This window comes from Panthera uncia (assembly GCF_023721935.1).
Source record: "Panthera uncia isolate 11264 chromosome A1 unlocalized genomic scaffold, Puncia_PCG_1.0 HiC_scaffold_16, whole genome shotgun sequence".
Classification (NCBI taxonomy): Eukaryota; Metazoa; Chordata; class Mammalia; order Carnivora; family Felidae; genus Panthera; species Panthera uncia.
In genome coordinates, this window is record NW_026057576.1 from 52,293,336 (window position 1) to 52,365,424 (window position 72,089).

A 72,089-nucleotide genomic window follows, 5' to 3' on the forward strand; every position below is an offset into this window, starting at 1 on the left:
TTCACAAGGATTTCTCAGCTTTTTCTTACAGTGAGCTATTAATAGTATGTTTTGTCAATAAATTTTATTTTCTCATTATAGCCTTAATAATTTAACAAATACATAATAAGTGTTGGTATCAACATAATATACTTTCTCTAAGATATACACTGATCAATGACAAGTGTAAGTCAAACTAAGCCTGGATATAGTTATGAAAAAGCATGCTTATTATGAATATCCAGATATCCCATGTGGACAATGTATACCAGAATTATATCTCAAGAGGTCTCCTAGGTGACATTTGTCAGCTTAATGAAGTTAGAAAGGTCCAGGGTATGGCTGTCAGCTAGGAAAGCTGTGACACAGGTGAAAGATATATTTTCACCATATTATACCATGAACTAAGGACTCAAGAGTGAGATATAATACAGAATTCCGGTAAATTAATTTGCATTGACATGCTACAGCCATGGCATCTTCTTTGGATAGGCCTTCTCAGCCTCAGTTTCTCTGATTTTCCCTTAAATAGAAAACATGTTCATTACATCTTTAAGATCTCAATATTCCATTTGCTAATATTAAACCTAGAGAAGTCAGAGCATATACCCAAAGAATGGTCAAGTTCATATTTCCTTCCTATTATGTAGACTTTTTTTTATTTTTATTTTTATTTTTATTTTTATTTTTATTTTTATTTTTTATTTTTATTTAAAAAAAAATTTTTTTTAACATTTATTTATTTTTGAGACAGAGAGAGACAGAGCATGAACGGGGGAGAGTCAGAGAGAGAGGGAGACACAGAATCTGAAACAGGCTCCAGGCTCTGAGCTGTCAGCACAGAGCCCAACGCGGGGCTCGAACTCACGGACCGCGAGATCATGACCTGAGCTGAAGTCGGACGCTTAACCGACTGAGCCACCCAGGCGCCCCTAGACTTTTTTTTTTTTTTTGCTTCTCATGAAATCTTACGTGAGAGTAAAGGATTTTGAGATAAACTATAGGGAAAGTTAAACTCCTAGAAACGTAGTAGGAAAGTGGTGTCCAAGACCTGAAGGGTAAAATGGGAGAAATCAAGAATGGTTGGTAAATTGGTAAAAACCTTTAGTTTTTAAGATGGATCAGGTCTAAGGATCTAATGTATAACATGGTAACTATACTTGATAATTATACTTGATAATTATACATGGTAAATATACTTGCATATTTGAAATTTGTTAAGAGAGTAGAGTTTAAATGTTCTCATCCTCCCCACCCCTAAAGATAAATATGTGAGGTGATGGATGTGTTAATCAAACTGTTTGTAGGAATTCTTTCACAACATATATGTATATCAAATCATCATATTATACATTTAAAATATCTTACAATTTTGTCAATTATGCCTCAATAAGGCTGAAAAAAAAAATCCAAACAGAATGTAGCTTAAAAAAATGTGAATAGGGGCGCCTGGGTGGCGCAGTCGGTTAAGCGTCCGACTTCAGCCAGGTCACGATCTCGCGGTCCGTGAGTTCGAGCCCCGCGTCAGGCTCTGGGCTGATGGCTCGGAGCCTGGAGCCTGTTTCCGATTCTGTGTCTCCCTCTCTCTCTGCCCCTCCCCCGTTCATGCTCTGTCTCTCTCTGTCCCAAAAATAAATAAAAAACGTTGAAAAAAAAAATTTAAAAAAAAAAAAATGTGAATAGATAAGTGTAAATGGAAATTACTTTTCATTTTAAAAATAATTACCTTTTTCTCTCTATTAGTAAAGGGGATTTTGTTTATTTAATTTTAATTTATTTAATTAATGTTTAATTTAGTAATGAGTTACATTACTTTCTCTATTAAGGTATATTGTAATATTAAAAAAATAACTATCTGGACTAATATTTAGCATTCTTGTGTACTTTCTTTAAAAGTAGGAGGAGGGCAGTGTGCCTGGGTGGCTCAGTCTGTTAAGCATCCAACTTGGGCTCAGGTCATGATCTCACTGTCTGTGAGTTCGAGCCCCACATCTGTTCTGTGCTGATGGCTCAGAGCCTGAAGCCTGCTTCAGATTCTGTGTTTCCCTCTCTCTCTGCCCCTCCCCAGTTCACACTCTGTCTCTCTCAAATATAAATAAACATTAAAAAATTAAAAAAATAAATAAATAAAAGTAGGAGGAGGGGGATGCCTGAGAGGCTCAGTTGGTTAAGTGTCCGACTTCAGCTCAGGTCACAATCTCAAGGTCTGTGAGTTTGAGCCTCCATCAGGTTCTCTGCTGTCAATGCAGAGCCTGCTTTGGATCCTCTGTCTCCCTCATTATCTGCCCCTCCCCAGCTTGCACTCTCTCTCTCACCCTCTCTCTCTTTCAAAAATACATAAACGTTAAAAAAAAAATAGGAGAGATTTACATTGAAAGTTTAGAGTTGGTGCTTCTAACAATCTTGTATTAATATGGTAATTTTTTATCATTGCTAACTGGGTGTCCATTTGTGCCCAGTTCTCATTTTAAATATTAAAATTTTATTTTTGTTTATAAGTGAAATAAATGAGAAAATTAAAAAATGGAAGATTATCACACTGAATTTTCCAGATCCTATGTGTTGTTAAATGTTTACTTAGTAGGTGCTTCATATTTTTTTATTTTCCTTTCTATATTTATGGAATATAATTTGCGCTTCAGAGCTCAGTGAACTAGACTTATATCATATCTCTGCACTGAAAAGGTCACTGTCCTTGAAAAAGATACTTAATTCTTCTGTGTCTCTATTTTCCCACAAGTAGAGTAGGAAAATAACAGCATTCACCTCATTGGGTTATTGTGATATGCAGGGCTGAGATAAAACATATAAGCTATTTAGTACAATACCTGTTATAATAAATAATAAATGATAGTGTTATCATTTTTACATATTTTGCATTTCATTTTTCCTCAGAAAACTAAGTGAAATGGGTACTGTTATCCCCATTTTACAGATGATAAAGATGAGAATCAGAGAAATTAAGTAAACTTCTGAATTCTGTGTAAGCCTAGTTCTATCTGGTTGCAAGATCACTTCTCCCATAGTATATATACCACATTGCCTTAGAGTTTGATTCAGCTCTCTTCTTGAATATATTTTATATCAGCTTCAAAAATCTGTATGAGCCCTTTGGAGGCCATTGTTATTTATTTTTCAAAGCTAACCTTTAGAGTCTGTCTGAAATAATATTTTTTAAAAATTTTTTGTCAGCTTGTTATTTACCTAGCAAATCCCCTAGCTAGGTGATGAAGTGGTTGTGGTCCAGTGGTACGAAAGTATTAATAAGAATAGTTACCATTAATTATGAACTACAGAGTAAGCACTTTGTATTGACTTCTGAAGTTTCCACAACAACCCTATCCATTTTATGGGGGAAGAAACCGAGTTTAAGGAATTTAACCTAAGGTCACACAGCCAGCAAGTGACTGAGCACAGAACGGCACGAGCTTTAACTGATTGTTTTCTTTCCTGATTACTAAACCAATGATTCTAAGATTTGGGCAACTTGAATCCTTACACAAGGAGTAAAATCATGATTTCTGGATAATGGACATAAATCTCTCTGATTTTGCAGTGTTGTCTAGAACACTGGCCTCTACGCATGTGTCACTGAAAATCATTGCCAGTGTCTAAGAGGTCAAGACTGCATCAAGGACGTAGACCAGATTTTGTCCGAACTTAGTCTAGTTTCCTCCAATTTAAATTTAGTGGTACATGTAGCAGTTCCCATTCTCAGTCATTAGAAAAGAAGGAGAACAAAGAAAAGGTGTGAAGGGTGGGAAGGAAGGTGACAAGTAAAAGGAAGGAAATTCAAAACTGGATATAACCTCCATTGTCATCCTTTGTCCATCTATTTTCAGTAAAATGTGGTTTTATGAGTATGCACCTACTTGGATTGTTATATTTCTAGAATATATTTAGATCTGGGATTCATACTGCATAATTTTTTCCTGGTGAAAGTTGCATCACCTAATTTCTTAGAGTAAAATATCTGTTCTTGCAAATTTGTAAGGGCATGTTGGCCACTCAGAAATGAATGAGTTTTCTTAGGCAATGAATCCATTCCAGGCTTCAACAGATATGAGTACAAGGACTGTCACATTTATAGAAATTTATAGAAATAACCCATGTTAAGTGAACCTGATGGAGGCAGAGATTGGAATGGTGGTTGCTAGGAGCTGGGGACAGGGAGACCCGGGGGGTGTTAGTCAAAGGGTACACAGTTTCAGTTATGTAAGATGAATAAGTCCTAAATATCTACTATACAGTATAGTGCCTATAGGAAACAATACTGTATTGCATACTCAAAAATTTGATAAGTGGGCAAATTTTATATTAAGTGTTCCTATCATACAAAAAAGAAATAGTAATAAAAATGGCAGCAGGAAATTTTCAGAAGTGGTGTACATGTTTATGGCATGGATTATGGTGGTGTTTTCATAAGTATATGCTTAGCTTCAAACCCATCAAGTTGTATACATTAAATACGTACAGCTTTCTGTATGCCAGTTATGCCTCAATAAAGTGGGAATTTTTTTTTTAATAGAGGAATAATCCCAAACACAAATCTCCAAGTCTGGAAATAAGACTTGTTTGGAGTGAGCAGAGACCCACCAGGTATTCCTGACACTGCACAGTACAGCAATGCTTGCATGTAGAGCTCAAATGTGAGAGCCGTTCCTTTGAGGGCCCAGGCGAGGCCATGTTTCTCCAGCAGGAAGTGTATCATGAGTGTGCAGAGGCTCTCTCCCTCTGCAGCCCTGCAGTCCCTCGGCAGTGTCCCTTGCCTTCTCACCCCTGTTCTTCTCACCCCTGTTCTTCTTCGGTCAGCTTCTAGCCTCAGGCCCTTGCTAGCTTCATTTAACAATCTTGGACACTCACGAGAGGAGATATGAACATGGCAAAGAGCGTTATGGGTAGGGGACAGGTTTAAGAAGGCAAAATTTGAGAGTCAGATTTGGCAACGCGCAGGACGTGTTTTAGATTTTATTAATTTTATTTATTTAAATTTGTTTTTATCTCAGCACCCATCATCCTCCCATAATGAACTCCAGATCAGTTCTAACAGAGTTGGTGGCCTCTGCAAACAGAGCCAAATCAGTAGAATCTAAAGTCATATTATTTATTAATGACTTAATGTTTAAAAAAGGCAGTGCAATTCACTAAAGAGGATTTTGGGTGAGGGATGCTTTAAATGAGATGCTAAATCAGATGCTGTTGACAGGAGACATTTATTCATTTACAGTGACCCATCTTGACTTTTATTTTTTATTTTTTTATGTATTCCTTGAACTGAGAGTTAGAAAAAAAAGTTATGTACATGTTTCAAATTGTTCATATTTGGGTTGGGGATTGTGTTGTGACATTTAACAACAAATTAACAAACTGATTTAACAGTCTGTTAAATTAACAAATTGATTTAATTGGCCATACTTTTTCATATGTACAGTAAAGATTATGTAAAATACTATCTTTTATGTATGTGCGAGTATGGGGGGTAATTTTTTTTTTAAGATTAAAGCACAGTTTAGAATGTTGCCAAAGTAGAACAGTCTGTATCTAAAGTAAATTCAGAGACTTAAAGCCAAGTAATTGGTGAGCAGATTCACTCGACTTATATAACCAAATATTACAGCACATTATCTATGTGATTAAGGTGTATGACTTGAAATTAAACCATCAGTTTCAACTTTTCATCCATGATGTTGAAATATGGTAGGGTAAATTAGACCAGCTAAATATTATTCAACTGTATGTATTATAAACATGTAGATAAATCTATGCTGAAAACATATTTTATACCAAAATATATCAACATTTTTATCAAAAGTAAAATATGAATATTCTGTTAGCAGTTGGTTCATATTTACATTTTATTTTCTTACTTCCAGTCTTTACTTCCCCATTTATTAAACCATTGAGCAACAGAGAAAGGCCAAGGTTTTTTTCACCTACTGTAGCCCAGATAGGATGTATTGCACGTGTTACTTGAATAAGTTCTCACAGGGACCCTGATAGAAAAGTAGTTCTTACTAATTGTTCGAGGTGAGGGAACTGAAGCACAAGAAGAATGTTTATTCGTATCACTAAGAGGTTTAAGATTTGGAAATAGAGGGGCGCCTGGGTGGGCTCAGTCGGTTGAGCCACCGACTTTGGTCATGATCTCACAGCTCGTGAGTTCGAGTCCCACGTCGGGCTCTGTGCTAACAGCTCAGAGCCTGGAACCTGCTTCGGATTCTGTGTCTCCCTCTCTCTCTGCTCCTAACCCACTCACATTCTGTCTCTGTCTCTCTCAAAAATATATAAACAGTAAAAAAAAATTTAAAAAATATTTGGAAATAGAAATGAGCTCTATATGAATCCAACAGTCATCTTTTCTACTGGTCCAATCTAATTTTCAAAATCTCTTCTCAACATTTAGTGCCTTGATTAAAAAAATCTGATGACTCTCAAATCTTTATTGCTATAAAATTCCTTAGCATGGCATTTATTTTTTTAAAGTTTTTATTCAAATTACAGTTAACATACAGTATAATACTAGTTTCAGGTATACAGTTTGGTGATTCAACAATGTGGATGGACCTAGAGAATATTATGCTAAGCAAATAAATCACTCAGAGATAGCATGGCATTTAGTATCCTCCCGAATACAGCTCCCTCCATGTTTTCCTACTTAAGTCTCACTACTTTTCTTTGCTTATCTTATTACCAACTCAATACAGAATTGGCATTTCCTTAACAGGCCCAGTTTTGTTTTGTTTTGTTTTGTTTTGTTTTTTCCCTCTGTTTAATGGATCACCCTATTCACTTCTGCTTGGGTTATTTTCTCTCTTACTTGTATTTGTTGAAATCCTATATGTCGTCCAAATCTTAGGATAAATGCCACGTCTTCCACGAAGCTTCTCCTCATCTTTCTTAGGCAAGCCCTCATAAACCATTGCTTATGTTGGGAACCTGGGCAGTCTCTCCTATGTTATAGTTATTTGTGCATCTGTTTCATCTCCTTTATCGGAGTCTCAGAAGGAAGACACTCATCTTTATAATTTCCAACTGTGAAAAGGCAAGGTCTTGCTATGTGGTAGAGGTTCAATAATTATCTCTTGACGAAGTGGGTTAGAGTGACAGGAAACTAAAGAGTAATTTCAATTTTATTCTTTATTAGTGAGGTGCCTATGTGGTTGATTCTCATAGAACTTTTTAGAACTGTTAAAATGAAATTTGCTAACAACAGAATCTCCAAATGTTATCCCCAGGATAGGTTCTGGAATTGTAATATGTAAAACCCTCTTGTAAGCTCATGGAAATCATTTCAAAATGTCAAAGATTCTGGATTTGAAAACAATGAGGATGACATTAATATGGAAAACACACGCAGTAATTAAGGATGCATATGTACGTGTGCATGCAATATGCTCAATTTTTTTATCAGATTGATATCCTTGCTTACTAAAGAATAGAACCCACTTGTGACAGAGAATGTTAAGATAATTTTTCAGTAACACATGCATTGCTACAAGTTATAACAGTAAAAAAAATATTATAAATTAAGGCACCTGGGGGTCATTCATCTCAGCTGGCAATACACCTGAATAAAAAAAGGAGAGCTGGACTTAATCTCCATGCCTGTCATTTATTTCTTTCACACAAAAAGTATGGGACACAGGTGGCCAGAAGTCAAAGATCATACTCTGCCTGAATGCTTCTTAAAGCATGGTACATATGTATGGGACCTGCTGGGTGAAATCAAAAAGTCACTAGAATGGGGTACAATTTTAGTGACCCAGGTCAAAGGCCGTACTGCTTTTGGTGTTTTACAAATGTTTGACAGATTAAATACCCACCTCCTAGGGATAACAAATAGGCCGTGGAACTAAAAGTATTCATAAGCATTAAAGCTTCATTCAGAATTCTTCTCATGAAGGATGTAGGTCACATAAAATTAGTAATACAGTTACAATAATTTTTTCCTGTTGTCAAAAAATTATACTCTGGACAATATCCCTGAGTGTAATTGCAGATCATCCAATATGAAGAGTAGAAAAAAAAAAGAACAGAAAAAAAGCAATTTATAGACCTGACCCTCCCTGAAACATAGCATTACCTTTTACATATTTTTTCATATTTGCCACATTCTTTTCTTTTTTTTTAAGTTTTTTAATGTTTATTTATTTTTTACAGAAAGAGAGAGACAGAGTGCCAGCGAGGGAGAGGCAGAGAGACAGAGACACAGAATCTGAGGCAGGATCCAGGCTCCTAGCTGTCAGAGCAGAGCCCAACGTGGGGCTTGAACCCACGAATGCAAGATCATGACCTGAGCCGAAATTGGACACTCAACTGACTGAGCCACCCAGGCATCACAGCCACATTATTGTCTTAGATGCAGTGCCATTTTCCACTAATCTGCTATTCTGCACTTTTTATAGTTCAGTATTTCTATAAAATTGATCTGGTATAAAGATATATTTTGACATAATCTGTGTGTGTTACTGGAGCAATAATGTACGATAATGTATGAAAAAGTGCTTTACACATATTGCAAAATGCCCTGAAATTAAGACAGTGTGTTTATTTATTGACTGATTGATACCTTAATGATTGATTTTAAACATATTGGTATCAAATTGGCATAAACTGGAATATTTTACACTTCTGTACATATTATGGTTACTATTAGAAACCATCACCATCATGTAAGAATAACCAATGTTATCACTGTATGGAGAATAGCAAATAATTGATTTTTCCAACTGATATCAAAGTTGTAAGGGATCCATTATTCACCACATAATTTTTATCTTATTTGACATTCTTTTTTCTTTAAGTTTATTTTTGAGAGAGAGGGAGAGAGAGAGAGAGAGAGAGAGAGAGAACATGAGCAGGGGAGGGGCATAGAGAGAGGGACAGAGAATCCCAAGCTAACAGCACAGAGCCCAATGCAGGGCTCGAACTCACAAACCATGAGATCATGACCTGAGCCAAAACCAAGAGTTGTACGTTTAACCAACTGAGCCACCCAGAAGCCCCTTATTTTACATTCTTTGTGTCATTATTACATCTCTTCTTCAAATTTAAGCAAATATGGAAGATTAAAGTTGGACATTGATCAACATGAAGAATTTTCTTTATTTTTTAAAAATATTTTCTTATATAGGAAATATAATTCATTTTTTGACAGCATACTATTAATTGTAAGATTTATGTTTTTTCATGTTTCAGTTATACAGTTTGGAAAAGTTCATGTTCTTTTTTTAATGTTTCAAATTTTTATTTAAATTCTAGTTAGTTAACTTATAGTATAATATTAGTTTCAAGGCACCATTTTTATTTAACAGAGTTTCTATTCACATTTGAACTCTTTGGGAAAATATGCTTACAAATTAATTTTTTTTTGTAATATAACTTCCTCTTCTTAGTGTTCTTTTACAATTTGAAAATAATAATTTAATTTCCTTTGTGGCTTTTTGTAAACCAATGGATTAAATTGTTGTTGAGTGAGAATCACCTTGAGGGTTAAAATACTGATTGCTGGGCCTTACCCTAGAGTGGGCCTGGCTGGGGTCTAGGAACTGTCATTTCTAACAAATTCCCAAAGGATGTTGAAGCTCTTGGTCTGGAGATCACACTTTGAGAATCACTGGTCTAAGCAATGTGCCTTCACAATGTTCACTTCATAAAAAGTGCAAGAATGCTCTTAATAATATGGATATGGTCAAGTATGCCAATATTTTATATCTTACAGATTTAATAGTAACACTTTCTTTAGTTCCTACTTTTATCTTGATGTTTTATCAAATAATTTGTCTTGCTTCGTAAGTTATGTCTCACCATCAACATTATTTTCTTTAATAGTAATTCTTAGAAGATCTAAAAACCATTTTAAAAGAGTTTTTATTAATTAATTTTTTGGCATCCTGTTTGCTATCAATATCATTATTATTGTTTTTTGAATCAGAGATAATGCTGATTCTATTTATACAAGGAAGAATGTAACTGAAAACTCAAGCCATTCATTTTCTAAATTAAATTACAGTTTAATTACTGATTGCAAGATTTTACAATGTGTAATTTCCTTTTCATCAGAAGTAGTTCAAGCCACTTCTGCCTCCAGTACTTTCATTTTATATTGGTTATTGTCTGCTTTTTTTCTCAGAAAGCAATGCCTTTGTCACATAGACTTTATATATCTTTAAGTAATTCTAGGTTACTCTAATGTTAACATATAATATGGAAAGTCTTGGAGAAAGTGTGCCCAAACCAATTACTTTTCATATGCACTTCAGCAGAGGTGAAATATATTGAGCCTACTGTCAATGTCAGATTTGTGTACCAGAACTTATTAATGTTGTTCTAGGCAAAGAGATTGGCAGAAGGAAGACGGGGACCTAGAGATCTGGGATGTGAATGAAGCACTTAGCATCATATAAACACAACAGTGGGTCTTGCTTTTGGTTTGCTAGTGTGGACTTTTATCCCTCATTCTCCCTCTGATTATGCAGTTTTGTTTGACGCTATGTTTGTGTTGATTTCTTTAGATAAAGAGACAGAGGAAAATAAGGAATAGTCTTGGTGCCCATACTTTCTAATTTATAGTAATTAATTCTAATTATCACTATCCTCATTGTAGATGAAACGTTCTAATTGTTAGCTATTATTTTTTTCTTTTTTAATTTAAATTCCAGCTAAGTAACATACAGTGTAATATCAGTTTCAAGTGTATAATTAAACGATTCAACACTTCATACAACACACAGTGCTTATCACAATTGCCCTCCTTAATCCCCATCACCCGTTTAACCCATGCTTCCACCTCCCTTCTGGTAACCATCAGTTTGTTCTGATGTTAAGAACCTGTTTATTGTTTTTTTCTCTCTTATTTCCCTATGATCATTTGTTTCTTAAATTCCACAATGAGTTTCAATAATTATTCATATATATGTACTGATTTGCTAACTTTTAGACTTCTATTTATGCACACGTACAAACACCACACACAAGGTTTTCAGTCTTAAAAAAATCAGAAAGGATTAACAGCAGGCAAGTAAAGGGATATTGTCAATGTAAAAACACATGCTGATAATGCATTGTCCTTAACTTTGTTATTTAACTACCTCTTGAAAACATAGATTTGACATATAGTTTTAGATGTTCAGACTGATTTTTATTTTTAACTTAATTATATATATTTGAAAAAATATGTATGTGTGTATAAATATACATATACATACATACTCCTATGTATATCTATATAAATATATACACATATACCTGTATATTACATACACATATATTTGTGTGTGTCCTGAGGGGTAAAGAGAAATGCTATAGAAAAAGCATTGTGTAAGGGCAAAGATATGACTATGAGAAGTGAAAACAAAACAAAACAAATAAAACAAAACAAAAATGGCAGAATCATTGTTTATTCTTATTTTCTTCTGAAAAATGTTATCAAATATATCTAATCACTGTGAGTATATCTTAGCACCCCAGTCTCACTTTCCTCTTCCCATTCAGACTCAGGTATATTCTATCAAAAATTGTAGGTAAAGTCCTGGGGCGCCTGGGTGGCTCAGTCTGTTAAGCACCTGACTCTTGGTTTCGGCTCAGGTCATGATCTCACGGTTTGTGAGTTCGAGCCCTGCATTGGGCTCTGTGCTAACAGCACAGAGCCTGTTTGGGATTCTCTGTCTCCCCTCTCTCTCTGCCTCTACCCCACTCATGTGCTCTCTAAATAAATAAATAAATAAATAAATAAACTTCAAAAAAATTTAAAAAAACTGTAGGTAAGATCCTGCTATAATTTACAACAGAGTATAAGAGAGTCAACTGACATTTCTTTGAGATTACAAATAAATTTTCCATAAATTAAAAAATTTCATGTTTACTGCTACTATCACAGTGAATTTATTTGCTAATTTCCTCCCTCAAATGATTTATATTTTAAAATAGTTTTTTTAAATGTTTTCTTTATTTTTGAGAGAGAGAGAGAGAGAGAATGCGAGTGGGGGGAGGGGCAGGCAGAGAGGGAGACACAAAATCTGAAGCAGGCTCCAGGCTCTGAGCCGTCAGCACAGAACCCCACAAACTGTGAGATCATGACTTGAGCCAAAGTTGGATGCTTAGATGACTCAGCTACTCAGGCGCCCCAAATGAGCTATTTGGAAAAGTTCTCTAAGTGAAGCAATTCAAAATAGAAATAGGAGTTGTAGTTATGCACAAAGGTGTGTGTGTGTGTGTGTGTGTGTGTGTGCATGTGCTCATGTGTATTTGAATATGTTGTGAGGTAAACTCTACTGAGAGGAAGTCAGGAAAAGATTGCTTGTGAGAGAATCTTAGACTCATGGTAAGCTCCACTCTGGAAATATATGATCATTTTTCATCAATAACATATATTAATATTTATGTATTTACACTTAACTTGAATATGCTCCATTTTTCATATTATAGTTTATTTCCTTTATGCATATTGAGTATTTTCTTTTTTTTAATTTTTTTTAATGTTTATTTATTTTTGAAACAGAGAGAGACAGAGCATGAATGGGGGAGGGTCAGAGAGAGAGGGAGACATAGAATCCAAAGCAGGCTCCAGGCTCTGAGCTGTCAGCACAGAGCCCGACGCCGGGCTCGAACTCACGGACCGTGAAATCATGACCTGAGCTGAAGTCAGACGCTTAACCAACTGAGCCACCCAGGCGCCCCGAGTATTTTCCTCCATTAGACTATAAAGCTTATTATTTTGAAAAAATAATACATCCAGTATTATACATATGGGATCTAGGCAACAAATTTTGACCAACAGAATTATTGTCCCATTTCAATCCTACAGCTGTATCCTCTAAAGGGGTAGCAAAAAGAGTGCAGTGTCAGATATTTAGATATTCTCGGCCAAAAAAATAGAAGGAATAATGTTAATAAATGGAATATTTGGCTATATTTACATCATGGAATTTCTCTCTTCACCCACATTCCTGCTTCCAGACATCCAAGCAGATGGCAACCTTTTTTCAAACCTTGAAAGTTAATTTTAAAACTGATTTAAAAACAGAGTAATGGTTTTCAGGTTAAATATTTCTAAGAAAAAAATAGGGAATCATTTTAATCTAACTTATGACTTGATATAGTATTTTTTGATAAGGAGGTTTCCTGTGAATGAATAAAGGAGATTTGGAATTTGATACCCTTTCATAAATCAGCTCTCCAAACATGGGACTCCACTTTTCAAAATTCAGCTAAGAAAATAACATCTGCCTAAGTAGGAAGCATGTCAATTATTGGCATTCCTATGTAATATTCTGAAATACCACTCACTGAGGTTTCAGTACCTAACTCTTAAGCTACCTTTCATCTTTTTTTCTGTTTTGTGGTTTGTTGTGCAAGACTTCACACTTTAAACAACTGAGAAAAACAGAGAGTTACAATGACACAATGCAAGGGCTAAGTTGTGCTCAAAACTTTGCATTAGCCCCCCCCCCCCCCCCCCCACCCCCGCAGTTGCCTGCCTCCGGTGATTTGCTATCTCCTACATGCATGTTACTCTAATCATTATTATTAATTAATTAATTTATCTATTTTGACAGACAGAGAGAGCATGAGAGGGGGAGAGAGACACCGAGGGAGAGAGAGAGAGAGAGAGACAGATCTCCACTTCAGCAGGCTCCATGCTCAGTGTGGAGTCCAATGTGGGGCTTAATTCCTCCACCCTGGAATCATGACCTGAGCCGAAATCAACAGTTGGACCCTCAACTGACTGAGCCACCCAGGCACCTCCTTAATGCATTCTTAAAAGCCAATTCCCTCCTGTTGCTTGTCAGAAATTGAGAGCCAGTTTATTTCAGAAAAAACATGAGTTTATAATACTTTTATTTTTCATCTATAACACAAAGCCGAAGAAACGATCTACTTATGAAATATGGAAGTAACCTGGAGCTAGATGGATATACCAAAAGAGTAAAGGAATTTGCATTTGAGTTGCTGCGTGACATTCAGGCACAGAAGCAGACAAGGTGAAGGCAGAGACAATCTGCCGTTGGTAAAACAGTTGACATCAGAAATTCCCTGCTGTTGGCAGCAAGAAGAGTTCTCCAGCTAAGGTGAAGACACTTTAAATTCTGATTTAATCCTTTTACTTGTTTTTCCCCCGTGTATTATGGTTCTATAGCTTTGAGTTTTCTGTGAGACCTGGTCCCATGTTGGTGATTACTGTTTTCCTTCTAACCAGACAGATTCGGATACAAAATCATCTGTCACTTGAAGTAACATGATGGAGACTCTTGCCAGCATGACCGGCGATGCTCATTTGTTGCCAGTGGTTGCTGTAAAAAAAGTGTCAGTATACTGCTTAAGTGCACATTTTTACACCAAATGGTGGAATATCTTAATGGCTTAGTGTGCCAAAGGCAAATTCAAATTTCTTTCAAGGATTCTAGTTATGAATATATTTTAAATTGTTTTCAAATCTAAAATAAAATAATTAGTGATCACAACATGGGACCAGTCTTATTCTCCGTATAAACTTATCAGAGTTTGACTGAAATCACTTATTGTGTAACATTAAATGTTCACATTGACTATGATGAGGCAAATTATTGCACATGAGCAACTAACAAACCACAAGAAAGTAAAAGACCATTAATGCTGAAGGGGGAAGATTAAACTGGGTGGTTTAAATTGGGTAGTTTTTGCAGGGGTATGTAAACCCAGAGTGGTACAATGTTCTGTCTGTCTCAGTCTTTGTGCCACAGGTTGTCAGTGACAATTCTGTTGAGCTTCTGAGCACTGTAGGGGCACAACAATATATATCCTTCATGTTGGAAGTGGGGGAAGGTCTTTCTTGCCCCATCTCACAAGCCTTTGATGTGATTGGCTTTAAATTAATAATTTGATCCATTTCCCTGGAAGAGCAGTTTAGCACAAGGGCTTTTGGCCTCTGCTTGAATGGGTCCTCCAGCTCTGCCACATAGTGACTATGCGACTTTGAAACTGTGTCTCCATTTCTGTATCAAAGAATATGTAGCCAAGAAAGGAATTTATAGAGTTAAATAGGGATGAAGAGAGGTAAATATAAACATAAAGTATCTAATACATAGTAAGCACTTACTAAACGTTAACTTACAGCATGATGAGGCAAAAGATATTCCACCTATTATTTATCTGTCATCATCATCTATTCGTCATTCATCTACCTTCTGACTTGTTACAAAACGCATTCAATGTGGACAAAGCTATTCTACTAAAAGAAAACATGCACATCTTCTGGGAGTTATATTAGCGTACTCAGGAATTTCAGGCAACCACTTGAATTTGATGTTACCTCCCCTGCACTCTGTCCTTCATGCTTTAACATGAAGGTCATATAGAAATAGGAATGAATCTTCATGAACTGAGTAAATTACACTTTCCTCTCCCTGTGCAAAGCCTGTAGTTTCCTCAATGGAGTGAAGTAGGTTTGTTGACCTCCATTATCTGGATCTGTAAGGTATAAAACAAATCATTTCATTAGGTCTGCACTTCTCAATTTGGGGAGGGCTGATACAACATGTGATACTAAAGCATGAAACTAAAATCAGAAAATATAAAAGCAGCCACATTAAAGGGTAGCTTAAGAAAGAGGTACAAGCCAATCAACGTTGAAGTTAATAAGAAGTGGACAGATCATTCTGCTTGGTGGGACTCATGATTAAACTTCAATTCCACATGGCACTGTGCAACTGGATATAGATGGATGACTTCAGATATCAAGTGAGGACATAAAATACTGAAAGAAGAAGCAAAATTCCAAAATAACTTTTGTGGTTGTAATGTACTCTTTTATTTTGGAGAATTTTTTCATGGTTTGCATATTATTAACAACTCCAGATGGGTGGATTTGCCCAAGAGCCACACTATAAATCATCATCAGAGTTGGTTGTGATAGTTACTATTAATGCTTGTGTTCCATACTAAAATGTCTTTTTGTCTGGCTTTCTCTTCTTCCTTTGCATTCTACTGATCATCAATCACAAAGGCAGCTTGGCCATTTCTCTCTGTCTTGCCTCAGTGAACTTCGACTTTCCTTGACCATTAACCCCTCACTGGAATGCACACAGCCTGTACGCCTCTCTGGGCTCCTATTCACCTCTCCCAATGAGCCTCTCTTCCTGGCACTGAGCTGTAAGGCAATATTTTCCATCTGTTGAATGAAGAGCATGACACATGCAGTTCGATATGGTTTTGGGGCCCACAGCAAACCAATGATGCACAACTCACTTTTATTCCACAAGCCTGTGGGAGCCCAGAAAGATAAGAGACCTTTCTGCTACGCTGAACACAGAGCCTGGTATTCAGAAACAAATATTCCTTCCTGAAACACTCAATATGTTTTATATTCAACCCAGAAACATTGTGGGTTGGAATAATCTAAGGATAAATCTAATCGGAAGTTATCTTGAAATGTGTGAGCAAGCTTCTCTTTCATACACCAGCTGTTTTCTTTCCAAAGAATGTTTACTGGGTGGGGGATTAGCCTGTTTATTATGCAGTAGCAAGAAAGTTTTGTCTGTTTCAACAGAACCTACAAGGCCTCTCCAAGGAGGAGAGATGAAGAATGGTTCATCATGAGCTCAGAGAAATTGGGGGGGCTCTGAGACTATCATATCCTAAATATGGGAAGATTTTTCTTTATATAAAAAGCATTTACAAACGTGTCATGGCTGCTAGTTCTCAATATCAGAATGTTTGTGCCAAATTCTTAAAATAACATTGCTAAGGGTACAAAATACTTTTTACAAACACTATGTCATGCTATAAAGGATTTGTGATAATTGCTAATATATATGGTTCCTTAATATACACATTTGGGGAGAAAATTGAGCTTTTAGGTATTCTTAATAGGATCATTACCTTAATTTTTTAAATTTTTTATATTAAATATAATTTATTGTCAAATTGGTTTCCATGCAACTCCCAGTGCTCATCCCAACAAGTGCCCTCCTCAATGCCCATCACCCACTTTCCCCTCCCTCCCACCCTCCATCAACCCTGTTTGTTCTCATTATTTAAGAGTCTCTTATGGTTTGCCTCCTTCCCTCTCTGTAACTACCCCCCCCCCCGACCTCTCCCCCATGGACTTCTGTTAAGTTTCTCAGGATCCACATATGAGTGAAAATATACGATATCTGTCTTTCTCTGTATGACTTATTTCACTTAGCATAACACTCTCCAGTTCCATCCATGTTGCTACAAATGGCCAGATTTCATTCTTCCTCATTGCCAAGTAGTATTCCATTGTATATATAAACCACATCTCTTTATCCATTCGTCAGTTGATGGACATTTAGGCTCTTTCCATACTTTGGCTATTGTTGAAAGTGCTGCTATAAGCATTGGGGTACGATGCCCCTATGCATCAGCACTCCTGTATCCCTTGGACAAATTCCAAGCAGTGCTATTGCTGGGTCATAGGGTAGATCTATTTTTAATTTTTTGAGGAACCTCCACACTGTTTTCCAGAGTGGCTGCACCAGTTTGCATTCCCACCAACAGTGTAAGAGGGTTCCCGTTTCTCCACATTCTCTCCAGCATCTGTAGTCTCCTGATTTGTTCATTTTAACCACTCTGACCTGCATGAGGTGATATCTCGGTGTGGTTTTGATTTGTATTTCCCTGATCAGGAGTGACATTGAGTGCCTGTTGGCCATCTGGATGTCTTCTTTAGAAAAGTGTCTATTCATGTCTTCTGCCCATTTCTTCACTGGATTATTTGTTTTTCAGGTGTGGAGTTTGGTGAGTTCTTTATAGATTTTGGATACTAGCCCTTTGTCTGTCATTTGCAAGTATCTTTTCCCATTCCATCGGTTGTCTTTTAGTTTTGTTGATTGTTTCCTTTGCAGTGCAGAAGTTTTTATTTTGATGATGTCCTAATAGTTCATTTTTGCTTTTAATTCCCTTGCCTTTGGAGGTGTGTCAAGTAAGAAATTGCTGTGGTTGAGGTCAGAGAGGATTTTTCCTGCTTTCCCCTCTAGGGTTTTGATGGTTTCCTGTCTCACATTCAGGTCTTTTATCCGTTTTGAGTTTATTTTTGTGAATGGTGTAAGAAAGTGGTCTAGTTTCATTCTTCTGCATGCTGCTGTCCAGTTCTCCCAGCACCATTTGTTAAAGAGACTGTCTTTTTTCCATTGGATGTTCTTTCCTGCTTTGTCAAAGATTAGCTGGCCATACTTTTGTGGGTCCAATTCTGGATTCTCTATTCTATTCCACTGGTCTATGTGTCTGTTTTTGTGCCAATACCATGCTGTCTTGATGATTACAGCTTTGTAGTAGAGGCTAAAGTCTGGGATTGTGATACTTCCCGCTTTGGTTTTCTTCTTCAAAATTACTTTGGCTATTCGGGGCCTTTTGTGGTTCCAAATGAATTTTAGGATTGCTTGTTCTAGCTTCAAGAAGAATGCTGGTGCAATTTTGATTGGGATTGCATTGAATGTGTCGATTGCTTTGGGTAGTATTGACATTTTAACAATATTTATTCTTCCAATCCATGAGCATGGAATGTTTTTCCATTTCTTAGTATCTTCTTCAATTTCCTTCATAAGCTTTCTATAGTTTTCAGCATACAGATCTTTTACATCTTTGGTTAGGTTTATTCCTAGGTATTTTATGATTCTTGGTGCCATTGTGAATGGGATCAGTTTCTTTATTTCTCTTTCTGTTGCTTCATTATTGGTGTATAAAAATGCAACTGATTTCTGTACATTAATTTTGTATCCTGCAACTTTGCTGAATTCATGTATCAGTTCTAGCAGACTTTTGGTGGAGTCTATTGAGTTTTGCATGTAGTATCATGTCATCTGCAAAAAGTGAAGGCTTGACTTCATCTTTGCCAATTTTGATGCCTTTGATTTCCTTTTGTTGTCTGATTGCTGATGCTAGAACTTCCAACACTATGTTAAACAACAGCAATGAGAGTGGACATCCCTGTCGTGTTCCTGATCTCAGGAGGAAAGCTCTCAGTTTTTCCCCACTGAGGATGATATTGGCTGTGGGCTTTTCATAAATGGCTTTTATGATCTTTAAGTATGTTCCTTCTATCCAGACTTTCTTGAGGGCTTTTATTAAGAAAGGATGCTGAATTTTGTCAAATGCTTTTTCTGTACCAATTGACAGGATCATATGGCTCTTATATTTTGTATTAATGTGATGTACCACATTGATTGATTTGCAAATATTGAACCAGCCCTGCAGCCCAGGAATAAATCTCACTTGATCACGGTGAATAAATCTTTTTATATGCTGTAGAATTAAATTTGCTAGTATCTTGTTGAGAATTTTTGCATACATATTCATCAGGGATATTGGCCTGTAGTTCTCTTTTTTTTTTTGCTGGGTCTCTGGTTTGGGAATCAAAGTAATGCTGGCTTCACAGAATGAGTCTGGACGTTTTCCTTCCCTTTCTATTTTTTGGAACAGTTGAGAAGGATAAGTATTATCTCTGCTTTAAATGTCTGGTAGAATTCCCCAGGGAAGCCATCTGGTCCTGGACTCTTATTTGTTGGGAGATTTTTGATAACTGATTCAATTTCTTCACTAGTTATGGGTCTGTTCAAATTTTCTAATTCTTCCCGTTTGAGTTTTGGGAGTCTGTGGGTATTTAGGAATTTGTCCATTTCTTCCAGGTTGTCCAGTTTGTTGGCATATAATTTTTCATAGTATTCCCTGATAATTGTTTGTATCTCTGAGGGATGGTTGTAATAATTCCTTTTTCATTCATGATCTTATCTATTTGGGTTCTCTCCCTTTCCTTTTTGAGAAGCCTGGCTAGAGGTTTATCAATTTTGTTTATTTTTTGAAAAAACCAACTCTTGGTTTCATTGATCTGCTCTACTGTTTTTTTAGATTCTATATTGTTTATTTCTGCTCTGATCTTTATTATTTCTCTTCTGCTGGATTTGGGGTATCTTTGCTGTTCTGCTTCTATTTCCTTTAGGTGTTCTGTTAGATTTTGTATTTGGGATTTTTGTTGTCTCTTGAGATAGGCCTGGATTGCAATGTGTTTTCCAGGACTGCCTTCACTGCATCCCAAAGTTTTTGGACTGTTGTATATTCATTTTCATTTGTTTCCATATATTTTTTAATTTCTTCTCTAATTGCCTGGTTGACCCATTCATTCTTCAGTAGGACTCTCTTTAACCTCCATGCGTTTGTAGTTTTTCCAGAATCTTCCTATGGTTGATTTCAAGTTTCATAGCATTGTGATCTGAAAGTGTGCATGGTATGATCTCAATTCTTTTATACTTATGAAGGGCTGTTTTGTGACCCAGTGTGTGATTTATCTTGGAGAATGTTCCATGTGCACTGGAGAAGAAAGTATATTCTGTTGCTTTGGGATGCAGAGTTCTAAATACATCTGTCAAGTCCATCTGATCCAATATATCATTCAGGGCCCTTGTTTCTTTATTGATTCTCTGTCTAAATGATCTATCCATTGTTGTAAGTGGGGTATTAAAGTCGCCTGCAATTACCACATTCTTATCAATAAGTTTGCTTATGGTTGTGATTGTTTTATATATTTGGGTGCCCCGAATTTGGTGCACAGACATTTGTAATTGTTAACTCTTCCTGATGGATAGACCCTGTAATTATTATATAATGCCCTTCTTCATCTCTTGTTACAGCATTTAATTGAAAGTCTAGTTTGTCTGATATAAGTATGGCTACTCCACCTTTCTTTTGACTTCCAGTAACATGATAGATAGTTCTCCATCCCCTCACTGTAAATCTGAAGGTGTCCTCAAGTCTGAAATGAGTCTCTTGTAGACAGCAAATAGATGGGTCTTGTTTTGTTTTTTAAATTTTTTTGTGTGTTTTATTTTATTTTTGAGAGAGAGACAGAGTGTGAGTGGGGGAGGGACAGAGAGAGAGGGAGACACAAAACGTAAAGCCGGCTTCAGGCTTCAAGTTGTCAGCACAGAGCCTGATGTGGGGCTCGAACTCATGAACCGTGAGGTCATGACCTGAGTGGAAGTTGGATGCTTAACTGACTGAGCTACCCAGGCACCCCGATGGGTGTTTTTTTTTATCCATTCTGATACCCTATGTCTTTTGGGTGGAACATTTAGTCCATTTACATTCAGTGTTGTTATTGAAAGATATGGGTTTTGAGTCATTGTGATATCTGTAGGTTTAATGCTTGTAGTGGTGTCTCTGGTACTTTGTGGTCCTTGCAACATTTCACTCACAGAGGCCCCCTCAGGATCTCTTGTAGGGCTGGTTTAGTGGTGATGAATTCCTTCAGTTTTTGTTTGTTTAGGAAAACCTTTATCTCTCCTTCTATTCTGAATGTCAGACTTGCTGGGTAAAGGATTCTTGGCTGCATATTTTTCCTGTTCATCACATTGAAGATTTCATGCCATTCCTTTCTGGCCTGCCAAGTTTCAGTAGATAGGTCTGCCACTAGTCTTATGGGTCTCCCTTTGTTACAGCCCATTTATCCCTAGCTGCTTTCAGAATTCTCTCTTTATCCTTGTATTTTGCCAGTTTCACCATGATATGTTCAAATCGATTCAAGTTATGTCTGAAGGGAGTTCTCTGTGCCTCTTGTATTTCAATGCCTATTTCCTTCCCCAGATCGGGGAAGTTCTCAGCTATGATTTGTTCAAGTACACCTTCAGCCTTTTTTTCTCTCTCTTCCTCTTCTGGAATTCCTATGATACAGATATTGTTCCCTTTGATTGCATCACTTATTTCTCTAATTCCCCCTGGTACTCCTGGATATTTTTATCTCTCTTTTTCTCAGCTTCCTCTTTTTTCATAATTTTATCTTCTAATTCACCAATTCTCCCCTCTGCCTCTTCAATCCGTGCTGTGGTCGCCTCCATTTTATTTTGCACCTCATTTATAGCATTTTTAATTCATCATGACTATTTTTTAGTCCTTTCATCTCTGTAGCAATAGATTCTCTGCTGTTCTCTATCCTTTTTTCAATCCCAGCAATTAATTTTATGACTATTATTCTAAATTCTTGTTCAGTTATATTGCTTAAATTGGTTTTGATCAATTTGTTAGCTATCACTACTTCCTAGAATGTCTTTTGAGGAGAATTCTTTCATTACATCAATTTGGCTAGTTTTCTGTCCCTTATGTGTTTTAAAAGCTTGTTGTGTGCTCTGCACCTGCGAGCACTGCTATATTAAAGGAGGGTCATACACTGTCTAGGTCCTGGCCCTTTAGGAGGTGTTTTTCAGGAGATTGTTACTTGCTCTTTTGTTGTGACTTTGATTATTTTATTACCCTACTCGTAGTGATATTTTGGACCCTCCACCAGGTGTGCTTTGATTTCTTTCTTGGAGTAGCCCTGTGTGCCAGGGCAAATTTTCTTTACCAAATATTTCCTTGTCTCATCTTCCTGTGATCTGCCTTCTTACCTTTTGAAGTGCCCAGACACCCTCTCCCTTTCCTTAGCTCAGGATGGTATATAAGGCTCAATTGCTTGCTGTCTTTTTGGAGTCTCATATCTTTGTGGGGTTCCTGTACATAATTACAATGGCTTTTCTACCATTAACTTGACTGTTGTCAGGATCATTAGCTTTTAAGTCAAAATAAGAGACACAACCTTGGTAAAGGAAGAAATGTTATTTAATAATATTTACTTGTTCAAACAGTGTCAATTGCTCTTCAGTGCATCAAAAATCAAATTCTACTTTCTCGTGTGGTTTTCAAGACTCTTTATGACTAGACCTAACCCCACTTTGGTTAAGCAGTACCACTTACCCATATTAAAACATCCAAACATTCTAGCACTTTTTTCTGCTGTTCTCTCTGTCTGAAAATCCCTTTTACATCAATTTTACATATTGAAATCCTAACCACATACTGAGGATACTTTTATTAGTTAATTTGTCTAAGTCTTCCTCTTTCATTAATTTTTTCAACCTTCCCCTCCAGAAAAAAAAAATCACATTTTAACTGTTTTGTGCTCTCAATGGCATTTGTGTGTGTGTGTGTCTTTTTTTTTTTTTTCCACAGTTCAGTTTGCAACTACATGAAAGCTACCTTTTTTTAAATTTTTTTTATTTTTTTTTGAGACAGAGAGAGACAGAGCATAAACAGGGCAGGGGCAGAGAGAGAGGGAGACACAGAATCTGAAGCAGGCTCCAGGCTCTGAGCTGTCAGCACAGAGCCCGATGAGGGGCTCGAACTCACTGACTGTGAGATCATGACCTGAGCTGATGTCGGACGCTTAACCGACTGAGCCACCCAGGCACCCCTTTAAAATTTACTTTTTTTATTTTTTTATGAAAGCTACTTTTTATTATACAACTGCTTTTAGACTCTGTGCTAGATGTAATATATGTGTTACCTCATTTCATCTGTATGACAATTTTTTGAGGTTAATAATATTATCTCGATTTACAAATGAAACAGAGCTCAAGAAAGACTAGGAAGCTTGTTCAAGATTATTCAGTGCTAAGTGGTCAAACTGGAGTTTGAACATGGATATGTCTGATTTCAAAGTCACATTTTCTTCTCTGCCCTAGTTCTGTGGGTGTTTTTGTGGACATACCAACTGCAAGGCCTAGTCTTAATCTTTCTAGACTCTGTCCAGTTCTATACTGATGTTGCCAATCAATTTTTCTAGACTAAATCAAACCTGTAAATTTTGGCCAAGTTTACTGAAAAATTGAAATTGAAGACAGGAAATGAAGAAAGAATAAAAAGGAGAAAGGAGAAAGGAGAAGGAGAAAAAGAAAGTAAGCTTAACCTTCTAATAGAACTCATCTTTACAATTCCATTCTACATTAACTATATTTCAGCAAAATATATCAGGTATTATATCTACCTGACTTTATTATACTTGTGGCTTCTAGGTTGTATCCTTAAAGGCATACGAATTGTTTCACATTCAATATTGTGAAACAAATATTTCTCACTTAATACTCCACAGTTAATAAACAAAGCCCTGGGTATTTGTACCCTTAATTATTATGATTAAAACATGTATTGCGGCAACAGAAATTGCTAAATAGTGATTCAGGTCATGGATTTCTTTTTCTGGTAATTATTTAGTGCTGTTGATACAACATAATGGAAATAAATACTGTTTAAAAATATAGTAATAGATTTCTTTTCCAATGTCATCTTAGCATTACATAGCACCTAAAACTTCCCCAATACATTTACAAAGAGCTTTGAGAGGGAGCAGAAGGAAAAGCTGATTCTCATTACTCTTTTGAAGTTGAGACTAAAAACAAAAGATAAGAGTCGGAAATTACTTATATCCGAGCCAGCTTCCTATCATCATTAATGAAGTTATCTTTATCTCCATGGGTTGTTTATTATTCTGATTTAATATAAAAAAGTTGATGTTTCTTAAAGACACTGTGTTCTTTTGAGGTTAGTAAAAAGCAGATAATAAACTACCCGTAAACCACAAAAAAGGAATGTATAAATCTATGGTGCAGTTTTTATTATGTTTCAGGCTTTTTTTGTTCCTTATGTATTGATCATGAACTACATGTTTACATTAAGATTTTTTTCTAGGCTTTGACATAAATTAATATTTAATTAAAGTAGAAAAGTATATTCTTTAGAGGAAATTTTTCTTGGAATTATAGAATTAAACACAGCACACATTTAACTTTTTATATTTTGTAATATATATAATTTCACATATATATGTGAATATATACTTATATACATAAATATATACTTATAATATAAATATATATAATATTATATATTATATATACACATATATATACATATATATGTATATATATTATGTATGTACATATACATGTACATATATATTTATATAATGTGTATATATAATATAAATATATATACTTATATACTTATATATATAAGTATATATATTCATATATATAAATATATATATATATATATATAAGATTTCACAAATTTTACCCTTGTAAATCTCACCAAGTGAGTTATTATTACATATTGGATTATCAGCTAACATTATGATAAAATAGAAAGCTAAAATAAAAGCAGATTTCTTGTCAGCCACACCTACTTAACACTCTGTGAGTTACTATGAGAAACATATACAAAGTTGCAATCTGATTGAGAGGTGAAGTTTACATACAGAAAACAAGCAGAGAATACTATCTCTTGTGTAAGAGATTGAGCTGAAAGAATTGAGCTGAAAGAAGATGCTAAGCACTAACACTAAGGAAAACTGAACAGTTACCTGACGTTTCTCAGTAAGTGAATATGGGGGTTAGAGTCAAATTTTATCAATTTTTTTTTCATTTTCAGTCTTGCCACTATGCCTAATTTTTTTAAAGAACATAATATAAAGGGTAGTACACATATTGTGTGAAGTGTTTCTGGGTGACATCGTGGAGATTTCTTTTCCAAATGTCATTTTAACATTACTTAGAGCTGAAAACTTTCCCCATACATGTACGTAGAGCCTTGAGAGGGAACAGGAGAAAGAAAAGCTTGTAGGAAAAATTTTGAAGTTTGAAATAATTTTTGAGGAAGTAGGAAAGAAAACTGCCTAAGGAAAATCAAAGATTATTAAGAAGCACTAAATCCCCAGGTGAGTGGACAACCACACATTTATGATCAGACAAATCTGTGCATTTGGGAGAATTTCCTGAGAAATGCTTAGGAGCTAAGGCATGATAATATTAAAATTCTAAGGTTAGTAAATCATATTATGTTCATTTCAATCCCCCAGCCTCTTTAAAATTTTTGGTGCTCAGTGATCTGTTGTTAATATAAAGTGGAAATCCAATTTGTTTTGGATTTGACTTGCCTCTTCTCCAACCACTTAAAATCCCTTCATCCACTTGGAGATTCTCAAGGAGCATCATTTTTAACATGGGTCTCTTTCAGTGATTGTTCTGAAGACATCCATCATCACTGTGTATGATGCCCAGTACAAAGAGAACTCTTGAAGAACTCTCACATCCTGATCTCTTCTCTATTCTTGCGTTGGTCTTCTGCTGAGAATGTGCTAAAGAGAAAGTACCTATCAGTGTGTTGCCAGCGTAAAATAAGATAAGCAAAGGGCCCTTTTGCTCAGTGAAACCTCTACCAATTGGCATTGTAATAAATAAAAATCTATCCATTTTTAATCCTTTCTTACAATTCAAACACAAAAGGAAAGAACTAAAAGTAAATGGGACAATGGTTTGTTTTCAGATCTTTCCCCAAGAGCATATTTTACAATGAAACAAAGGATGAGACCCCAGAGTACAGAATGAATCTACGTGTGTACTGGGAACTGGGAGATGAGTCAAACGTGAGTGCAAAGAGAGAAAGAAGATGGAGGCCCCATGATTCTGCTTCCGTGGCAACAGCCAAAGCCATATTCTGCCACTTCTACCGTATCTCCTCTATTCTCTAGATGGCGGTGGCTCAGCCAAAGGAAAGAATTCGATCTGAGGTTGGAGGAAGAGGAATGGTAGGTTTTCTTTGGAGCCTGAATTTGAAGAAAAGTTGAAGCATGTGAGAATAAATGAAGGTTGGGGGCGGTATTGGTGTAAAAGGGCAGCAGTCCCGTCGGAACAACGTTAGGCATTGGGGGTTACAGATCGGCAGTTTAGGCAGGTGATAAAATTTGGAGACAAATCTGGAAATCATTCACATCAAAATAATCTCTCGTGTTCAGGTGATGGATTCATCGTGGAGTTCCTCGTGGAATGAGAGGAATACTGAAAATAAAAATGTAATTTAACATAGTGATTGAGAACTCAGGTCTTGGTCTCTGAGACTTTGCTGTCAATTAGTGCTCTTGGAATTTCTGTCACTTTGGACAAGATACTCAACATGTTTTAGCCTCAGTGACAGCTTTGGTAGCTGGAGATAACACATACTTTGGAGAGTTTCGGCTGAGGATTAAATGGATAATGCATGCAAAGGGTTGGACGGATGCCTGGTATTTACTATGTCCTCAACTGTGCCTTAGTATTATTATTAATGTTATCATTATTCCAGGATATATAAAAATTGGCAGGCTTGCCTTTCACCAATTGTTGGTTTCTTAAACAACCATCAATCACAGTTTCTCCACTGTATACATAGGATACTTGATAAAAATGCAAGAGGGATTTTTAATGGCTTTAAAAAAAAAGTCACCGGAGTCAGGAAAAAGCACCTGGTGAATGTTAGCATATTCAAAGTCTACAGGCAACTCAATTCAACGAATAAAGGAAATCCAACATCAGTCTGAGTAACTGTCAGTCTCCAAAATTGATTTTTGTTGAGTGTGGAGTGATAATCTTTTACCCAAGTTTCTTAGGGCGAGGGTTTTACAAGGGGGTTGTCTGATAGTTAAGTCTGTTTTAAAAGATATTTCTGTAAACATGCTAAAGTGCTTCCTGTCTCAGCCTGGTTCTTGCTGAATGACATGGCATTGAACAGTGTTTGTGCCTGGAGCCTAAAATGCAGGAAGCTATAGATCATTCTGAATGAATAAATCATGTGTGTTCCTGCTGTCAATTCTGCTAACGCTTTTGTAGAAGCAGTGGCAAACTATCAATAATTAGGACCAACCAAGTCAGCTATTTAGTACCTTGATAGAGCAGTAACAGCTGCTTCTGTATATATTTATTTCTTTCTTTTAACGCACTGAAGCACAACTTAGAAAAAAATTAGTTCCTAGGATGTGTCTGTCTGGGTTTTTTTTTTCTCCACCAGTGTTTTGTCATGTGAGGCAATAAAGCATCCATAAAAGCAAACTATTTTTGAATAATACAGATAATCTTGATGAGGCATTGAATTATGAGAAGGAGAGATGAGCCGAGAACAACAAAAAAGTAAAAGGGAAAAAAATTTAGGTGCTCTTCTCTTCCAAAAACATCTAAATTGATCGCTCCATTTTGGAGGGAAAATAGATAATTATTAGGAATGTATAAATCAAACAAATGTTTAGCAGCTCACATTTGTTTTATATAAATTTACATGAATTCTATACAAGCAGTAATTAATAATCTCCATTTAAAGTCAGGGACATAAAATAGCAACTAAACATAAAATAGATATCTTCTCATCTTAAAATAATTTTGAATGTCTACTCTTTTATTTTTTTTTAATTATTTTTAATGTTTATTTATTTTTGAGTGAGAGAGAGTGTGCACAAGTCAGGGAGGGGCAGAGAGAGAGGGAGACACAGAATCCAAAGCAGCCTCCAGGCTCTAAGCTGTCTGCACAAAGCCTGACATGGGGCTCAAACCCACAAACCGTGAGATTATGACCTGAGCTGAAGTCAGACACCTAACCCACTGAGCCACCCAGGTGCCCCTTATTCTCTTCGAGTTTTATGTTTATTCAGTGTTTGTTGACTTCTTAACTGCACCAAACCTGCTTCATTTAGCAAGTATCTATAAATTTTTTGAGATTTTGGCTTTAATACAGATTTTTTTTCCCAAAGAGAAACATCCAGGTAACAAACGTATCTGTGAAGCAAGCACTACACTTTTTATGAGCATATTTGGCCAAATAATTATGTAATCTTTATCCTAAGGAAACTTATTAAACTAGATAACACAGTTAAGTGAATAATTTTTACAACATAGGGGTGACAGTAACTATGATAAAGGCATTTTCAGGGTACTAGGTGAACATAAAATAGAGGCATCTAAATCATATAGACTGGCTATGAAAGTATAATTCATACACGAGTTCAGGTAGGAGATGAACAGGATATTAAGTTAGAGTGTTAGGGTTCTCATCACGAATGGCCTTGTGGGTTAAATTAAAGCACTTGACTTTTAACTAGAAAGTTAAAGGAGGCAGTAAAGGTTACTGAATACCTCAGAGGAGAGATGGGGTTAAGAAAAATCAGGGAGGCCTAAACAGTCAAAAGGTTATAAAAGATCCCCAACAAAGAGGACACACTGTTAAGGTGCCCTGAACCTGAGTGGGTTTGGAAAATAAAGTTTACAGTATGTTCCTTTACACTTTTCTGTGTTTGAACTGTTTAGTGATAAAATAGACCATATTAAAGAGACTGCTATTGTCTTTACCAACTGCTTATGGGTTGATTTTTTTAGATTTTATTTTACTAATAATGTAATTCATAACAGTTTGTAGCTAAATTAAATAGCTTTGCCTGGCAATTAAACCTATTCTTATCCAATCTATTATTTTACTGCTATATAAAATAAGTCCCACTGTGAGTTGTCTAACTATAAAATTAGAGCCCTCGAGGACAAAGAACTAAATCTGATTATATTACATTTAAGTCACGCTTTGTGTGCATAACCTCTTGCCAGTGGCTTATCTCCATTTGCACTGAGTTTAGCACCCTCCTCAGTCAATAGTTTTAAACCTTTCTTTAGCCCATAAACTTGTTTTTTTCCTGCTGCATAAGAAAAGGGAAACTGTTTACACGTAGATGACTTTTTGACAACTATTTTAATATCTCTTTTAAAAGTCTCTCCGTGGATGGATGGATGTCTTTATCAGAGCCAAGCTTCTGTCAACTTAATAACTACAGTTCTGAGATGGAAGGACACTGTTACTTTGTGAAAGCACTTTCATCTGAATGTTATTCTCACGTAAAAATGACTTTTGGAAAGTTCTTGTTCCAGAAGCCAAAAGATAATGGGTCCATGTGGAATATGTATGTTTACTCACTTGTGCAATGGGTTATTAAGGCAAATCGGTTGAGGAATGTAACATCGATTTTTAACACAACGTGAGGTTGCTATGCTTGTGTCATTTGTCATACCCAGACTTCTTTAAAAGTCTGGACACCTCAGTTTTGATATTCTGTTTATTTCCTTACTCTGGACTTTTCACCTCCAAGCTGGGGACAATAATATTTATCTGGTTTTGGAAAGCTTTATACTATCTTGATATCTCTGATTCTGACTCTCAGGTAATAGTGTTCCTTTTTAGGAGAAATAAAACAGAAATGTGAAAGTATTATTTAGACATTCATTGAAGAATTTGGATCTCTGAACATTTCATTTAATAGTAACATATACTTCCTAAAATTAGTCTCTTATTTGGGTACATTTTAACAGCTTTTAAAACATTAGGCAAGATCCTCTCTTCACTGGAGAAAGAAGATTTTACAATTTAATGGCAACAGGTTTTATACTAGAAAAATCGTATCTAGTGTATATTTTTTAAACCTTTGAAAGCTGATGTACTATTTCATTCACAAAGATTCATTCCTAGAAAAAAATAATTTCAATCATCTGGGTATATGTTTCAGGGAAGTGCAAATATCTCAATATAAAACATATTAACATAACATTCTATCATTGTGGAGAAAAGCAACTCTAATCCACAAATTCATGAACACACACAAAAAAATCAAGTGATCTCCCCTTATAGAAACAACTATTTGAGGTAGAGTTTTCAGGATTGCAAAAACTCAAAACTTGAGCCAGATGTTTTAATAACCTACATTGATTTTCGGTCTTTGTAGTGAAACAAAAATCAGGTAAATATTTCATGACTTAAAGGTTTCATTAGGAACTTTGCTGCATCCAATTACTGACAGCTGTTACTTAATCACATCATGTTATAAATTCATACCTTCTGTTCCACAATCAAAATCAGTACCACAGGGGAGGAAATGAAAGCGAATCCATTTTACACCTAGGTCCTTTTCAACCAAGGGCTCGTGGCATTATATGCATATTAATTTCCCATCAAGTAAAAGTGATATTCAGTAAGTTAGCAGTCATGAGAGAAGCCGTAATTTGGACATTACTTATTATTGTAAAGTCTTGAAAATGATGAAGGATGCTTTTGCCAGTGCCACAAAGAAATTAATTTTATTTTTGTTTTTAAATTGCAAATAATGTGAAAAACAATGACATATGGATGATATCTATGCACACATGTATGTATCTGTATACACTCTAAGGAGAAAGTAATAATCCACCCACCTGAGACAGACAATTCTGAGAGAGAGAAAAATAGTCAAATATGGTAGTTAGAGAAACAGAGGCAGGTGGTAAACTTTTCCTACTTGTTACTTTGTTCGGGAATCATGGTTGTTTTTTTTTTTTTTAGAGTTCTAAGGAATCTATGGGTGTTCTTAAAATACCATAATGAGGAGTAGGCTATCTATTTACATATTTAGACCCTTGTAATATTTCATTTGGCTTTTGTTACTGAACACGTTTATAGTTGTGGAGAACTTATTGTGGGAATTTAATTGCTTTTGCAGCATCAAAAAACCATCTTGAGGTGCTAATGTATAGACTACACACAATGACCCGTGCTGAGAGTAGAAGCAGTAATCATGTTAACGTACATTCAATCAAATTATATTTCAAAGTGATTTATCTGGCAATTTTACACTTTTCTTGGCTTATCTTGGTGTCAAAGCATAGTCTACAGGCCTTCTTGACGTCTGAACAAACCCTCTGCTATAATCCTAGGTAATACAACAAAGGAGTAGCATCTATCAAGAAGTCTAAGAGAGCCATTCCACAGATTCTAAGCTATGGGATAAATATTACCCCAGGGAGTCTTCAACACACTAAGAGAATGCTGCCCCCTGATGAAATGTGTCCTTGCCAGAGCCAGATAGAATCTGCCATCTGCAACCCTCAGTTTTAAGGGAAAAAGTTAATGTCATAAAGAGGGCCACACTCTTTGCAAGTAACTGAAGACAGCTTTTCTTTGCTTCAGTCGAGAGCTGTTGTCAACAAAATAAGCTTCTCTCAGGACCAGCGATGACACTGGCTCATGAGCAGGAGTTCTACACTGCTGTCTGTGTTACTAGCGACAGTCTACACGTGGATATCATCTGTCTCCTTGGCTGCCCACCCAGTTAAAACTCTTAACAGTGTCCTTTGGCAGGGACTGAAACCCTTGAGGCAACCACATGTCTAATCTCTGATATTGTGACCAAACCATTGACCATGTCAGACTGATAGCTCAGCCCTTCCAAAATTCTGAAGTTCTAAGCAGAAAGCTAAATATAAGCATGAGTTGCTTCTTTATGTACTGTATCAAGGTTTACCAGTACATCACTTTGGGTAAATCAAACTTAAAAACATTTTTGTTTTTGCTGCTTCAAATAATGTTTCTTTTTTTTAAAAAAAAAATCAGATCGGTGTAATAGATCACTTGAGTAACTTTGTCTAGCTTAGAACAAAATAATTTTCTTGGGATGCAGTTAAGCCACTTCCGTGTCTATTTTTTGATAACTAATTCTTCCTAATTCATCTGAAAAAACATTAGCTATATTATCTATGTCTTTTCTTGAGAAAACACTCCCCAGTAAATCCATAGCCATACATGCAGAAATAGGATATTCTTAAGAAATCAGATTTTAGGTGTAATCCACAATTACCCGAGCATAATTGTGTGAAATAACCAAATGCCATCAAAGGGCAAATAGACTATGTCTGGAATAAGGGATCATTTTAATGTAGGCATGAGAAGCAATGATATATGAAAGGGCTTATTTGTAAAAAGTAATTGACTTTTGGAGCTGTTTTTTTGATACTTGGCTCCTACTAGTTAGTAAAATTACATGAAAAAAAATTTAAAGTTCAGTGATTATGGGCCCTATCCCAGACTTACAGAATTAGAAATCTCTGAGTTGAGATGCAGGAATCTGTGTTTTAAAATCCTACTCCAGTGATCTTGATGTACAGCCAAATTTGGTAACCCAGTGACCAAACACCAAATGTGGAAGATAATCTTATTTCCATCAAAACTAGGTGAGTTAAAAAATAATTCTCATCAGTCCTAGAAAGTATTTCCTAAAGGAATTCCAGACATCCCTGTGCCAAACACATTTTGTACTAGAGCCATTGTACCTCCTGGGTTTCTAGTATATACATAGACTTCTGGTAGAATAATTAGGAGAATACTGCATTTTGTACTTAAAATATGAATTTTTGTCAACTACAGAAAGATAAAGAAATGTATCCTCAATAAATACAGCCGTTCAAATAACAATAATAATATTAATGCAGGATTTTGACATATCATTTATAGTTTCTGTATATATTTTTATAGTTTCTGTATATTTACATTAGTTCTAAGTATGGTTTACTCATGCTTGATTAGCTTAACATACTTATAAATTACCAAGAATCCCAACACATCATTATTAAAGAGAGTTAACTAGGTATAGTGGACTTCTCTGGCATTTCAATCATATACAGATATCCAGATACAGAAAATCAGATAAACATGTTTCTCATAAAATGTTTTTGGAAAAGTGTACATTATTCATCCAATGTGCTGCATTTTATATAAAGATACCTTAGTGTTCCCCAAGGAGCAGTTGGATTTCCACCTGTTCCCTTCCATCCCTCAGAAACTTCAAGTCTCTTGCAATGGTTCTTATTTCCTCTCATGCATAGTTCCGATAGGATTACTAATAATCACAGCCCATATATCTTATGTTTAGAAAGTACAGGTAGATGCATTATCATCATGTCATTATTTTCATAATATTGCAAATAAATAAGGAATGACAAAGAGGATGATAACAATGTTGAGAATAATAATGATGGTGATTGCCAAAAGGGCAAGGAGAGAAGGAGGAAGAAAAAAAGGTGATGAGGGAGAAAAGAGAATCACAACTTTAGTAATTTTTTATTTTGATTAGTCATCATGAGCTAGATTCAAAGTCAAGCAATTTATAATCTATCACGTAGGCACTGCAGACTCCCATTGGTATATACAGAATTGTTTATATAGTTTGCTCTAATCATAAACAACAACAAAAAGGATGCCAGATATCTGGCATCAGATAACCCTGATCTGCCCAACTCTTTGGGGTAAGTTATGAGAATTACATACTCTTGGAAAAACTAATAGAAGCGGAAGCAGAAAGCCTATTTTGAAAAAAATCATATAGCAATAAATTCAGGTCTCTGTACAACAGAATTCTAGATATTTGCAAACAAGTACTTTTTCCATGACATTTAATGACAAAGTAAATGGACAGCAATACTCGATAAATACTTATGAAACTACACTTTCAGAAGAGTGGGTGTACATCTACTTTATTGAAATTTTTATCCTATGAATAAAAAGATACTGTACCCTGTTTTTTCATCATGTAATGTTATGAGCAAAAATATTACATTTTATGTGTTTTCATTATGTAATGTTAAAAGTGTTAACACTAAAAACAAGGCTATGAGATCAAGATCTCATCATGTTGTATAGAAAGGCATTACAATTTAAAGTTAAGAATGTGAATATTACCAATATTACAGCTACTGAGTGATGATATAAATTTTTTTTTATTTTAGAGAGAAAGCATGCACACGGGGGAGAGGGGCAAAGGGAGAGGGAGAGAGAGGATCTCAAGCAGGCTCCATGCTCAGTGTGGAGCCAGAAGTGAGGCTCAATCCCATGAGGCTGGGATCAAGACCTGAGCCAAAATCAAGAGTTGGATGCTCAACTGACTGAGTTACCCAGGCACTCCAGATGATCCTAATTTTTTTTTAAAGAAGTTCTGGTATTTAAATTTTAAAAATACCATAGAACAGGTCATTATAAAGTTTTATGTTTATTTATACCTGAAAGGTTAGATATACTTATTGGGTATGCATTTAGCATATATTAAAAAAAGATATCCAAGATCCTTTTAAGAAAGCTATTTTTGGGGCACCTGGGTGGCTTAGTCAGTTAAGCCTCTGACTTCGGCTCAGGTCATGATCTCACGGTTCGTGGGTTGGAGCCCCGCATCAGGCTCTGTGCTGACCGCTCAGAGCCTGGAGCCTGTCTCAGATTCTGTGTCTCCCTCTCTCTCTGCCCCCCATGCCCCCTCACGCTGTCTCTCTCTCTCTCTCTCTCTCTCTCTCTCTCTCTCTCTCAAAAGTAAATAAAAATTTTAAAAAAAGCTATTTTTCCAAAGAATACCTCTTTAAGACAAAGATGCCCCCCCGCCCCCGCCTAAAATAGTTCTAGTATGGTATCATTAAAAAACAAATGGATTTTATGTTTTAAATTTTTCATTTAGTGACTTTCATTTAAAAAATCCTAATTGTATTGCCCTTCCCTTAGAGTCCACAGATAACACATTTTGGATGTGCTGCCTGGAGATGATGCAAGTGCTGTCAAGTTTCCCAACCTGGATTTTATTTCCTTCATGATGAGAAATAGAAGTACATAATTTGGCAGAGAGAAAAGTGATTATCCTGTTGGTTAAGAGGAAAATGTTTTAGTGATATGAAAAATAAAAAATCACTACAAATTCCAAGTGATATGTGATGCTGCTGTAAGTGTGGGAGGTAAGAATGTCTGGGGAAAAGGAATTGTTTGTGGAGGATGGGTGGGTTTGAATGAGTGGGACTTTGTTCCAGAAAACTAAGATGGGCAGATGGAGTTCGGTTTTGGAGCATGACTTAGACTGGAATGTGCATCCAGAAAAATCCACCGTCTCTCTATTTTTCATTTTCTTGATGCATCCTCTAACTTTGTTTTCTGTGTCTTTTTTCCCCTGCGTTTCACTCCTGACCTTTTCTTTTAACCATTTTTTTCAAACAATTATGCCTTTACATGTCTTGATTACATGTCTTCTTGTTCAAAACATGAACACAAATGAAGTGCCTCCAACTCATACATATAGAAGTGCTATTAAGCTATAAAAGGCCCAGGTGGAAGAACACTGCAGCCTGGACCATCTGAAGAGCTATATCTTGCTCTAGGTTTTCCCAAAGTTGGCAGATTTTAGGGTCAACTCGATAAATGAGTCTGTTCTGAACAGTATATCAAAAGCGGTGTATGTAACTTCTCAAATCCAAAGAGACATACCTAGCATGTAGTTTTCAAATGCACCATTTTTTTTCCACCTGAAGGTAACTAACTTACATGTCTAAACTATTAGACACTAGAAACTTTACAGAGGTATCAGGCTCCAGGATTTATCTCCCTATTCATAAATATAACTTAAAAGACCTCCATGATAACTGGTAATTCTGAGTCACCAAGTCCTATTAGAATGCTATTACTGCTGTAGTGTTTGAAAGATCCATAAATGCATAATAGGTCCTGGGATCTGTGTTGATATGCAATTGGAGTAAATAACTGATTAAGCTTAAAATAACTTCCTGGTATATACTAAGAATAATCATCTCCTGTACTAGCTGATTTAAAGGAGAATGTAATAGAGATCCTAAGTCTTGCATCTTTTAAAGTTTTGATGATGGTGTTAGTCATTGATTTCCCCAGGAATATAACACTGTTTTTAGCATCAATTTTGAAAGGTAGGGTAAATTCCAGGAACTTTCAGTGTTCAAACTTTCTCTCACTCCATGAATTGGAAAAGCAACATGGGGATTGTGCTAGTTATTAAAGTATCAGTTATATGTAATTAATATAACTGGATTTATCTTCCTACCTAAGAGAAACAAAAAAACTGAAGTAAATAAATAACACAATGCTTTTCAAGATATTGGGCATGAGGCAACAGAAAACGGAGACTTTTGAGATACAGAAAATGAGGTAAACCCTAAAATTGCCTAAGGTTACTTACTTGAGGGAACTTCCAGGTTACAGAGAGAGAAGGAGAAACCCAGGTAGAGCTAGGCAGACTTCCTATGTTGAAGACACAGATCTCATAGTCCAGGGAAAACAAGGTAGCTAGATTGTCAGTAGATGATAGAGTACTGGGATAACAAAGCTGCACAGAGAGAGTTCCAGAGATCTGTAGAGGGATCCCTCAAGTGTTCATCAGACTACTGATCAGTGAAAGCATGTGAAAAACTACCTGAGGCTTGGAAATGAACCACCTAAAAGGATTAGAATACAGTAACTTGAGCTCACCCAGGGCTGGGAATAAACTCTATTTCCATCACCCAGATTGGAAACCCTCATAATTCATTGAACATTTGGTATTCAGAAGACTCTTGCCTCTGTGCTAGGGAATAATTAGCTAGACTGAGCACTGCTCCAGACCTTAACAAATCTTAAATATAAGGCTCAAAAGCCTCAAACCATTTTTTAGTATCATAAATGAGTCCAAGAACAAAGATTGAGAATATAGGATTACAAAAATATCCAGCATCCAACAAGGTAAAATTAACAATGCCTGATGTCCAATAAAAAATTATCAGCCATTCAAACAGGCAGGAGAATGCAATCCATAATGAGGAGAAAATGAAATCAATTGAAACTGACCCAGATGTTAGAATTGGCAGACAAGAACATTAAAGCAGTTATTACAACTGTATTCCATATGTTCAAAAAGCTACAGGAAAAATTGAATATGTAAGTAGTGACAGAAAAGACATAAAAATATAGCCAAACTTCTAGAGGTGAAAACGACAATGTCTGAGATGAAAAATGCATTGGATGTTATTAACTGCAGACTATACATTGCAGAACAAATGATTAGTGAATTCGTAGACACAGCAATAGAAATTATGCAAAATTGGAACACACAGGGAAAAATATATAATTTAAAAATGAACAGGGGCACCAAAATAGCTCAGTCAGTTTAGCGTCTGACTCTTGGTTTCAGCTCAGGTCATGATCTCACCATTTCATGGGTTCCAGCCCTACATTGGACTCTGCACTGGCAGCACAGCACTTGGTTGGTATTCTCACTCTCTTCCTCTCTCTCTGCCCCTCCCCCACCCGTGCTGTCTCTCTCTCAAAATAAATAAATTAATTTAAAACATAATAATAAAAAATAAAAATGAACAGAACATTAGTGAGCTTTGGGACAATTTTTATTTTTTATTTATTTATTTATTTATTTATTTATTTATTTATTTTTGGGACAGAGAGAGACAGAGCATGAACGGGGGAGGGGCAGAGAGAGAGGGAGACACAGAATCAGAAACAGGCTCCAGGCTCCGAGCCATCAGCCCAGAGCCCGTCGCGGGGCTCGAACTCACGGACCGCGAGATCGTGACCTGGCTGAAGTCGGACGCTCAACCGACTGCACCACCCAGGTGCCCCTGGGACAATTTTTAAAAAAAATTTATAATTGCAATTGGAAGCATGATATTTGGCTGAGATGGGGAAAGGGAAGTGGCAGAAAAGAATATTTGAAGAAATAATGACAAAAATTTCCAGATTGATTAAACTATTCAAAAATTTTAACAGTTCCAAATATCTCAACTAACTCCAAGCACAATGCAGAAAAACAGTCCAGCTAAGTGAAACGTGAAGCATTAGTTACTAAATCATCTTTGCACCATGAGTTAATGATTTGAACAGTGAGTGCTTCAGATAGTAAACTTAATCCTAATAGTTTCTAAGGAGCCATTAAAAGCATTACAATAAGTACACAGTAATATTAAGATAAGAATTAACATTTTGGGGACACAATTATACTGTAAAAGTGTCATGAGTTTTGGGGCGCCTGGGTGGCTCAGTCGGTTGGGCGACTGACTTTGGCTCAGGTCATGATCTCACAGTCCGTGAGTTCGAGCCCCGCATTGGGCTCTGTGCTGACAGCTTGGAGCCTGTTTCAGATTCTGTGTCTCCCTCTCTCTCTGACCCTCCCCCGTTCATGCTCTGTCTCTCTATGTCTCAAAAATAAATAAACGTCAAATTAAAAAAAAATGTCATCAGTTTTAATTACAAGTGGAATATTTCACGTAGGATATTTCAGAACGGGTATTGAATATCTAATTTTTAAAATCAAGGTAACTCATAAATTAAACTGGACCAGTGATAAAGAGAAAGTCCTAAAGGTACACAGAGGGAAATACACATTATATTTAGCAGAACAAAGATGGTTTGCTGGAAATAATGCAAACGATAAAACAGTTGGGAGGAGAAGATGGCAGCAGAGTAGGATGACCCTACACTCGCCTCATCCCACAAATACAACTAGATAACTATTAAATCATCCAAAGTACTCCAGAAATTGATCTGAAGACTGGCCAAACAAACTCCACAGCTAAAGGTAGAGACAAGGCCACATGCAAGAAGGTAAGACGTGCAGAGATGCAGTCTGGGAGAGAAACAGATTGTGGGCCCTACAGTGGTAAGGGAGCACTGTTCACAGAGAAGGGTGAGAGAAAAACTAGCACACAGAGGAGGTCACGGGGAAAACAAATCCTCATAGCAATTGGCTTGGAAAGTGAGAGAGGGTCCACATTGATGAGTTCTTTCAACCAGAGGGACTTAAAGCCTAGAGTTTTTAAGGCCAGTATGCTTGGTTCTGGGAGAGCTCAGAGGATATTGGGGCTGCTCTTGGAGAAAAGACTGGGCAAACAGACTGTTGACATACAATGTGGAAACACTATATGAAGAGCTTGCACATACAATGAGGAAATTAGTTGATCATTATAGAGCATGTCCCACAGAAGTAGTGTTCATAGAGAGATCCCTCCAGGAACCCATCCCTCAGCATAAGCACAGAGCCACCTGCAGGAATCAGTGCAGCACTGACACTCGCTACCTAACTTACACCAACCCTCTCCCTACACTCTGCTCCAGAAGAACCATCTTTCCCAATCATACTTGCTTCAGTCCCAGTGCAGCAGGCCCCCTCCCCCAGAAGACTGGTCCTAATCCCTGTCAACACTGCATCTAGTTTTGTGAGGCCTTGGTTCCAGCGGCAGCAGCAACAGGTCTCATTACGTAAGCAGATCAGAGCACACCTAGTTAAAACTCACCCATTCAGGCCAGGGACCAAACAGTCCCACAGCAAGAAAAGAGAGCTTTGCAGATGACTGGCCTGAAGGACAACTGACCAGGACAAAACAGCAGAGCACATGCAGCACACACTGGAGACAGTCACGGAAGCACCAGGCCCTGGGGAACAGGGAATATTATATGACAGGGCACTACCAGACCTCTTCATAATAAAGCCATTACCTTCAAGAACAGGAGACATAGCTACTTTCCTAACACACAGAAACAGGAGCAGAGACTTAAGACAAAATGAGTAGACAGAGGCATTTGTCCCAAATGAAAGAACAGAACAAGGCCACAGCCAGAGATATAAGCAAAACAGATATAAGTAACATGCCTGATGGACATCTGTGAGACCATTAACACAGAAATAAGGAATAATATGGCAGAGATAAAGGGATCAATATGCAACGTGAGAAACTGTTTGATCTAATGAATTAATGACCTTAAAGAAAGAGTAATGGAAAGTAAGTAAGCTGAACAAAAGAGAGAACAAAGAGTTATGCAAAATGAGAATAGACTTAGGGAATTCAGTGACTCCATAAGATGTAATAACATTGATATTATAGGAGGCTCACAAAAGAAAAGAGAGAGAAAGGGGGAAGAGAATTTATTTGAAGAGATAATAGCTGAAAACTTGACTAATCTGGGGAAAGAAGCAAATATGCAGATCCAGGAGGCACAGAAAACCCTCCAAAAATCAACATAAGCAGATGAACATCAAGATATATTATAATTAAAATGGCAAAATACAGTGATAAAGAAAAAAATATTAAAGGCAGCAAGACAAAAGAAGAGTACATGCAAAGGAATCCCATAAGGTTATCAGCAGATTTTTCAGCAGAAACTTTCCAAACCAGAAAGGAGAATAGAAGAAGAAATAGTTTCCCAGACAAATAAAAACTAAAGGAGTTCATGACCATTAAACCAACCCTGAAAGAAATATTCAAAAAGACTCATTGAGTAGAAAGGAAAGACCAAAAATGACAGTATGAAGATAGGAAACACAAAAGCCATAAAGATGAATATTTCTATAAAAAGTGCATCAAGGAACTCACAAAAGAAAAGAATGTAAAATATGCACCATATACCTAAAATGTGGGGAGGAGAGGGGTTAAGAATTGGCTCAAACTTAAATGACCATCAACTTAGTATAGATTGCTACATGCAGAAGATGTTACATACAAACCTAATGGTAACCACAAAGCAATAAAATAGTTGAACAACATCTTTAAAGAAATGAAAAAATAAAAAAAAAAACATAAAACCTCTCAGCCTAGAAACTATATACCTAGCAATATATCTTTAATAATAAACCCAAAATAAGGACAAAAAAGGCAAAAGATGTTTAAAAACTTTGTCACCAGCAGGCCTAAATTACAAGAACTGTTAAGAAATGTTAAAGAAGTTTTTTTCCTTTTTAGGGAGATAAGAAATTTTCTTCTTATTTAAGTTCACTCTCAAGATATTGAATGATTAAAGAAAACAGTAACACTGTATTGTAAAGGTTATGAAAAGTGTAGAAATAAATGTATGACAATGATAGTGTAGGGGCCAGGAGGAAAAAAAATGCAATTAAACTGTTGAGTTTCTTATAACATATATGAAGTATTGTATTAAGTCATATGGTAAAGTTAAAGATACATAAAACATAGGAAAATAATCACTAAAGTAACACAATAGTTACAGTATATTGAAGATATAAAATATTATTAACCATGAAAAATATTAAACTAAAAGAAGGCAGTACCAAAAAGGTGGGGGTAAAAAAGGCTAAAAGGGAAGAAAAAAGGAACATGGAACACATGGGACAAACGGAGATGAACAAGAAATTGTTATATTTAAAACAAACTGTGTAACCATTACATTAAATGTAAATGCGATAAAAATAACATATATTGCTAGATTGGATAAAACAGCAAGACATAATTATATGTGCCTATGAGAGATCAGTGTTAAATAATAAGATACAAATATGTCAATATTAAAAGGATAAAAAATTACATGTCATGATAACATTAATCAAAGGAAAGCTGTTTTGGCTACATTGATAAAAACATAGTACACTGCAGAGCAAAGAATATTACCAGGATTAAAGAAATTCATTTCATAGTGATAAAGGGATAACCTACAAACCTAAATTTTTATGTAACTAGTGATAGAGCTTCAAAATACATGATACTAAAATTGAAGACAGTCAAGGAGAAATGGAAAAATCTACAACTATAGTCAAAGATTTTAATATCCTCATCTCAATAATAGAAAAGTAGCTGGAAAATCAATAATCATACATGGGATTTGAGCAACACTATTAAACATATTAACTTAATTGTCTCAATACTCTATCCAAAGGCAGGAAAACGTACATTCTATTTATGTTATCATAGAAAATTTACAAGATAATCGATATTGTGGGCTATAAAACAAGTTTCAATAAATTTAAAGAGATTCAGGCTAGATATTCTCTGAACAAAATGAAATTAGAAATCATTAACAAAACTTTCTGGGAAGTTCCCTATATTTGGAAACTATATAACATGCTTATAAATAACTCACGTCTCAAATCTATTTTAAATAGAGTTTCTAAAAAACATCAAAATTTGTGGGATATTGCATATTCAACACTTAAAGAAATCTGTGGAACTAAATGCATGTATTATTTGGAAAAAAAATGGTCTCAAATTCATGACCACAGCTTCCACCTTAAGAGTGTAAAAAATAAAGTGCAAATGACACCTAATGTAAGCAGAAGAAAGAAAATAGTAAAGACCAGAGTGAAAATCAATAAAATAGGAAACAATTTTAAAACAGAGAAAATATGAAACCAAAAGATAGATCTTTGTAAAAGTTTTAAAAATAAAAGAAATAAGTTTCTAGCCAGAGTAGTTAGAAGAAAAGGTAGAAGAAACAAAGTACTTATATCAGAAATGAGATAAATGACATTACTAGAGATTCCATTAATATCAAAAGCATAATTGGAGATATTATAAACAACTTTATGCAAAGAAATTTGACAAAAACACTAAAGTGAATAAAATCTTAGAAACAGGAAGAAATATATTGCTTGTATGTCTATTAAAGAAATTGGATTTGTAGTTAAGACATTCCAATAAAGAAAACTGCTGAATTGAATGCCTTTACTGGTGAATTAAAACAAAAATTAAGGAAGATAAAATTCCAATTCTACACAAAGTTCCAGGAAATTGTAGAGAAAGAATTACTTTCCAACTCATTCTATGAGGCCAGCATTACACTGCTATCAAAACCAAAGACAGAGCAAGAACACTGAGAATGAGAATGCTGAGTAATATCCCTTACAAACACGATACAAAAATTCCTAACAAAATTTTACAGAACAAATCCATAAATATATAAGGTTCAGTTTATCCCTGGAATGCATACATAATTTACCATTCAATAATCAATTCATACTATTTACTATATTAATTAGCTAAAAAAAAATTGAGACTTGATATATAAACCATTTCCTCTAGGAGTTGTGCAACCTGGAGGAAAAGGTTGGAGTCAGATTCTAGTTATAGGTCTGAAAGTAATAAGGGGTGGTAAAAATGGGACACAAGCAGAATTCCCTTGTCCTTGTAAGGTAAATGCTTTAGGCATTCATTACAGAGATCTCAAACAAGTCAAGGAGAAATTAGTTGCTTCCTCAGGCAAAAAATAAGCTCTGTAGGATTTAGTGGTTCAGAGTGAACTGTTTTATATAACTTAATCTTATGACTTTATTCTAATTCTCAGTTTACTACTCCTCCTAACTGTTTCCTAAGGTCAACTGGTCTGTTTGTAAGTATTATTAATATTTTATTTTACTAACTCATTTTCTTGCTCAAGCTTCTGCTACAAGTGATAAAGACTTATCGAATGGGGAGCGCTTTGATCGCTTTGTTCTCCTTCTTTACGGCCACACGTCAGTTACAAAAAGGGAAGCTGACATGACAGTCCTAGAATTTTTCATAATCAACATTTTATTTAATCACAGCTGCTGTTTAATCAAGATCTAAACTCCTTGACATAGGAGAACACAGACAGTAACAATGCGCTGTTTTGCCATTGTGTCAGAGACTGTTAGAGACCTATTCTCTAATTGTAGTTTTCTCATGGTGTTCAGACCCATGCATATTAAATAACCCAACCTAGATTCCTATCATTGAATGTCTACTACCTTCAACCACTTCCAGTGTCAACAGTCTTTCAGTCATTTTTGTAGTTATAATAAATTAAAATATGCTGGCCAGTTTAAGAAAAAAAGAATCCATTAAAGAATATTAGAATTTAACAGAATCAGTAGGATAATTGGAGGAAACAAAATTTGAGGTTAAACTTGTAGGTGAATATCTAAAACTATGCTGCAAAATTTACCTCAGAGGAAAACCTGTTTGGGCTGCCTCTCAAAACGAAATGGCAAAAAAATAATCAACTTTACTACAATGCTTCTATTAGTACTACCAATGTTGATGGCAATTCTGCATGAGAAATATAATCTTGCTACTACTACCATTCCTCAAGTATGGACTCAAAATTTCAGTTCTACTGAGTGGAACATGAGTCCTGATATGATGATTTTTTAAAACACAAGCAAGTTATTAAACAATGGTTGGTGCCCAAGAATATGCCATATTTTCCTTACAGTTAGCATGCTTTGCTTATTTCTCCATTTATAAGTAGGGTTTATTTATCATATTCAATTTCCTAATTTAGTACATACCCTGTGGGATGTAGGATCATGACAAAACCATTGTTTATCACCTACAGATCCTATATTTTGAGCTAGAGATACTATGTGATGGGACTTTGTGCTGTTTCACTTTTGACAGTGTAATAAAATATTCTCAGCTGTCTGAAACTTGAAAGTATTATATTACATGGGAGCCTTTACAATAAAATGATTATAAAAGCAAGAGGCATGTAACTATTGAATAATCAGAAGGATAGGATCTATTCTGGGTATCTGTCATTTTTTGGCCAGCTAGTTCTGAACTACCTTCATATTTAGGGAAAACTCTTTATTATGTGAGTTTTGGTGAATGGGGCACAGATAATCTCTCACTACCTGCAGCTAAGCTTTCAGACACATAATTTAGGGTAAATCAATCATATATGCCCAATGGGACTTTGAAATTTGAGAGTAGTACAAACAGAAGGATACTTAGAATTTATTCACAGTGGCAGAGATGGAACTGAGATTTTGTTGATCACAGCAGGGAATGTCATCATTGGGTTTTTATGAAGATTTAGTAAGTTGACGTGCATAAACTGGTTTCAATAATTCACAGAGTACATCCTAGGTACATGTTTATTATTAAGTCAGAGGCCATTTCAGGCATTACCAAAATTGGACTTAAGAGCATGTTACTAGTCCAGGAATTCAGAGTTAAAATCACTCCTTGCTAGAGTAATTTTCACACTTTTATAGTTTAGTTTGTATTTCCTTAGATGTGAAATAAATATTTTATTAAATTGGATGTCTACATAAATGAAATGGAGTCAATATAACCTCCAATCAGTGTAACTCATTTACTCTTGCAAGAGTTACCGTGTGATCACTTTTTGTGTTTTGGGAGTAGACTTGCAAAAGTGGGTCCAGAACTAGTGCAATAGATAGACAACTTCACTCCATTAATCTTCTTAATGGGAAGAAAAGAAGAACTAGTGTTTGCTATTGCCTAAGCATAAAGTCAAATGCAATAAGTGGAAGGCTGGCTATCCGATGTAGCCGGTCTGTTCATTTCACCATATCAAGCATTCGCACTAGTTGGAGGCAATCCTGGAGTACTGTGTAATGTTTCAGAAAGTCCAGTTCGGGAAGTGTCGTTTGCATAGTATATACCACCTATGGCTTTGCACTTTATTCTCAGATTTTTTTATAAAAATTTGTTTAATGTTTATTTATTTTTGAGAGAGAGAGAGAGAGTATGAGTGGGAGAGGAACAGAGAGAGAGAGGGAGAGGGAGACACTGAATCTGAAACAGGCTCCAGGCTCTGAGCTGTCACAGAGCTGGCACAGAGCCCGACATGGGGCTCAAACTCACGAACCACAAGATCATGACTTGAGCTGAAGTTGGATGCTTAACTGACTGAGCTTCTTCGTTCTTAGGATTTTTGGAATTCGTGTTCTTGAGTACTGCCAAACTGTGCCTCAGTGAAAATAAATATATTTTATTCTCTATCTGGAAGTATGGGAATTATAAATGTTGTTTGCTTGTTTGCTTTTACTTTTTCTTATATTTATGATAAAAAATAGTATTATAATATAATTGATAAATTCTGAAGTTCATCTTGATTTTTATACTCCTAGAGTCTTCATTTTATATGTAAGAAAGTTGAAACCTAGCAATTGTAATGACTTGTTCAAGGTCAGATATATAATAAATGGCAGAAGTGGATGAAATCTGGGTTACAATAGTCACTCATTAAGCTGCCTCCTAACAGAAGACACTTTATTTATTTATTTATTTAAAAGTTTGTTTATTTTAAGAGAGAGAGTGTGCGTGCACTTGCAGGAGCTCATGTGAGTGGGGGAGGGGCAGAGAGAGAAGGAGAGAGAATTCCCAGCACGCCCTGCACTGTCACCACAGACCCCATGCAGGGCTCAGACCCACAAATTATGAGATAATGAACTGATCCGAAACCAAGATCTAGAAGCTTAACCAACCGAGCCACCCAGGAGCCCCTAACAGAAGATACTTTACAGCTGACAAATACTCATCACAAAAGAAGAGAATTTCAACAAGTCATCTGATTTTCAATCCTACCTTTTGATTCCATTACGAAGAACTGATACCACCCTACAGGAAAAATAAAAACAACAGCACTATAGACAAAGTTCATCAAGCCCCTTTACCTCCTCTTTGTCAATGTTAACATGGACACATTATGAAAATGATCACCCTAATTAGTGTCTTCTCGTTGTCAAAGCCATGTGGTGAAAAGCCTATATAGACTTTGACACTAGGATGAGTCCAACTATAATGAGCACACTTAATTCATCTTAATACAAATTATATCAATAAATCAGGAGCTATTGCTTTCCAATAAAGCACAAACTAGAGCCAGTATTTCTATTTTCAAATATCATATGTTTCAAAAATTGTATAATGTGCTGTTTTGGTAAATTATAACTCTTAATTTATTTTTTCAATATAGTAGATCTAAAAAGCACTTGCCATATACAAGCCAAGATTTGTAAGAAAAATACTAAATATTATAAAATTTTATTTTATAATTCTTCACAGCTTAAAGATATAGTGAGTAATAATTTTATTCCCGATTTTGTTTTAGCATTTTGGGATTATCCACTCATAAATACATAATTCAGCAATTATATCCCACTATACATATTCCATCAGTTTCCTGTGACTCAACTTCTTGAAATTTCTAAACTTGAGATCTTGAAGAGATTCATAATTTTCAACTTTATCAAGATAACATCTGCTTGTTTGTAAGTTTATCCAAATTCTAGAATATAAGAAACTTGGAGATTTGAGGGTTCTTGATTTTTTTCCATTTTTTATTATGTCTAAAGGCACAATACTATAGTAATTTTTTATTTTACCCCAATTAAAAACAGAGACCAATTTTAAATAATTTTAAATAATTATTTTATTAATTATTAATTAATTAATTTTTAATAATTTTTAAAAATTATTCTGTCAATAATTTGTGCTTGGTTTAAGTTGGATAATTCCTTCATTCTCTCAATTCTCTTCTGCTCTACACCAATTAAGACATCCAAGAAAAATGAATATTATTGTATTCTTCTCTGAATATTTCATCTACCTATTTGCCTTAAATGAAAGTGGATCTTTCCTGGTATCACTCTTTTTCTACAGTGGAGACCACTTACTGTGTCATATTTCAATACATCAGAGTTGGGAACTGTAGTTAGTGTCCTTCATGATCTCCAAACCTCCTCCAGTCTATTACTCTCCTTCTCTCCGGTCAAATCCCATTCTAATTTGAACATGTTTAATCCAGTTATATTTCAAATATCCATTCATTTTTTTCTTTTACTTTATATGTTTACTGCAACTGCCTTCAGGTTGTCCCATTTCTCTCTTCTATTGCACCCAGTTTACATCAACAACAAAACACAGATCTGCAAAATCTCTCCCTGTCTGCCTTCTCTGAATCTACACAATGGTTCTTGAGTGCTGGTAGGAACACTAATCACATACACATACAATCATAAGTCTACAATTTATGGTTCTGTCCATAAAAAATTGCTTTCTGTCATCAGTTCCCTTCCCCATTCTCCAGAGTGATATTTCATATCTTCTATATTCTCAAACTTCTGCTCTACAACCTACATCCCTCCCTTTTCTTCACAGGTAACACAACTTTTGCTGAGGTCACAAAGACTTTGGAATTCATTATTTCAGACCTCCCTCAACTTCCTCCCACTTTTAAGTTATTTGTACCTATACCCATCAATTCCTGTAGGCTCATGCTACTAGGGTAAAGAAAAAAAAAAAACATAGCCAATTGCACCAAACCCTTGCTATATAGTTGTCAGAGTTCTAAGATTTTTTTTTTTTCTCACTAGCCCTTCACATAAAATCTATGATTTATACTTATTTCCACTTTGCTTGTGAGGTACAGAAAAAATTGAGCAACTAGTTCATATCACTCAGCTAAAGAGTTTTTTTTTAACCAGGATCACATTCAAGTTACCTTAAACACAGTTAACATTACACTTCTTGCTAAAACTATTCAATCTCTACTACTCTGTATCTAATATTTTCCTGCTTGTTCATGGGCTTTATCTTTTTTAAAGTATGTTAATTTTTTGATGTTTCATGATATCTTAGGATTCAGTTCCTTTAATAAATATCAATGTTATTCATGCTGTAATGTGGATGATCTTAGACAATTAAAAGAGTCAAATAAAAATTTATTTTATCTATATAAAAAATATAATTTAATTGAAATAATAAATCTGGGTTTTTTTGTAATTATGAAAAGATAATAGTACCTGTAATATGTGCTACAGAGACACATTATAAGACTGAGATCTAGATCTCATGATTTTAAGGCAATTATTCACAATGCAAATGCTATTTTAAAAATAATATAAATATACATATATAAATTTAAAATGGCACAACATTATTGTTTCAAAAATGTTTTGCCCAACCTTCACTTATTTCCTAATGGCAACCAAGTTTATATTCTTTATTTATGGGTCTGTTTCTGCTTTTTTGTTTATTTGTTTGTTTTGTTTTTTAGATTTCACATATAAGTGAAATCATTTGGGATATGCCTTTCTCTCTCTGACTTATTTCAATTACTGTAATACCCTTGAGGTCCATCCATTTGGTCACAAATGGCAATATCTCATTCTTTTTTATGACTGAGTAACATCCACTTGTATACATATATCGCCTATTTTTTATCAGTTCATAAAACATAACTGAGGTTAAAAATCCTTTATACTAGCATTCTTAATCCCAACTTCCTCTCTGCCTTTCCTTTGGGTAGCCATCTCTTAAAAGGTGTTTGTCATTCCATATGATTTTCTAAGTATTTCTGTACATGTACCTGTTCAAAAATGAGTGTTGGGATAATTAGATCCTAAACTCTACATATTCCTATTTGCTGTTTTTATAAAATAGTGTCATAATATCAATGGATATAATTAACTATTAGCTTCAACAAAGAATTACATAATATAGATTTTATTTGGCCATGTTCACTCTAAAAGTAATTTTAAATAATCTACTTTTTCAATATTATAAATAATATTTCATAAATGCTGTCCTGATACATAATTTGATTACTTTTGAGATTAATTACAGAAGGGAGGTAATTGTTTTGTAAATGTCATCTGCAGAGTTTATTACAAGAAATACTGAACAGATTTTCAAATTCATGTGACTTTAAGAGTGATTCTATTCTTTTTTTAAAGTTTATTTATTTTGAGAGATAGACACAGTGATGGTGGGGGAGGGGCAGAAATCAGGGGAGAGAAAGAGAAATACAAGCAGGCTCTGTGATGTCAGCATGAAGCCCCACAGGAGGCTTGATCCCATGAACTGTGAGATCGTGACCTGAGCCAAAACCAACAGTAGGACGCTTAACTGACTGACCCACCCAGGAGCCCCAAGGATGATTCTATTTTAAATCAGAGTTAACAGGGGTACCTGGGTGGCTCAGATGCTTGAGTGTCCAACTTCAGCTCAGGTCATGATCTTGTGGTTCTTGAGTTTGAGCCCCACATTGGGCTCACTGCTGTCAGCTGTAAGCAGCAAAGAGACTGCTTAGGATCCCCTGTCCCCTTCTCTCTGCCCCTCCCCCACTGCGGTTTCCCAAAAATAAATAAATATTTAAAAAATCAGAGCTAACAAATGACTAATATATTTTCTGTTTTATAATTCTGTATCTATTTTTTATTAAATAAACTTTAGAAAAATAATAGTCCCATCTTATTAAAGGAATCCAATAAGTGAATGAGAATAGGAGAGTCCTAAAACTCTCAAATAACACATTTTAAAAGTTGTTTTTGTAAGAGTAAATTAAAAGGTAAATCAAAATATATATTTTCAGACAAAAAATTTAGACACAACACATCAAAACAATACAGCAAAAGAAGTTATTTTCCTTTTAATTTAAATTATAGTTAATATACAGTGCGATATTGGTTTCTGTAGTAGAATTCAGTAATTCATCACTTACGTACAATACCCAGCGCTCATCACAAGTGCCCTCCTTAGTACTCATCGTCCATCTAGCCATCTCCCACCCACCTCCCTCAGTTTGTTGTCTATCATTAAGAATCTTTTGGGGCGCCTGGGTGGCTCGGTCGGTTAAGCCTCCGACTTGGGCTCAGGTCATGATCTCACGATCCGTGAGTTCGAGCCCTGCGTCGGGCTCTGTGCTGACAGCTCAGAGCCTGGAGCCTGTTTCAGATTCTGTGTCTCCCTCTCTCTCTGCTCCTCCCCTGTTCATGTTCTGTCTCTCTCTGTCTCAAAAATAAATAAACGTTAAAAAAAAATTAAAAAAAAAAAGAATCTTTTGTGGTCTGTTTCCTTCTCTTCTCTCCCTGCCCCCACTCCATCACTTCCAATTTATTCATCTATTTTGTTTCTTAAGTACCACATATGAGTGAAATCATAAGGTATTTGTCTTTCTCTGATTGACTTAATTCACTTAGCATAATAAATTCTAGCTCCATCCATGTCATTGCAAATGGTCGAGTAATATTCCATTGCGTATATATACCACTTCTTTATCCATTCATTAGTCGACAGACATTTGGGCTTTCCATAGTTTGGCTTTTGTTGATAATGCTGCTATAAACATTGGGGTGCATGTATCCCTTTGATTCTGTATTTCTGTATCCTTTAGGTAAATACTTAATAGTGCAATTGCTGGATAATAGAGTAGTTCTATTTTTACTCTAACATTTTACTCTATTTTGAGGAACCTCTATACTGTTTTCCAGAGTGGCTGCACCAGTTTGCATTCCCACCAGCAGTTCAAAAGTGTTCCCTTTCTCTGCATCCTCGCCAACATCTGTTTCTTGTGTTGTTAATTTTGGTCATTCTGACAGATGTGAGGTGGTATCTCATGATGGTTTTGATTTGCAGTTCTCTGATGACGAGTGATATTGAGCATCTTTTCATGTGTCTGTTAGCCATTTGTATGTCTTCTTTGGAGAAGTGTTTATTCATGTCTTCTGCCCATTTCTTCACTGGCTTATTTGTTTTTCTGTGTATTGAGTTTGATAAGTTCTTTATACATTTTAGATACTAATCCTTTATCAGATATGTTGTTTGCGAATATCTTCCTCCATTCATTGGCCTGCCTTTTGGTTTTGTTATTTCCTTCCCTGTGCAGAAGATTTATCTTTATAAAGTCCCAGTAGTTCATGTTTGCCTTTGTTTCCTTTGCCTTCTGCAATGTTCCCAGTAAGAATTTGCTCTGGCCAAGGTCAAAGAGGTTGCTGCCTATGTTCTCCTTGAGGATTTTGATACTTTCCTGTCTCACATTTAGGTGTTTCATCCATTTTGAATTTATTTTTGTGTATGGTATTAAAAAGCGGTCCAGTTTCATTCTTCTGCATGTCACCATCCAGTTCTCCCAACACCATTTGTTGAAGAGACTGTTTTCAATGGGACATTCTTTCCTGCTTTGTTGAAGATTAGTTGACCATAGAGTTGTGGGTCCATTTCTGGCTTTTTCATTCTGTTCCATGGATCTATGTGTTTGTTTTTGTGCCAGTACCATACTGTCTTCATGACTACAGCTTTGTAATATAGCTTGAAACCTGGAATTGTCATGCCTCCAGTTTTGTTTTTCGCTTTCAGAATTGATTTGGCTATTTGGGGTCTTTTGTGGTTCCATATAAATTTTAGGATTGTTTGTTCTAGCTCCACAAATATGCTGGTAATATTTTGATAGGGATTGCATTAAATATGTAGATTGCTTTCGGAAGTATAGACATTTTAACAATGTTTATTATTCCAATCCATGAGCATGGAATGCTTTTCCATTTCATTGTGTCGTCTTCAATTTCTTTCCTAACTGTTCTATAGTTTTCAGAGTACAATTCTTTTACCTCTTTAGTTAGTCTTATTCCTAGGTATCTTATGGTCTGGGGTACATTTGTAAATGGGATCGATTTCTTGATTTCTTTTTCTGCTGCTTTACTATTGTATATGCAGCTATACATTCTGCTGTATATGTAGCAGATTTCTGCATGTTGATTTTGTATCCTGCAACTTTGCTGAATTCATGTATTAGTTCTAGCAATTTTTTGGTGGAAACTTTCAAATTTTCTATATAGAGTGTCATGTTGTCTGCAGGGAGTGAAAGTTTGACTTCTTCTTTACTGATATCTTTTACTTCTTATTGTCTGATTGCTCAGGCTAAGGCTTCCCGTACTATCTTAAACATAATGGTGAGAGTGGGCATCCTTGTCTTGTTCTTGACTGTAGGGGAAAGGCTCTCAGTTCTTCCCCATTGAGGATGATATTAGCTGTGTGTCTTCTGTATATGGCCTTAATCATGTTGAGGTATGTTCATTTATGCCTACTTTCTTGAGGGTTTTTGTCAAGAATGGATGCTGTATTTTGTCAAATGTTTTTTTTTTTTTTCTGCATCTATTGACAGGATCATAAAGTTTTTATCCTTTCTTTTATTAATAGGTGTATCACATGGATTGATTTGCAAATAGAGAAACTTCCCTGCAGCCCAGGAATAAATCCCACTGGATCATGGTGAATAAGTCTTTTAAAGTACTATTGAATTTGATTTGCTAGTATGCTGTTGAGAACTTTTGCATCCATGTTCATCAGAGATACTGGCCTGCAATTCTCGTTTTTAATAAGGTTTTTGTCTGGTTTTGGAATCAAGGTAATGCTAGCTTCATAGAATGAGTTTAGAAATTTTCCTTCCATTTCTATTTTTTGAAATACTTTGAGCAGAATAGGTATTAACTCAGCTTTAAATGTCTGGTAGAATTCCCCTGGGAAGCCATCTGGCCCAGGACTCTTGTTTGTTGGGGAATTTTTGATTGCTGAGTCCATTTTTTTTGCTGGTTATGGGTATGTTCAAATTTTCTATTTCTTACTGTTCCAGTTTTGTTAGTTTGTAAGTTTCTAGGAATTTGTACATTTCTTCCAGATTGCCCAGTTTGTTGGCATATAATTTTTCATAGCATTCTCTTATAATTGTCTGTATTTTGCTGGTGTTGTTGTGATCTCTCCTATTTCTTTCTTTCTTTTTTAAATGTTTATTTGCTTTTGAGGGGGCGAGGAGGGGCAGAGAGAGAGGGGAGACACGGAATATGAAGCGGGCTCCAGGCTCCAAGGTGTCAGCACAGAGCCTGACCTGGGGCTCAAACCCACAAACCATGAGATCATGACTTGAGCCAAAGTCAGACGCTTAACCAACTGAGCCACCCAGGCACCCCGTGATCCCTCCTCTTTCATTCATAATTTTATCTATTTGGGTCCTTTCTCTTTTCTTTTTGGTGAGGCTGGCTAGGGGTTTATCAATTTTGTTAATTCTTTCAAAGAACCAACTCTTAGTTTCATTGATCTGTTCTACTGCTTTTTTGTTTGTTCATTTTGTTTTGTTTTTCCTTGGTTTGTTTCTATATTGTTTATTTCTGCTCTAATCTTTATTATTTCCCTTCTTATGCTGGCTTTCAGCTTTATTTGCTGTTCCTTTTCTAGCTCTTTTAGGTGTAAGATTAGGTTGTGTATTTGGGACCTTTCTTGCTCCTTGAGATAGGTCTGAATTGCAATATACTTCCCTTTAGGACCACCTTTGCTGCATCCCATAGATTTTGGAATGTTGTGTTTTAATTTTCATTTGCTTCGATGTATTTTTTAAATTTCTTCTTTAATTTCCTGGTTAACCCATTCATTCTTTAGTAGCATGTTCTTTAATCTCCACGTATTTGAGGGATTTCCAAATTTTTTCTTGTGGTTGACTTCAAGCTTCATAGTGTTGTGGTCTGAACATATGCATGCTATGATCTCGATATTTTTGTACTAGTTGAGGGTTGATTTGTGACTCAGTATGTGATCTGTTCTGGAGAATATTCCACGTGCACTTGAAAAGAATGTGTATTCTGCTGCCTTAGGATGAAATGTTCTGGATATATCTGTTAAGTCCGTCTGGTCTAGTGTGTCATTCAAAGCCATTGTTTCCTTGTTATTTTTTGCTTAGATGATCTGTTCATCATTGTGAGTGGCCTGTTAAAGCCCCTTATAGTTATTGTATTATTATAGTGAATTTATGTTTTTTGTGAACTGATTTATATATTTGGGCATCTCCAAATTGGTGACATAAATACTTAAAATTATTAGATATTCTTGATGGATAGATCCCTTCATTATGATATAATGTCCTTTATCTCTTGTTACAACCTTTGTGTTAGAATCTAGTTTGTATGGGGGCACCTGGGTGGCTCAGTTGGCTAAGCATCTGACTCCTGATTTTGGCTCAGGTGATGATCTCACAGTTCATGAGATGGACCCTCATGTGGGGCTCTGCATTTACAGTGAAGGGCCTGCTTGGGATTCCCATTCTCTATTCCTCTATTTCTGCCCCTCCCTCTCTCTCTCTTTCTCAAAAATAAATGAAAATAAATAAACATTTAAAAATTAAATAATTAAATAAAGAATTAAATAAAATCTAGTGTGTCTGATATGTATGGCTACTCTGGCTTTCTTTTGATGTCCGTTAGCATGATAGATGGTTCTCCATGCTCTCACTTTCAACTCATCTAAAATGAGTCTCTAGTAGAGATGGATCTTGTTTATTTTTTTTAAAAATCATTTCTGATACCCTATGTCTTTTGATTGGAGCATTTAGTCCACTTACATTCCAAGTGATTGAAAGGTATTAATTTAGTGTGTGTTACCTGTAGAGTTGGTATTTCTGGTGATGTTCTCTGGTCCTTTATAGTCTTTGTTGCTTTGGTCTTTTTTTTGTTTGTTTTCTTCCACTCAAAGAGTCACCCTTAAAATTTCGTGCAGGGCTGGTTTAGTGTTCACAAACTCTTTCCATTTCTTTTCTTTCTTTCTTGTTTTTCTTTTGCCTGCAAAACTCTTTATCTCTCCTATTCTGAATGACAGCCTTGCTGGCTAAAGAATTCTTGGCTACAGATTTTTCCCATTCAGCATATTTAATATTTCCTGCCACTCCTTTCTAGCCTGACATGTTTCTGTGAACAGAGCTGTTGTGAACCTGATCTGTCTTCTATGGTAGGTTAGGACTTTTTTCCCTTGCTGCTGTCAGGATTCTTTCCTTGCCTGTGTACTTTGTGCATTTGACTTTGATATGCCTTGGTAATGATCAGCTTTTGTTGAATTTAATGGGAGTTCTCTGTGCTTCTTCGATTTTGATGTCTGTATCCTTCCCCAGGTTAGGGTAGTTTTCAGCTATAATTTGTATGAATTAACCTTCTGCCTGTTTTTCTCTCTTTGTCTTCTGGGACTCCTACGATACTAATATTATTATGTTTTAATCAGTTACTGAATTCAATACATCTGCCTTCGTGGTCCATGGCCTCTCTTTCCCTCTTCTTTTCAGCTTCATTAGTTTCCATATTTTTATCTTCTCTATCACTGATTTGTTCTTCTGCTTTCTTCATCCTTGTTTTTATGGCCTCCATTTCAGATTGCATCTCAGGTATAGTATTTTTAATTTCAGCCTGACTAGATTTTTGTTCTTTTATCTCTGCAGTAAGGGATACTCTAATGTCACCTATGCTTTTATCAAGCCCAGCTAATATCCTTATAATTGTTATTTTAAATTCTAGCTCAGACCATCTTACCTATATCTGCATTAAGTCTCTGGCCATCATTTCTTCCTGTTCTTTCTTTGGGGTGAATTCCTCTGTCTTGTCATTTTGGAGAGAAAGAAAAAATCAGAATAAAATAAAAATGTAAGAATCAAAGAAAAAAATTTTAAATAAAATAAAATACATAACGGAAGCTAGATCCTAGGTGTGTTTTGGTCTGCTTGCTACTAGAAGCTTGATAGAAAAAAGGTAGAAAGAAAGAAAGAAAAGAAAGGAAGGAAACAAATCTAAAATTAGAAGTATATATAAAATTAAAAAATAAAAAATAATAAATCGCTGTTTCTGTATCAAACAAAACAAAAACAAAACAAAACAAAACAAAAACAAAAAGAAACCAACAAACAAACAAACCCCAAAGGAGCTGAAGCTTTGCAGCACTCTATGATCTGTGGACTTTGTATGGGCAAGAGGCTTGTGCTGGTCTTCTGGAGGAGGAGACTTGCTGCTCTGATTCTCAGGTGTAGTTGTCCTAGTGGGGATGTGCCTGCAAGGCTCAAGGTGGTGGGGCTTGATGTAGCGGCTCTGCTCTCCACTTGGTGGCACTGCTTAGCTCACAGAGGGGGATCAAGCTGCCGGGTGCGGGGAGAAAATGGCTTTGCCGGGTTCTCTCATCTTGGGAGTGGGAGATGCATGCTACCCCTCTTCAGTGAGCCCTAACAGACATACAAAAAGCGACCCTGCCTGTATCCCTGGTTTCAGTCAGATTCCCACCTTCACATTGTCTGTGTCTGAGCTGTCAGCCTGCCAAATGGCACAGCACTCCTGTGTTTTAACTCAGGTTGGGCTGTTTCAAAACTCCACAATTCAGAGACCCCTGTGGCACAGACTGGCACTGGTCTTCTGAGGGAGGGTCACCCTGTATTGTGGCCACTGCCGGCTTGTCATAGGTTACAGCCAAGAGACTGTGTAGTGGATCAGTTTATGGTAAATTGCAACACACAGCTGGTGTCAGGGATTGCCGCACTCATCCATCATCTTTGTTCTTACAATGGTGAGCAGGACAGCTGGATGGTGCCCTTGTCCAAGGAGAGGTTGTATCACCTCTCCCAAATGCACTCCATGCAGGGGAACCACTTCTCCTCGTGTAACCTTGGGGATTCTCAGGCTGTCAGTTGCTGGGGACCAGCTCTGCTGTCCCACCAAAGCACTGCTTAGCTACCCAGCATGAACTTGGCAATGTCTCAGACCTCCAAAACTTCAGAATCCAAGCTCTGCTGTTTATAGAAAACTGGCGGTATTATAACCCTCTCTTTTTTCCCTGTGAAAGATTTTGGGGAGTGGTTTTCTTGTGCAGTGCTCTGCATGTGTTTTTGCTTCCTCACCCCCGCCTCCCCCCGCACCTGCACTAGTCTCTCTCTCCTTCTCTCTTGCTATTCCCACTGTGGTCAGGGCTCCCTCCCCTGGGAAGTGCTGGAGGTTCTTTTCTCTTAGAAACTACACAGTTCCTACCTTCCACAGGTCCTTTTTCTCATTTGTAGAGGTGCAGCTTTTTTCTCTAAGACTTCCAATTGATTTCTTGGGTGTTCAGAATGATTTGATATTTATTTAGCTGTGTTCCAGGGAAGAGGCTAGCTTAGGGTTGCCCTACCTCTCTGCCATCATACCTCCAACCAGCCAGCAAAAGAAGGTCTAAGAGAAGCCTGTAGCTATAAACACGTATACAAGACAAAAACATCTCAATAAACCACCCAACATTACATCTCAAAATATAGAAAAAGAAGAACAAATAAAACCCCAAATTAACAGAAGGAAGGAGATAACAAACACTAAGAAATAAGTGGAATATAGAATAGGAAATATTAATGAAACTAAGAGTTGGTTCTTTGAAAATATAAACAAAGTTGGCAAACTTTTAGCCAGACTAATCAAGAAAAAAAGAGAGAGGCTTAATCATGAAGAAATGGAAAATCTGAACAGATCAATAACAAGTAAGGAGGTTAAATCAATAATCAAAAATCTCTCACCAAAGAAAAGTCCATGAACAGATGGTTTCTTAGATAAATTCTACCAAATATTTAAAGAGTAAATACTAATTCTCAAACTCTTCCCAAAATGAGAAGAGGGAAAAGCCCTCATAAACTCATTCTATGAGGCCACCATTATCCTATACCAAAGCCAGATAGGGACACTCCAAGAAAATAATACTATAGGTCAATATCCCCAATTATTATAGATTAAAAAGTTCTCAGCAAAATATTAGCTAACAGCACATTAAAAGGATCATACATTATGATCAAGTGGAATTCATCCCGGGGAAACAAGGATGGTTCAACACATGAAAATCAACAAATACATCATATTAATAGAATGAAAATAAAATCCATATACTTGTCTTGATAGGTGCAGAAAAAGCATTTGACAAAATACAACATATTTTCATGATAAAAACTCATAACAAATTGGGTATAGAAACAATATAACTCAACATAATAAAAGTCTTATATGACAAACCCAAAGCTAATGTCATACCTAACCCTGAAAGGTTAAAATATTTTCCTACAAGATCAGGAACAAGACAAGGGCACTCACTCTTATCAATTTTATTCAATACAGTAAAGGAATTCCTAGCCAGAAGAATGAGGCCAAAAAAGAAGAAAGAAATAAATAAAAGGCATCCATATTGAAAAGGAAAAAGTAAAACTGTCTTTTTTCAGATGACATGATTTTATAAAGTCCTAGACTCCACCAAAAAGTTAGAACTAATCAGTAATACTCAGTAAAGTTGCAGGATATAAAATCAATATTCAGAAATTAGTTGCATTTCTATACATAAAAATCAAATATCTAAAAAAGAAATTAAGGGATTTGCAATAGTCTTCTTTCTGCTTGAATGCTTCAGCTTTCTCTGTTTTTTTCACCATGCATAGCTCTATCTTCAAGTAACTTTCTTTCTTTCTTTAATTTTTTCAATGTTTATTTATTTGTGAGAGACAAAGAGACAGAGCACAAGCAGGGAGGGGCAGAGAGAGAGGGAGACACAGAATCCGAAGCAGGCTCCAGGCTCTGAGCTGTCAGCACAGAGCCCGATGTGGGGCTCAAACTCACAAACCATGAGATCATGATCTGAGCTGAAGTCGGATGCTTAACTGACTGAGCCACCCAGGCCCTCTTTCAGGTAACTTTCAGTGACACCTTTTCACTAGCTTTCCAGACTAATTAAATCTCGTTGCTATTTAAAGGGTTCTTAACCAAAGCATAAGAGACTGTTAAAAACTGAGAACAAACTGAGGGTTGATGGGGGGTGGGAGGGAGGGGAAGGTGGGTGATGGGTATTGAGGAGGGCACCTTTTGGGATGAGCACTGGGTGTTGTATGGAAACCAATTTGACAATAAATTTCATATATTAAAAAAAAAATAAAGGGTTCTTATACTGCCCCTTTCTGATATTGATAACACTTGTATTTGTTGTTCAATGTGTATCTTCATATTAGACTGTAATGTTTAAAAATTTAGAAACTGTTCTATTATGCTCAGTACTGTGTGCCCGGATCTGTCAGAGAGTAGAGATCAATGATAATTGTTGCTGATAATATCTTCACTATTTCAAACTTGGGTGACTTAAAATATGAAATAATTATTGACAGAAATAAGGATCAAAAAGGAAAAGCCAATTTTTTCCAGGAAATAAGATAGATGTATGTTTTCATGCTCCATTTTAATTTAGGATTTCCAGGTGTAGATATTTAGAGCCAATTAGAAGCATAAAGTTTTAAAAAAAGTAGAAAAGGAAACATTAAAACGAATACAAAACTTAAAATACAAGTAGTCATATTGATAAGGAGAAAAAAACATATTGCAGAAATACAAAATTGCCTAAGCATAAGCATCAACTATGAGAATCTGGTCATTAAGGTTATGATAATTAATATGATTGCTCAGGAAAAATACGGGGATAAAGCCAAGGACTGAACCTTGTAGAGTGGCTAAATTTTGGCAATTGAATGAACAATAATAGCATGTAAAAGATATAGAGAAAGAAGAGAACAATGTTTGCATGAAGTACAGAAACTAGATAAGGGAGTGCATGAATGAGAAGAAGAGGTACAAGAGAGTCTGAGGCTGGAGACTGAGAAATAACAGTGTTCAATATGAATGAGTTCAACGGTACTTTTCAAGGAAGAGTTTAGTGGGGTAGGGGAGCTGTATTAAAGAGTTTCAAGAACTATTTTGGAAGATAAAAAATGGGAAGTAGAGCACAATTTTTTCCAAGATTCTGGTCATAAGTTGGAAAAATAGGGTTTTAGCTTGAAAAGAGGGAAAGCTTTTTATTTTTCTTTTAAAGGAAAAGGAAGATTTGACCATGTATAACATAGAAAGAAATAGCCGACGAATTGGGTTGAGTTAGAGAATTAAGAAACAAAAGAGATAATTGAGGAAGAAACTTACTAGGAAATGCATAGAGATTATGATTTACTTTTATCATCATCATTATTATCATTACCATCTTTATTAGGATAGATAGGCTCAAGAATGCACGTTAAGAGCCTTAGCATTTCAAATAATAATAATAGTTGTAATTTGTTAAATGTTTACTATCTGTTAAAAAATCTGTTAATTGCCCTTTATTACCCTTCAAGTTAGACAACTGCACATCCACTTTGGAGATGATGACATTGAGGCTGTGAAGTTGAAAAACTTGTTAAGGTCATACCATGTCAACAAAGAGTATTTAACTCTGACTCCAGACCCAAAGCACTCCACCAGTGCATGCTGCTGTTACCCTGCAAAGGAAACAATTTCCTCAAGACAAAGCAAAAACAAAGAGGCAGAGATGCACAGATTTTCTGAGTAGAAGGAGGAGGCATTTGGGTAAGCTTAGGTTGGGATGGTTTCAATTTTCTCAGTAGGAGGTTAGGTTATGTGCTAGGAAGGGAGGGAGGAGCACTGGGATTAGGGACTTGAGCGCAGCGGAAACATTTGGAACAGCTGCAACTAGGAATGCAATAGGGAGTCAACAAGTGATAAATAAAAGATTTGCTGAGATACATTGAGAGCCCAGCTGAGGTCACTTGACTTGGTCACTATTGTTGAGCGACTTGCTTCAGTTTATAAACGTGGGAAGAGAAATTGGGCAGTAGGGGTTATTGAAATGTGAGGATTGGCAAGGGGGAAATAGCTGTAGAACAAAGGGGCGGGAGATGTAGGCGGGTTGTAAGTGTATTATTGACCTGACTAACTGTGTGGGTTTTGGCAGAGGAGAGAGGAAGGGTGTGGCTCACAGCCAAGAAGTGGGCATGGCTAAGCTACTAGACAGCATGATGAAGATGAAGACAGAAGAAGGGAGACATGAGAGAGGAAGAAGGATAGCAGTCCATGGCAGTTTAATAATGATAAAATAATTTTAAAAAGACTTGCTAACATTTAATGGTTGCTTATCTTGGGCTAGAACCAATACCTGTATTACTGTGTTGAATTCTCATAATAACACCATCAGCTTGATATTATTATCTCCACTTTATACATGAAGAAACTGAAGGCTGGTTAAGTTTAGTAACTTAAAGAGGATTTTAATCCTTCTGGTGATGGAAGAGAAGTTTTCAAGGACAGGTTGTTGGGAAGCAGACTCTGTGACCTTATCCAAAAAGCAGTCTTTGATGAAGACTGAGGCTCCCTTTTGTTACCTGTATTTACATGGTTGAGTAACTCCAATTCTTTGAGATCCATTAGTAGAAACAGACATATATTTGCTTATATGTAATTCTTTTATAATCCAAGTGTACTACTTTATACATTTCATGTCATATGAAAACTTTCTGGAGAAGGTACACACCTGTTAATTGTTACTAACACCCTCAGACATATTTTATTGGTCAGGCTGTAGTGCTCTTGCAAAGTTTAGTTCTTGCAGCTGGACGAAGCTGCACATTTTGAATGCCTGAAATTTGACCTAAATGGTGTTGACATTACAGTGACTGTGAGTGATGGAAAAGGAAACAAAAAATCCTGGATTATTTTCCTCTACAGAGACCTCTTCTCCTCAAATTAATAACAACAACAGACTCAGAAAATATCTCTTAAACTATAGACTGCAGCCAGCAGTACAGCTGCATTGTCCCAAGAGGCCCACAGAGACTTCTGCATTTTAGCCTACAACCTTCCACTCAGAAAAATCCCCGGTTATTTTGCTAAAGTGTCCTCTATCCTTGTGATTTTATTTATTCATTTTTGTTTTATTCTATTATATTTACGTTTACGTGTCAGTGGAAAATATCTCCAATGCTTGACATAAATAACTTTAGGGGTCTATACCTACTGTGCTGTGATTTCACAGAAACAGAAAGAGGGAAAGACAATTAAATTCAGTAAGTATATATTGGCAAGTACACTAATGAGTAAAGTTCTAGACCTCCTAGGGAGGTTCCAACATGATTGAAGCATTCTCTCTGTCCTCACAAGTGATATGGTTTAGAGAGACAGGTAGGCATACTGATCACAGTTACAGGTAGGCAATGATTACAATACGAATCACAAAAACTTTTGATAAGTCTTTGAAAATGTGTTTTGGTAATATAGAGGAAAAGATATGTATGGTTTGTGGATCTGAAAAGTGACTGGGGCATTAACAGCAAGGAAGATTTTGATAGGTGTATATAAAATTAAAACTCAATGCAGATAGAGTATCACAGGCAGCAAGGCGAGACAGTGAAGATAATTTTCGTGAAACAATATGGACTTCTCTGTGTAGGAGCCCAAACTGTATGCAGAAAAACATGAATTGAGGCCAATTTTGAGATTTTTTTAAATGTGCGGTTGAGGAGTACAAACAGCATTCTGTATGCTATAATCTGATATATTCTTTAGGCATCCCATTCACTCAAAATATGAAAGAAACAATTACCTGGAACATTACACTTAATTACCTTTTCACTATTTACTTATACATTGTGCTAAAAGTAATGTGCAAACTTTAATTACATTCATATATGTGATAAGAGGGTTAAGAAATTGACCCTATTTAATGATAGAATGTTTAAATGAAGGAGCAGTAAGAGTTATGATCTATATGCCTTTCTTGCAGTAAAGTAGACCTCATACCCTGTTCCACTTGAAGCTGCTGGATTGTGTGTGGCAGGAAGACTAAACATGTTGATATCTGCATTGCTGAGGTGGCAAGATATGAAGAATCCCACAGAGAATCAAAATGAGAACATTGGAAAGTAATCAGCCACAAAGCCTACTTTTACCTTATGGAAAAAACCTGGATACCTTGAATTTTCTGCTCTGAGAGTTATATGGGAATTAGCCTAAGGAGATAGTCTAGCCCAGAATAGGAGCCCAAAAAGGGACTCCTCCTATAAAGCTGGGGGTGGGGGGGTGGAAAGAAAAAGAAAAAAGGATTTCACAGACATTGGAAAGATAAAAGGGAAATGAAACTGCCAAACAGAAAGTGACAGAAAAACAAAAGAAAAATCAACAAAGCAACCAAAACCTACCTTCAACTTGGCATCTGGAAGAGAGGAAAAATAGCCAACCCTCATTTCAGATTGTGCTCATACATACTATCCGTATGGTCAGAAAAAAGTAACTAACATGAATTTAGGTTGGTAGTATATCCATGGAATTAACAGTCCCAACTTCAAGGAAATAGTACCAACGTATATACAAAAGAGATATTTTTAAAAATGGTTTTACTCCCAAATTAATTTTTTGAGACTGTCGTAACTTTGACACTAAAACAGACTAGAATAGTATAAAAAAGGAAACGTATAGGCCAATTTCTCTTATGAAAGAAAAAGTTTTAAACAGCAACAAACCAAATCAACACTGTTTAAAAAAAAAAAAGATGATTCAGCATGAGCAAACTTCATTTATCCCAGAAATGCAACCTTGGATTAATGTTAAAACATTGATTCCTATAAGTCACCACAAATGTCAAGGCTACTTAGTGTCCCGATATTTGTTTTTTCTTCTTCCACATAGATACAAATTTTGCCAAGACTTTGCATTTCTAGAAATACAGTATTTTTTTTAAATTTATTTTTAATTTTTTAAATGTGAGTATGTACTTTCCCAAAACAGCACACTAATTTCCCAGGTTTCTTTGCAAATATGTCCTGCCTTGGGTCTAAATTCTGGCCAAAAGGATGTCAGATGGTATGATGCATTTAACTTCTGTCAGTTCTCTTTAAATAAAAAGGATTTCACCTTTTTTCCCTTTTTTTCTTGCAAAAAGGTTGCTATCAATACAACACCCTTATAAGCACAACGAGGAATGGAGGCACAAGCAGAAAGAATCTGGAACAGATTCTATACCATACTTGCATTCTTCATGTCTGGTTTATTAAATAAGAAAGAAAGAAACTTTTATCTTCTTTAAAGATAAAGAAGAATCTTTACTTGAGATTCATTTACAGTTATTGTAAATGAATATTGTAAGTAAGAGAAGAATCTCTTACTTGAGATTCATTTACAGTTATTGAATCTACCTACTGTGTAATACACCACATTAATATCATAAAGAAGAAAACCCATATGAATGTCTCAGTTAGGTGAGGGAAAAGCATTTAAAAATGTTCAACATTGATTCATTAAATATCAAATTAGGGATAGAAAAAATTTCATTCATCTAGTAAAAGGCATAAAATCATCTGCAACATCTACAGTAAATATTATTAACTAAGATGAAATGATGCCAGCATTCTTATTAAGAATGTGGTGGATTAAAGAGGGCCATGAATTGTTTGATATCCTTCCTATCAAGAACCGGGTTCTATGTCTCCTGTCCTTGAATCTTGGTAGGCTCTTTGAAGAATATGGCAAAATGAAACTGCACCACTTTCTGGGCTGAAGCTTTAAGAAACCAGCAGCTTCTTTTTCCAATACTGTGTAATTCTCTGTCTGGGTGCCCCGGTCATGACGTAAGAAGTTGAACTACATTGTGAACAGCTTGCTGAAGAGGGCATGTATCCACACTCAGACTGGTAGTCCCACATAAGCTCAGCTGCTCATTCATTCCTGCCAAGACTCCATGTGAGCGAAGCCATTTTGGAAATTCCAGACCTGCCCATCTGCCAGCAGAACATTAATGAGCAGTCACAGCTAAAATACATGGAACAAAGAATTGCTCAGTGAAATTCTTAATACACTTTTAAGAATAACAGAAAAAGTGGTTTTATTATCTAATTAATGAAAAAAAAAATAGACTTTAGTTTCTAGCACGGTTTTAGATTCACCAAAAATTTGAGCAGATAGTATGGAGAGTTCCCATATACCCCTTCCTCATAGGGTTTCCCCTGTTAGTAACATGCTTTAGTGTGGTGTTTGTTACAATTAATTAATGAGCCCATCATTAAGCCCATAATGTTCATAGTTTATATTAAGGCTATTTGTGTTGTAGAGTTGTATAGGTCTTGACAAGTGCATAATGCCATGTACCCACTATGGATATCACGGTTTCACAGCCCTAAAAATCCCCTGTATTTTTTCATGTTTACCCTGTTACCCTCCAACTCTTGGAAACCATGAATCTTTTCCTGCCTCTAGAGTTTTGCCTTTTCCAGAATGTCCTATCATTGGAGTAATACAGTACATGGCATTTTCAGACTTGCTTCTTTTATTTTGCAATATGCATTTAAGGGTTTCTCCATGTCTTTTCATGGATTGATAGCTCATTTCTTTTAATCACTGAATGTTTCATTGTATGGGTATACCACAATTTTCCATTCACCAATTGAAGGGCATTTTCTTTGATTCTGGATTTCGGAGATTATAAATAGATCTACTGTAAACATTGTGTGAAGGTTTTGTGTCGACATAAGTTTTCAGTTCAGTTGGGTAAATACCTAAGATGTAATAGTTGATACATATGGTAAGATTATGTTTAGTTTTGAAAGAAACTGCCAAGGTATCAGTTGCAAAGACTGAATTCCATCGTGAATTCTCACCATTAGTGAATGATAATTCCTGTTGCTCTCATCTTCACAAGAATTTGGAGGTGTTAGTTTTTGTATTTTAGTTATTGTCAGTGTTTTGCATTTTAGCCATTCTAATAGGTGTGTAGTGAGTTTTTTTTTTAATTCGAAATTCCCTAATGATATATGATGCTGAATATCTTTTCATAGGCCTATTTACCATCTATATTATACATCTTCTTTGATGAGGTGTTTCTTCTGTCCATATTTAAATGGGTTTGCTTGTTTTCTTATATTTAAATTGTAAGAATTATTTATATATTTTTGTCAAAGGTATAGAGTCTGTGTCTAGATTGTTTTTTTTTCTATTCTTTTTTTCCATGTAGATGTAACATTGTTCTAGCACAATTTGTTAAAAAGACAATCCTTTCTCCATTGAATTGTCTTTGCTTATTTATAAAAATCAGGCTACTCAGGCCTTGCATCTAGAAACTAGAGACTCACAGGTGGAACGTATGGGCTGTGTGAAGCTAAATGCAGGAGGGTATAATTTTATCAACCAACACATGACACAGAACATCTGTGTGTAAAATCCTGTGGAAATGAAGCATTTTTTGGTCTCAAAGAACATTCAGGATAGGATCATTTTGGCTACTGTGCTGAGAATACACTGACAGAGGGAAGGGGGGAAGAGGGAGAAGGAGGAAGTATGAACAAATTATGAAGTTATTGCAAAATTTGTTCATATCATCTAAAATGCCTAATTTTGGCTCAAGACACGCCTGATGTAGGAAGACTCTTAATTCACCTCCTCCATGGAACATGCCAAATTATGCCTATTTACAGAACAACTCCGCCTGAAAAACTGAGGGCTGACTGAACAGCCACCGAACAACCAAAGATAGAGAGAGTGGCAAGAGCACAACAAGAGAGATGGAGACATGCCATGGCTTAAAATGGTAACAGGCATATGCAATCACACCTCCAGCCAGCCAGCAAAAGTCACCAAGCATGCACAGTCTGCACAGGGGACACTATCCATGAGACCACTCCTTCATCTTTAGGAGAGGTGGCCATTTCACCCAATCCATAGAAACAAACACAGAAAAGCCAAACAAAATGGACATACAGAGGAATATGCTCCAAAAGAAAGAACAACAACAACCACACCTCAGAAAAAAAACTAAATGAAAGAGAAATAAACTGATAAAGAGTTTAAAGCAATGATCATAGAGATATTCATTAGGCTGGAGAAAAGAATGGAAGAACTCAGTGAGACCTTCAACTAAGAGATAGAAAATATTAAAAAGATCCAACTATGGCCAAAGAATACAATAACTGAAATAAAAAAAAACACAGTAGAGGGAATCAACATTAGGTTAGCAAGTGCAGAAGGATGTGTAAATGATTTGGAAGACAGGGTAATGGAAAGAAAACAAACTGAAGAGCAAAAAGAGAAAAAAAAACTTTAAAAAATGAGAATGAGAATGGATTAACAGATCTCTTGGACAACAGCAGGTGAACAAATGTTCATATTATAGGAGTCCCAGAAGAAGAAGAGAGAGAAAAGTAGAGTAAGCTTATCTGAAGAAAAAATAACTGAAAATTTCCCTAGCCAGGGAGGGAAATAGATATCCAAGTCCAAGAAGAATAGAGAGTTAAAAACAAGGTGAACCCAAGGAGGTCCACACCATGGCCCATAATTAAAATGTTAAAGGTTAAAGATAAAAAGAAAATCTTAAAAGCAGCAAGAGAAATAAAAAGTTACCTCCAGGAGAAAACCTATAAGGCTCTTAGCTGATTTTTCAGCAGAAACTCGGCAAGTCTGAAGGGAGTGTCATGATATATTCAAAGAGCTGAAAGGGGGGGGATCCCAAAAACCTAAGACCAAGAATACTCTACCTAGCAAGGTTACCACTCAGATGTGAAGGACAAATAAGGAGTTTCCCAGACAAACAAAAGATAAAGGAGTTTATCACCACTAAACCAGGCTTACAATAAATGGTAAAGGGACTTCTTTTTTAAAAATTTTTTTGAAAGTTTTATTTATTTGAGAGAGTGAGAGAGCACACACACAAGCAGGGGAGGGGCAGATAGAAGGAGAGAGAGAATCCCAAGCAGGCTCTGTACCATCAGCACAGAGCCTGATGTTGGGCTCAAACTGACAAATTGTGAGATCATTGACCTGAGCTGAGATTAAGAGTTGGACGCTTCACCAACCGCACCATGCAGGCCCCCCAAGGGGACTTCTTTAAGTGGAAAAGAAATGGCCATAATTAGACATAAAACAATATGAATAAAAAGATGTAAAATATAACAACATATACATAAAATGTGGAGAAGGGACTGAAAAAGGAAGAGAAGGGGAAAAAATAAGAAGAAAGATTTTTTTCTTTTTCATTTGTTTTGTTTTTAAGAATGTCTTTGCACTTAAATGACTATCACACTATTTATTTGTACTGCTCTTTATTTGTGATGTTATATATGGACCTCACGATAACCACACACCCAAAATCTATGATAGATACACAAAAAATAAAGAGAAAGAAAGCCAAACAAAACACTATAAATACTCACCGATCACAAAGAAAGAGAGTGAGAGAAAAAGAAAGGAACTAAGAACTATGAAATGACCAGAAAACAAATTTTTAAATTGGCAATGAATACATACCTGTTGATAATTATTTACCTTTTTTTAATTCTTTTTTAAATGTTTATATATTTTTGGGAGAGGGAGAGATAGAGTGTGAGCAGGGAGGGGCAGAGAGAGAGGGAGACACAGGTCTGAAGCAGGCTCCAGGCTCTGAGCTATTAGCACAGAGCCTGATGCAGGGCTCAAACTCATGAACCATGAGATCATGACCTGAGCTGAAGTCAGATGCTTAACCAAGTGAGCCACACAGGCACCCCTATGGATAATTACTTTATATGTAAATGGCCTTAATGTTCCAATCAAAAGATGGAGAGTGGCAGAATGGGTTTAAAAACAAACAAAAACCCAAGACCCATCTGTATGCTGCCTAGAAGAGACTCACCTCAAACCTAAACACATATACAACTGAAAGTGAAGGGATGAAAAAACATTCACTATGCAAATGGAGGCAAAAAAAAAAAAAAGGCAAGGTAGTAATACTGGTATCAGACAAAATAGACTTTAAAACAAGAGACAGGGGCGCCTGGGTGGCTCAGTCGGTTAAGCGTCCAACTTCAGCTCAGGTCATGATCTCGTGGTCCCTGAGTTAGAGCCCTGTGTCGGGCTCTGTGCTGACCCCTCAGAGCCTGGAGCCTGTTTCGGATTCTGTGTCTCCCTCTCTCTCTGACCCTCCCCCATTCATGCTCTGTCTCTCTCTGCCTCAAAAATAAATAAATGTTAAAAAAAATTTAAAACAAGAGACAAAGAAAGACATTGCACAATGATAAAGGGATCAATCCAACAAAAAGATATAACAATTATAATTATTTATACACCAAACATGATAGCACCCAAATTCTTAAAGCAGTTAATAACAAACATAAAGGAAGTAATCCATAGTAATATAATAACAGTAAGGAATTTTACACTTCATTTACATTAATGGGTAGATCACCCAGACAGAAAATCAATAAGAAAAAGTATCTTTGAATGACACATTGGATCAGGTGGACATAACAGATATATACAGAATATTTCATCCCAAACAATGGGATAAACATTCTTTTCAACCACACATGGAGCATTTTTCAGAATAGATCACATATTAATCATAAAATAAGCCTCAATAAATTTAAGACAGTTGAAATTATACTGTACATCTTTTCTGATGGTAGTATGAAATTAGAAATAAATCACACACACACACACACACACACACACACACACAAAACACCAACATGTGCAGACTAAATATTATAGTAAACAATCAATGGGTCAATGAAGCAATTAAAAAAATACATGGAGACAAATGAAAAAGAACACTACAGTCCAAAATCTCTGGGACCCAGTAAAGGCAGTTTGAAGAGGGAAGTATAGCAATACAGGGTTACCTCAAGAAACAAGATAAACAATCTAACCTTCCACCTAAAGGAACTACACAAAGCCCAAGGTAGGTAGGAGAAAGGAAATAATAAAGATCAGAGAAGGAATACATGACATAGAGACTAAAAAACAATAGAAAAAAATCAATGAAGCCAAGAGTTGGTTCTTTGAAAAGGTAAACAAAATAGACAAACCTTAGATTCATCAAGAAAAAAAGGAGAAATGACCCAAATACATAAAATCAGAAATGAGAGAGGAGAAGTAATAAATGACACTACAGAAATACAAAAGATTATAAGAGATTACTATGACAAATATATGCCAACAAACTAGACAAACTAGAAGAAGTGGATAAATTCCTAGAAACATACAATCTTCCAAAACTGAACACCAATTACAAGTAACAAAATTAAATTGATAATCAAAAAACTACCAAAAATTAAAAGCCCAGGATTGGAGGGATTCACAAATGATTTCTACCAGACATTTAAAAAGAGTTAACACCCATTCTCCTCAAACTATTCTAAAAAAAACTAGAAGAGCAAGAAAAGCTTCCAAATATATTCTATGAAACCAGCATTACCCTGATACCAAAACCAAAGGTTCCACAAAAAAAAAAAAGAAAGAAAAAAGAAAAAAAATTACAGGTCAATATCCCTGATGAACATAGATGCAAAATTCCTCAACACAATATTAGTAAACCACATACAACAATACATTGAAAAGATCATTCACCATGATCAGACGGGATTTATTCCTGGGATGCAAGGATGGTTCAATATTTACAAATCAGTGTCACATACCACATCAACAAAACAAAGGATAGAAATCATATGATCAGGGTTCCTGCATGGCTCAGCTGGTTAACTATCTGACTCTTGATTATGGCTCAGGTCATGACCTCACAGTCATGAGATCAAGCCTCCACATTGGTCCCCATGCTGGGTATGGAGCCTGCTTAAGTTTCTCTCTCTCCCTCTCCCTATGCCCCTCTCGTGCTTGTGTGCATGCTCTATCTCTCAAAAAAATCATATGATTATCTCAATAGATGTAGAAATAGCATTTGACATGATTCGGTATCCATTCATGATAAAAACTCTCAACAAAATGAGAGAATGTACCTCAACATACTAAGACCATATATAAAAAACCCACAGCTTACATCACTGTCAATAGTGAAAAACTGAAAAAGAACAGAAAAATAAATAGAAAAATAAATAAATACCATTCATACTGGTAAAGAAGTTACACTGTCACTATATATAGATGACCTGATATTATATATAGAAAATCCTAAAGACTCCATTAAAAAAACTACTAAAAGTAATAAAAAAATTCAGTAAAGTGACAGGATACAAAATTAATACCCAGAAATTGGTAGCGTTTTTATACACTAATAGCAATGATGCAGAAATAAAATTAAAAAGAACTACAATTTACAACTGCACCGAATATTATAAAATACCTAGGAATAAACTTAACCAAAGAGGTAAAAGATTTGTACTCTGAAAACTATAAAACACTGGTGAAAGTAATTGTCTTCAATTACACACAAACAAATGACACAAACAAATGGAAAGATATTTCATGTTCATAGACTGGAATAATTAATATTGTCAAAATGTGCATAGTACCCAAAGAAATCTACATACTCACTGAAATCCTTATCAAAATACTAAAAGCATTTTCCACAAAATTGGAACAATTAATACTAAAATTTGTATGGAACCACAAAGACCGTATACAATGAAAGTAATCTGAAGAAAGAAGAATAGCTAATGGTATCACAATTGCAGATCAAGACATACCACCAAGCTACAGTAATCAAAACAGTATGGTACTGGCACAAAAAATAGACACATAGATCAATGCAACATAATAGAGACCCCAGAAATAAACTCACATTTCTATGATCAATTAATCTATGACGAAGGAGGCCAGAAGATACAATGGGGAGAAGGTAGGCTTTTCAGTAAAGGGTGCTGGGAAAACTGGACAGCTACATGCAAAAGAATAAAAAGGGACTACTTTCTAACACCATTCACAAAAATAAATTCAAAATAGATTAAAGACCTAAATGTGAGACCTGAAACCATCAAAATTCTAGAAGAGAACACAGGCAGTAATTTCTCTAACATCAGTCATAGCAACATTTTTCTAGACATGTCTCCTAAGGCAAGGGAAACAGAAACAAAAATAAACTATTGAGTCTACATAAAAAGCTTCTGCACAGCAAAGGGAACAATCAAGAAAACAAAAAGACAATTTACTGAATGCAAGAAGATATTTGCAAATGGTATATGCAACGGAGGGTTAATATCCAAATTATTTAAAGAACTTACACAACTCAACACCAAAAAAACCCAAATAATCTAATTAAAATAGGCAGGGA